General features: G+C 34.3%; 3 protein-coding genes and 1 pseudogene across 13 annotated transcripts; 1 reads left to right on the top strand and 3 right to left on the bottom strand.

Moving 5' to 3' along the window:
• The first annotated feature begins 30129 nt into the window (after nt 1–30129).
• On the top strand, nt 30130–34058 carry EDA3 (DnaJ/Hsp40 cysteine-rich domain superfamily protein). Of its 2 annotated transcripts, none has more exons than XM_039045813.2 (5): nt 30130–30342; nt 31191–31285; nt 31791–31950; nt 32480–32572; nt 33625–34058. In XM_039045813.2, exons 1-5 carry the CDS (start codon nt 30267–30269, stop codon nt 33753–33755), a joined length of 555 nt encoding a protein of 184 aa, XP_038901741.1. In that variant the 5' UTR covers nt 30130–30266; the 3' UTR covers nt 33756–34058. The 2 variants fall into 2 exon arrangements, with proteins under 2 accessions (XP_038901741.1, XP_090161875.1); XM_090305749.1 differs by lacking the exon at nt 33625–34058 and adding an exon at nt 32645–32993 and having other exon boundaries at nt 30182–30342.
• Nucleotides 34005–37242, bottom strand: LOC120088476 (P-loop containing nucleoside triphosphate hydrolases superfamily protein). Its single transcript, XM_039045812.2, has 3 exons — nt 35816–37242; nt 35039–35203; nt 34005–34951 (listed from the first exon to the last, which is right to left on the bottom strand). Exons 1-3 carry the CDS (start codon nt 37010–37012, stop codon nt 34565–34567), a joined length of 1749 nt encoding a protein of 582 aa, XP_038901740.1. The 5' UTR covers nt 37013–37242; the 3' UTR covers nt 34005–34564.
• A 4538-nt stretch (nt 37243–41780) lies between these two features.
• On the bottom strand, nt 41781–46502 carry LOC150033088 (uncharacterized; annotated as a pseudogene).
• Nucleotides 46503–63113: 16611 nt separating this feature from the next.
• Nucleotides 63114–67632, bottom strand: LOC120087623 (E3 ubiquitin-protein ligase SINAT2-like). 10 transcript variants are annotated; one of them, XR_016524157.1, is made up of 6 exons: nt 67105–67626; nt 65833–66112; nt 65096–65482; nt 64659–64975; nt 63599–63794; nt 63114–63498 (listed from the first exon to the last, which is right to left on the bottom strand). XR_016524157.1 is itself a non-coding variant. In XM_090306461.1 (4 exons), exons 2-4 carry the CDS (start codon nt 66100–66102, stop codon nt 64655–64657), a joined length of 978 nt encoding a protein of 325 aa, XP_090162587.1. In that variant the 5' UTR covers nt 66103–66112; nt 67105–67632; the 3' UTR covers nt 64504–64654. The 10 variants fall into 10 exon arrangements, 6 of the variants coding, with proteins under 6 accessions (XP_090162587.1, XP_038900385.2, XP_090162586.1 ...); XR_016524159.1 differs by lacking the exon at nt 67105–67626 and adding an exon at nt 67010–67033; XR_005484633.2 differs by lacking the exon at nt 67105–67626 and adding an exon at nt 66844–66989.
• Nucleotides 67633–72089: the final 4457 nt, after the last annotated feature.

Here is a 72089-nt window from a genome sequence, read left to right as displayed (position 1 = left end):
TGGGAGCTGAGAACTCAACTTCACGAGATGAAGTTCATTCCTTCCCCAAAGTAGGGGTAAGTAGATAGATTGCTCTCTTAAGGGCTGATCTCGGGGCTTGAACGATGTGGCGCCACACACCTTTTCATCGCCCGAGAAGTGTTCACACATAGTAGGACTATGTTATATTGTTCATTAGAGGGATCAGTGATACTTAAGGAGGAAGATGTAATTAAAGGGGCTAAACGGTAAATTGGCTTACTGTAATTACGAGCATCTGTGAAGGGTCATCATATTGATGATTGGTTATATCCAATGGACATAGAAATATATCTATAGCAAGAAGAGTTCAACTATCGGTCTTTAGTAAAATGCCTGGCAGTTAACGGATGGTGGGTGACTAAAGAGTTTAGTCAGATATTCACGTACTGTTGGAGCTTCGAGCCATGGGTCCATAAGGTCCCCTTGGTAGCTTGGATACAAGTTGAGAGTCAGTTTTGGGTCAGTTTGAAATGTTCAAATTGACAAGAGGGAGTTCGATTATATGTGATATAATTGAACGAGTTAATTAAATATGATATAATCAACTTTATGTATGAGATACATTAATTTGGAGGAAATTGGATATAAATATGATTTATATCTAGTAGAGAAAAATATTATAATTAATATATGATATTAATTTATATGTTATGAATATGATGAGATCACATTCATGGGATAGTTATAAAGGAAATTGGACAACATCTCTTCTGTTCTAAATAACAAATGAGTGTATTGAAAGATCACTTTGAGATGCATAAATAGCTGCCGGTGTGTTAAGCATGAGAGGCACGGACATTGTGTTAAAGAGAGTGTCATCGCTTAGAAAATCAGTACCTGCACGATCGCTTACATATACGATATTGCTAAGCGATCACTTACCAATTACACCTTCGTGCGCTATTAACTAAACAACCATTTACCTTTTCTTAAACGATTGTTTAGCTCCTGATATTTACTAAATATACGATCGCTTAGTTTTTCCTACACGATCGTTTAGACGATCACTCACCCTTTTCCTACACGATCGTTTAGATGATCGCTTACCCTTTCCTACACGATCGTCTAGACGATCACTTACTTTTCCCTACACGATTGTATACTTCACTTAAACGATCAAGCATCTTGTCTATGCGATAGATGACCTCATCTCCCACTTTCTTGATCGTTGTGTACAATCTCTCTTCCTTCTTCCCTCTACCAAATCCGAACAAAGCCTACACTTTGGATTCTCACTCCAAGAATACTGAGGGCTCTGAGTGGTGGTGTCATCTCTGTTTCCTTCTGTCTGAGTGATGATTATTCGAGGTAGACGGTTGGGTTTTAGACTTACTGTGAAGAAGAAATCTTCATCTGGTATGATCTCTTAATCTCTTTAGCATTGTGAATGCATATTAGTATGTTTTGAATGTATATGTGGTAATTCTGTCACAATGAATTGGAAAGATCCGCTTTCGCTCGTAGGTACTCTTGAATAAGAGTTCCTTCATTCACACGTCTTGCTCCCACTTACTATGAACATTCTCTCTGTTCACCTTGTTATTGACCTATTCAAATGCCACCTATAGGGGGACACTTCAGAGGTGCCTCGAGGCCGAGGATAGATCTCACAGTATGAACTTTTAGAGAGAAACGTGTAAAAGTAAAATGAATTATCATATACCTCATTTACCTCCCACTGAATGTTCTACATAGGATTCATTAACTTAGAAATTCGGCTACTGATTTTAACTAAATGGTTAGTTAATTTGCTAAAAAACAACACATGCTTTTGATGATTAAACAAGTTTGATTCAAGTCTTATTAAACACTTTTAACAGACTTTCATCAAATTTGCATGCATGTAACAAATCTATCTAATTCACCTTTCCAGGTAGGTTTCCAGGTAGGGGTACGACATTTCTATCGACTTAAGTACCCCAGCCTAGCCAAAACCAACCTTAGACAAAAGGTCCCTTATAGGTATATTTGTTACATATTTAATCTTTCATTAGTCAATTTAATCCTATTAAACCGAATTAAAAGATTAAACTTAGATTTCTAATCTCATTAGAAATGTGATCTTAGGTCTATCTCAATCAAATTTTAAAACACTTTTAAAAGATGATTAAAACCTAAGGTTTGCATGCAACTCTTTATTATTGATTTTAATTCTAATTTCATTAATTATAACTTTTATAAAAAATGAAACAATTAAAATCATTCCACATTGCTAGCTAGAGATACATAAGGCATTTATAACACTTATAAATAAACCTAAGGAGTCATGCTTCATACTGTTTATTCATTACTAGTATATAACTTTTATATAATAAAGTAATGAACTAAGCATACACTCTATACATACATTCAACCTTATATTATAATATTTATAATATAAATAACGCATGAATATGCTTTAATGCATGTATATATTATAACTCTTATATTATATGATGTATGAGCATGCTTAATGTAATTCAATCATGCATACTAATATATTATAACATTTATAATATAAAATGGTGCATGAAATAAATGCATAACCTATAGTGGGTTTTAAAACTATATGACATACATTATGACATATAATATAAACATACATCACATGCACATTTAATAAAAGTTGATGCACCGGGATAGTTTATCTCAAAACCGGAAAAGAAATGCTAATCTATTACAAAAGGTTTGAGTCAACCGGTTCGAACAAGTGAACCGGGTCTTGAACTGCCCGCCTTAAAGCCTCGCAGCTTAATCGTGTAGCAAATCGTCGATCAACGCGCGTCGAGTGTAAATGATCGTGTAGCAGCGATCGCATAGCTTTGGACTATGCGATGAGCATGAAAGTCCACGCGATCGTGCAACGCACTTCGAGTAACGCATGCCATGCGATCATGTAGCTAACGACTATGCGATGAGCATGATAGTCTACACGATTGAGTAGCAAGCACTGAGTATCATATACTATGCGATCGTTTAGCTACTGACTATGTGATGAGCATGATAGTCTACATGATCGCTTAGCATGCATGCCTTGCGTCGAGTATCAAATATCGCGCGATCGTTTACCTCTCGAGCGTCTATGCGATCATGCAACCAACGCAAGATGATCGAGTAAACACTTTACACGATTGCGTAGCATTAGCTATGTGATCGTTTAGCAAATGCTACACAATCGTGTAGAACAATTCTACACGAATGCATAGCCAAATCTAAACGATCGTCTAGTTTGAGCTACACGATGCGACCATCGTTTCGTCTTCTCCATCGAAGCGAACGACAACTCTTGCATCTGCTACTTCACGAATGACTCAAAACTCTAAACGAATACAAACTCTATTGCAAGAAATTATGCCCAAAAACGCAAGGGCCCTTACAAATTAACTTTTGTAAACTAACATGAAAGCCATAAAAGAGACAACTATCCCAAAACATCCATCAACAACATCCACATGCATTTAATAGCTAAATGCGATGTAGAAACTTAAAACCCACCAAACTGTAAACGAAATTCAATATAGAAATGGAATGTGGAAATCAGAACACAACCTGGCTCTGATACCAATTGATGGAACTCTTTTGATAAGATCCTATGAACGGAAGCAGATCGTCCAAATCCCATTTCGATTGAATGCATACATTTACAGTAAATAGAACAAATTATGCATAAAACTAAATTACAGTATGCTTTTGAATAAATAAACAAGAGTTTAGAGATTATACCTTTGAAGAACTGTTCTTCAAGTAAATCCCTCAAACTAACTCGTTCACAAACGCGTCGAACAAGTCACGAACACTCCTCGATCAGCAGCAACCAAACTCGAACCAAAAAGGAAACACTACCACTTAGTGACCTTGGTATTCTCGGTGTGAGAATCTAAGAGTGGTGGGCTTTAGCTTATTTTTATTAGAGGGGAGTTTGGAGTTGGCAGAGGAAGACGATCGAGGAAGCAACTTTCTATCACATAGAAAGACACTCAATCGTTCAGGCGATGAGGCTATCATATAGTCTCTCAAAATTCGTTTAGAAGACTTCACCAGTCGTGTAACTCAGATTAAATGAAATAAAAATCATATTTCATATATCCCATTTTGCCCCAAAAACTAATTAACTTCCCACTAAGGGTAATTAGAGAGAAAAAGGGAATTAATTATCAAATAATTAATAATTATAAATAAATATAATAACCAACTTATCATATTATATTTATAACCTATAGTTTTAATATAGCATCATATACAATATATAAACCATAGTTCTTTTTCTCTATTTTATGGTATTTAATATAAATCATATTTATATTAAATTTAATAACTATGAATCTTATTCATAGAAAATATATTTGAATCATATTCAAATATTTGTTCCTCCATTTAAACTATAATGTATCATATACATTATATCAATGATATCATATATAATTGAATTACTTTAATTATATCATATATAATTAAATTCTCTCTTATTAATTTGAATATTTCAAATTAACCCAAAAACCGATTCTCAACTAAATCCTTTGAGCTACCAATGGGACCTTATGAACCTGTAGCTTGAAGCTCCAACGGTACGTGAATAACTGATTAAACTCTTTAATGACATTGTCCACCATCCGTTAACTATCGAGCACTCCAATAAAGGCCGACAACTGCATTCTTCGCACTACAAATATATTTATGTGTCTATTGGATATAATTAATCAATAGTACGATGACCCTTCACAAATTGCTCGTAAGTACAGTTGGGCCAAATTACCGTTGTGCTCCTGTAGTTACATCTAACTCTTTAAGTACCACTGATCCCTCTAATGAACAATAGATCATAGTCCCATTATGACTAAAACACCTTTCTGGCCAAGAGAGGGTGTGGAGTCACATTGTTCAAGACCCGAAATCAGCCCTTAAGGGAGCAATTGATTTATTTTCCCCTACTTGGAGAAGAAGTGAATTCTATTTTGTGTGGCTGAATTCCCAGCTCCCTAATCAGACGAATCCCCAAAATGGTAGGCTTATTGAGTCGGCGATTTGGCCACTCTCACCCATACAAATCAAAGAACCACCCTCATAGACAAAAGTTCACAACTCATTCAGGATTAAGGTCATGTTAACTATGGTCATCCTAGTGAAATGAAAGTCTCAATTATGAATGGCGTTATATAACGAGACTAAACATTTCGTGGTCCGGTCTTATACAAACTCCTTTGTATAGAATAACCCCACTCGCATGTCTAATACATGAATGATCAGGATCAGATCATTTGTAACACTTTACAATATTTGTAACACCTACAAAACGGGCCATACTCATGTGTCGCTAGGATAAGGTACCCAGCCTTATCCATATACTATATACCATTTAGGTTATCACTTAAACATGATACACCTATATGTATCCACATATATGTTTAAGCTACAAAAATAACCTTGGATGTTAGTCTATTGGTTTGTGGTTAATGCAACTAAAATATCATATATTTCATAGACAGAAGTGAATAAAATATCAAATATTATTAATCACTGAAATATTTGTTGATACAAGGTTTACAAACTACAGAACCCCACGAGATTTAAGGCATTAACCCCAACATCCCGAAGGAAACACAACCCTTTGGGAAATCTCGAAGGAGATCACCACCTCTAGTGAATCCCGAAGGAAACACAAATCTCTGGTGAATCCCAATGGAAACACAAACCTCTAGTGAATCCCAAGGGAAACACAAACCTCTGGTGAAATCTCGAAGGAAATCCCGAAAGAGATCATCACCTCTTGTGGGTATCTAATTATGGATAGGGGTAACTATCACTGTCATAAACATAACGCTCATCATAAAACATAGTCCCATAAATATGCAAATACATATTATCATGCTCATGTTTCATCTAACACATCATATAAACAAAATAATTTAATTCATGCTTGCACTCATAATATGCTTCAAACATAATCAAGTTAAACTTACTTATCCTCATTCATCTAGATTCAAACAGTCTCAGAATCCTCAAAATTATTCTTAAATTTATCGCCTAACACAAGGGCGGTTCTAATAGTAAGATTATTTACCTCAAATTGAAATTTCAAAATTAATCCAAGAAACCAACCTCCAACAAAAACTTAATGTCTCAAACATTTTGTTACTCCAAATTTATTCCAAACTTCACTAAAATATTCAAATCTAAACATAAACCATATTTTAGGATTTAAAATCCAATTTCCAACATTTATAACTAATCCAGAAAGATTCATAGTCTCAGTACTCATCAGTTATGCGCTCCAAAGCTCTGGAACTCGTTGAATAATACATTAAAGATAGAGTAATCATGCAAAATGCGGAAGCAATCAGAATCAATAAGCACTCTAATTACACTTAATTTGAGTTTGCATGCATGAAGATAGAATTCAAAAGACGATTTCCATAATATATTACATTTGATGAAACTCTTCAAATTCTTGCTCCTCTTCACGAAGTTGGCCTTCAAATTCACAGTAGACCACTAAGATGATCTTCTTTACTATCCTCTAACTCAAATTGTATGGTGGAAATACTGAATTGAGGGCATTGAATAGGGAAGAATGAGGGTTTTGGAGAGAAATGCAGAAATCTAGAATTACAATTGCATGACCCTTTCTCATGGAAAATTATGATCAATTTATCCATAAAAATCATGCAAATGATTGAGCTTCAGCTCATTGACACCTCAAGGGGTTGAACCCAAGTGGCTAGGTGTTTGATTTGGAAGCCTCCACTCCAAACTTGGAAAAATTGAAAAATTCCACTAATGTGGAATTTCCAATTTTCAATTCAATTTCAACTTTCAAAATTTAAACTTAATTTTCATAAAATTAAATATAATTAAATTTCAAAATTGAAATTTGAAAAATATTTTATTTAAATAATAAATTAAACAAAATTAATTAATTAATTAATTACAATTTACTATCAAATATTAAATTAATTAAACACCTAATTTAAACATAAATCCTATTCATGTTAATTCAATATTTGAATATTCTAATCTCTCCTATTTCGTTCAATTTTAACAAAACTAATCATTTTAATTATATCAAATATAATTAATCAAACCCTAAATTGAATTTGAAATGACCCTAATTCCGAATTTGAACATTTACAATCCACTCAATGCACTAATCCAATATGTAATTTTACAAGTTAGTAAAGGGACCTTATGAACTAACAGATCATGAGCTCCAACGATTTGAGATTAATTAGCTAAACTTTTTAGACCGAATTAATCAATATTCGTTAACTACCGAGACATACCACTATAACTCGATAGTTGCATTCCCCTCACTGTAGATATATTTATGTTCACTTTAACCATAATTAGTAAGTCAATCATTCACAGGTTGTTTGTATTTACAGCTTGTTCAAAATCACCGTTTTACCCTTGTAAATACATCTTGTTCCAGCTCCAACTGAACATCTATTGAACAATTGGTTTATAGTCCAACTAATAAACCATGTCCCTTTCAATCATGAGAGGGCGAGGCCCCATTGTTCAAGTCTAGGAATCAGTACTTAAGAGAACAACCTATCTGCTAACCCTAAATTGGGTATGAGCGAATTTCATCTTGCAGGCTATGTCTCCAGATATCTATTCGGTCTTATCCCTAAATTGGGAGGCTTATTGAGCAGTGTTGTTGAGCTACTCTCACCCAAGCAGATCAAAGGATAATCCAGAATAAACAGGAGTTCACAGTTAGCTCAGGATTAAGATTGAGTTACCCTAGGTCATTGAATTTGAAATAGTCAGTTTTAACAGTAAACGGTCGTTATAAAGAAAAGTGATTGTTTCGAGGTCCAGTCTTATGCAAACATCCTTTGCATAAGATGCCTCCACTCGCATGTCTCTAATGAATGATTTTGGGATCACATCATTTGTATCAGTATACAAAGTGGGCCACATCCAATAGTGTTACCAAGATGAGGTACCCAATCTCATCCATAGACCATTTTGGCTATATACTAAAAATTGATCAACTTTTATGTCTCCACATAAAGTTAAAGTATTCATATATAGCCATAGATTTGTTTATTGGATTTTTATAACAGAATGTGATATAAAAAAACAATTCATTCAATGAAATACTCAATAATACTTTTATTGATAAATAGAATTTGTTTCTAACATTTACGAATTACCAGTTTTAGGACATTCCCAGCAATCTCCTACTTGGACTAATACTCCAGTGAGTTACAAATGTATACAATTATATAATGTTTATAATGTTGAGAAAATAGAGAGAAAATGCAATAAATTAGAGCATCTATATACCCTTGACATTCTCCCACTTGCCTTAGATTATGAAGCTTGAAGTCCTAGCCCAACTAAGTGGCCTTCAAACACTTTAGCCGAGAGGGCCTTCATAAATGGATCAGCAAGATTATCTTCTGAGGCTATCTTCATGACTATCACGTCTCCTCAATATACTATCTCTCTAATGAGATGGTACTTTCTTTATAATGTATTTTTTGTATTGGGATTGGTGTCCTAATTCTCCTGGTAGTCTCGCAGTTTGCAAACACTCTGTGAACATATTATTATTAATAAAATAAATGTTATTTTATGATTATTTACTCAAATCCAATAAACTAAGATCAGTGGTTATTTTATGTAACTTAAGCATGTATGTGAGACATACAAGTGGATCATGCCTTAAGTAATAACCTAAATGGTCTATAGTAGATGGATAAAGGAGGGATATCTTATCCTGATGATACTACGGATACGACCCACTTTATAGATGTTACAAGTCTTGTAAAGTGCTACAAATGGTCTGATCTTGACCATTCATGTGGAGACATGCGAGCAGGAGTATCCTATACAAAGAGTTTGTATAAGACCGAACCACGAGATGACTAGTCTCTTTATATAACGCTGTTGATAATTGAGACTTGCATTTCAATAAAATGACCATAGATGACATGACCTTAATCCTGAGTGAGTTGGGAACTCTTGCCTATGAGGGCGGTCCTTTGATTTGTATGGGTGAGAGTGGCTAGATTGCCAACTCAACAAGCCGACCATTTTGGGGATTCATCTGATTAGGGAGCTGGGAACTTAGCTACATAAGACGGAATTCACTCCTTCCTCGAAGCAGGAGTAAGTAGATAAATTGCTTTCTTAAGGGATGATTCCAGGTCTTAAACATAGTGGCCACACCCTTTCCTGGCCCGAGAGGACTTAGTCATAGTAGGACTATGACTTATTGTTCATTAGAGGAATTAGTGATACCTAAGGAGTTAGATGTAACTACACGGGGAAAAACGGTGAATTGGCCTAGTTGTACTTATGAGCGATTTGTGAAGGGTCAGCGCATTGTTGATTGGTCATATGGACACAAAAATATATATGTAGCGCGAAGAGTGCAGTTTTCGGTCTTTAGTGGAGTGACCAACAGTTAACGGATGGTGGATCTTATGATTAAAAAGTTTAATCAGTTATTCACATATTGTTGGAGCTTCAAGCTACAAGTCCATGAGGTCCCCTTGGTAGCTCAATTGGTTCAAGTTGAGAATCATATTTGGGTTAATTTGAAGTGTTCAAATTAACAAGAGGAAATTCAATTATTTGTGATATAATTGATATGATGTAGTAGATGCATTAATCGTTGGAATTAATATAAATATGATTTATATTAAATACCATAACATAGAAAAAGAACTATGGTTTATATGTTTCATATGATAAAATATTAAAACTATAGGTTACAAATATAATATGATAAGTTGGTTATTATATTTATTCATAACATATTAATCATATGATAATTAATTATTCTTTTTCTCTAATAATCAAATTGAGTAGGAGGCTATTGGAAGTTTTATGGTAACTGTGAGATAAAAAGGAAAATGGTTTTCCAAAGTTAGAGTTGATTCTTCTCGAAATAATCTCACAAAAAGGCTATCAAGTAAAAAGGTTTTACTAAGCGATAACATAGAGAGCATACACGATCGAGCTATAGGTTTACTATAAGATAGTTACTCGCTTAATCATTGCTACACGATCGAGTAGCAAAGTCTATACGTAGACTTCATCTTCTAAACAATTGAGTACATCGTCTATACGATAGACAATATTCATCTTCCACTTACTCGATCGTCTACCTCCTGCTTTCCTCAATCCAAAATCATACACAGCCCACAACTCTTAGATTCTCACTCCGAGAATACCAAGGTAACCATTATGGTGGTGTTCTAATTTCGTTCGAGGATCAAGTTGAACTCGATTGGGATCGGGGTTCATTCAGACGTTCGTTGAGATTGAGTTCTGATCGTAGCATTCGAGTTCGTGCTGATTGAATGATTTGCTAAACGATCGAGGGATACGTGAAGAAAGGTTCTTCAAAGGTTCGCATATTCTATCCCTTGTATCTTCATATTATGTAGCATGCTGTAATTTTCTAATTATGCATAATCTGTTCGTTTCCATTTAGACTGTAATTGTTGTGTTCTTTCTCAATGGGATTTGGAACGATCCACTTCTGTTCACAGGGTGTCTTGTTTAAATTTCCTTCATTATGCACTTGTGACTTCTCGGTTTCTTTGAATTGGCAACTGCTCCACTGTTATCACAATACAGGGTGATATGCAGATGCATATTTGGAACTACTTCCAAATTCGTCAGGAACTTGCGTAGCCACACTTCTTCTTTAGCTGTTTCACATGCAGTTACATATTCAACTTCCATTGTGGGGTCAGCAATACAACTCTGTTTGGTGCTTCTCCACATTATAGCTCCTTCGTTAAGAGTAAAAACTGATCCTGAAGTAGATTTTCTAGAATCTACATCAGTCTGGAAATCAGAATCAGTGTATCCTGTAAAGATTAAATCCTTAGGCCCATACACAAGCATATAGTTCCTCGTTCTCTGGAGATACTTGAGGATGTTCTCAACAATAGTCCAATGATTGTGTCTAGGGTTAGATTGGAACCTGTTGACAATTCTAACTGCAAAGCATATGTCAAGACGTGTATACAACATAGCGTACATCAGACTCCCAACTGCGGATGCATATGGAATTCTTTTCATTTCCTCAACTTCTTGAGGCGTATTAGGACATTGTGCTTTTGACAAATGAATTCCATATCTAAAAGGTAACATACCATTTTTTAATGGAATTTTGCATATTATACCTAGACAATATCTTGTCAATATAAGATGCTTGAGATACCGCTGACGTTCTGTTCTTGCGATTCCGAACAATTTGGATCTCAAGAACGTACTAAGCATCTCCCAAAAATTTCATTTAGAATTATGATGCAAGCCATCGCTTCATGTCAGCAAGGAAACTTATCTCATTCCCAATGAGCAAGATATCATCAACATAAAAAACCAAGAAAACTATAGTTTTGTTGACTATTTTCTTGTAAACACAATGGTCGTCAACATTTTGTTCAAAGCCATAAGATTTTATCGCAATATCAAACCTTATAATCCAGGATCTAGATGCCTGTTTTAATCCATAAATGAACCTTTTAAGCTTACAAACTTTTTGCTCTTGACCCTGTTCAATGAACCCTACTGGTTGAGACATGAAAATACTTTCATCAAGATGGTCATTCAAAAAGGCTGTCTTGACATCTATTTTCCATATTTCATAGTCATAATATGCGAAAATGGATAAAAGTATTCTTATATATTTTATCATGGCAATAGGAGAGAAGATTTCTTCATAGTCTACCCCCTCTATTTGGTAAACTATTTTGCCACGAGTTTGGCTTTATAGGTTTGCACTTTGCCAGTTTGATCTCATTTTCTCTTGTAGATCCATTTTCAATCAATAGGTTTAACCTCATCTGGTTGATCTACAAGTTCCCAAACAAAATTGAAGTACATTGACTCTATTTCTAGGTCCATAGTTTTTATTCATTGTTTCCTATCAACATCTTCCATTGCCTGTTTAAAGGTCAATAGATCCTCTAGGCCATCATCAAGTATGATGACCCGAGTTTCTATTAAATCCATGTAGCAGCCAGGCTGATAAACAATCCTCCTACTACATCGAGGCATTCTCAACTCTTGAGAAGGACGTGATGGGGTAACAACTGTTGTTAATGGACCAGCTTGATCAACAACTTTTGTTGATCTATCTATAGTTTCTCTAGTCATTTCACTCAATACTAATTTATTGCGAGGTTGATGATTCCTAGTATGATCTTTTTCTAAGAATGTAGTATTTTTCGATACAAATACTTTATCTTCTTGAGAATCATAAAATAGTCCACCTTTTGTTTCTTTAGAGTACCTAAAAATAGGCATAATTTTGAACTGTTAAAACTAGAGAATGCGCAGCGGAAGTACAACGGATCAATAAGCATTCTAATTCATTAATTTTGGCTTTAAATTAAGCATGCTCATAAACTAATAAGAGGGTTTCATGACATACCTTTGTAGAACCACTTGAATCTCGATTTCAGCTATAAATCTTCTCCAAATCAACTTGTGAACTATCTCAAGGCCTTCCTTACTATTCTTTTAGTGCCTTAGATTGAGTTGTGGGACTCAAAATAAGCTTGAATAAAGGGAATTTGGAGAAGAAGATCACTGCTGCACCATGGAAGAAGACGTTCTTCAACCTCAAGTTTTTCAGCAAAAACTCACCAAATGCATCAGTTGCATGCTCGATTCTCAGCCTAATCTTCTCCATTTATTGTAAGACCATCATGCAAAGAGATTTGTTGCACAAGATTGACTCAAGAAAAGAGTGGAGAATGTGTGAGCAACTTAGTTCTGAAAGTGGAGATATCCCACTTTTGAGATTTTTCATTTTCAATCTTTTTCAATTTTGTTTATTAAATTGATTTCCAAAATCAATTTTATTTTCAAAATTGAAATATTTATTAATTTTAAAAAATTAATTCACTAATTAATTTTCTAATGAAATCAATAATAAATAAATAACTAAAATTTTTAATTAATTATAATTAATTCAATATCAAATATTAAATTAATTTAATACTAATTTCACCATCATGAATCCCTATTCATGATTTAAAATTTAAATCATATTTAAATATTAATTGATTCTCCAATTTCGTTTAATTTCAAAATTAAACGCGTAATTATATCACATATAATTACTAATTCCCTTAATTCTAATTTGAACGTTTCAAATTAACTTATCACGCTACTCTAAGGCTAATCCATTTATGAGCTAGTAGGGGGACTCGTAGACCTATAGATCATGGGCTCCAACAATTCGAGATTAATTGGCTAAACTCTTTACACCAAATTAACCCTCACATTAACTTCTGGGTCACTCCATTAAAGCCTAGAATTGCACTCCTCTCGCTGTAGATATATCATGTCCACTCAATATAACCATGATTAGTAAGTTAACCCTTCACAGGTTGTTCGTAATAACGGCTGGGTCAAATAGCTATTTTACCCCCGAGATTACCTCTTGTTCCTTAAGTCCCACTGGTCCTCTAATGAACAATTGGTTTGTGATTCGATCAACAAACCAAGTCCCTCTCGAGCCAATAAGAGGGTGAAGCCCCTTGTTCAAGACCCGGAGTTAGCACTTAAGGGAAAAACCTCTCTACTATCTTTAAAAGCGGGTAGGAGTGAATTTCATCTTGCTTCTTATGTTCCCAGCTATCTACCTAGTCTTACCCTTGAAATGGAGGTTTATTGAACCTGTGCTGTTAAGCCACCCCTCACTTATGAAAATCTAAGGATAATCCCGAATAAATAAGAGTTCATAGTTAGCTCAGGATTAAGGTCAAGTTACCTAGGTCATCGCTTTGAAATAGTCAGTCTTAAACAGTAAATAACGTTATAAAGTAAGAGTGGCTTATCATGGTCCGATCTTGTACAAACCCATTGCACAGAACGCCCCCACTCCTCATGTCATAATATGTACAAATTAGGATCACATCGTTTGTAGCACTCTACAACTCCTTGTAACAACTATAGAGTGGGTCGCATCTAATAGTGTTACCGGAATAAGACACCAAACCTTATTCATATACTATAGATCATTTTGACTATTTACTCGAACCTGATCCACTTTTATGTCTCCATATAAAGTTCAAGTACTAATGTAATAGTCATGGATCTTTTTAGTTTATTGGATTTATTTTTAAAATGAAATAAGAAATTCATATATTCAATAACAACTCATTTAAAGTTTTATTGTTAACAAACCACGAGTTTTAGGACATAAAACCCAACATGAACGCGTTCCAACTTCTTAGAGTTTTGCACCAACACGTGTGTTGGGCATCCTCAGATTCTGAAGTGACGTAAACTACCTTTATATCCTCTCCATAACTCATACGGTGTTTCAGAAATACTTTTTAAGGAAAACATGTTCAAAATATATATATCAGTCTATACTGCATACCCCCAAAAGGATTGAGGTAACTAAGCATAATACATCATCGAGCGAACCATGTCCAACAAGGTTCAATTTCTCCTTTCTACAACACCATTCTGTTATGATGTTCTAGGTGTTGCGAGATGGGATTGAATTCCATGGTCTAATAGATAGTTCTAGAATTGTATATCCATATACTCACCACCTCGATCTGATCGAAGTGTTTTTGTTCTTTTACCTAATAAGTTTTGAACTTCTGTCTTAAATTTTTTGAACTTTTCAAGAGTTTCAGACTTGTGACTCATTAAGTAAATATAGACGTATCTCGAATAATCATCAACAAAATTGACGAAATATTCATATCCTCCTCAAGCTTTCACATTCATCAGACCACAAAAGTTTGAATGGATGAGTTCTGAGGTTCTTTGGCTCTAAGACCTTTTCCTGTGAAAGATTTTTCGGTCATTTTACCCTTAAGACATGATTCACACGAAGGTAATGAGTTGTCTTCTAACTGATTTAGATGACCATTTTTTCTCTCAATCCTGTTGAGATTTATGTGACCAAGTCTTAGGTGCCAAAGATAGGCATTGGAAGAAATCTTTCGCTTTTTATTTTGAGTTTCTGCCGTTTTAAACATCTCTATATTTAAAATGGTTTATTCTTCAGTCGATTTTAACACATACAAGTTATTTTTGAGTCTAGCATAACAAATATGAACACCTCTTGAACTAATGAACACTCCATTGATATCTACAGTTACTTTGTACATATTTTCTAGTAAAAGAAAAAGATTTAAGTTCTTTTTCATTTGGGTACTTAATATACATTTTCAACAAAATGTAAGAATCTCTGAAATATAACTTGATGTCTCCCACTATTTCTGCTGAAATGACTTCACCCGTTTTCACCTTGAAAGTTATTTCATTTTCTGAAAGTTGAGTCCAAGAACTAGCTTCCTGTAGAAAAGTGCAAATATGGTTAGCGGCGCCTGAATCTAATATTCAGGTTAAGTGAGAACTTTCCACTAAACATGTTTCAATTATAAGTATATCCGATTTACCTTGATTTGCCTTTTTAGCTCTCTTTTCAACAAGATACTGCGGGCAATTTCGTTTCCAATGCCCATCTTCATTGTTGTGGAAATATTTTCTTTTTGGTGCTTTATTCTTGTTGTTCTTAGTAGGGGTTTTCTTCTTCCCTTTTCCTTTCTTCTTCATCCGGATACTCTTATCCTTTGAAGGAAAAACAAACTTCTTTTTTTTCTAAAGGATTCATTTCAAAAGAAGATCCCTTCAGAGATTTCTTCTGTGAAACAACATTTGCTTTACTTTCCTTTTTTTTCATCAAGGATTGATAAGTCTGTTGTTCATTTAGAAGAGTAGTCAAAGTGTAATCAATCTTATTCATTACAACATTAGTACGAAATGTTAGAAAGCTCTTCGAAAAATATTCCATTATCATACTAACTTGACTCCTTTCATTTATAACAACGCCAAAAGCATTCATAGTGTTGAAATGGACCATCATGTCCAGGACATGTTCTCTAATAGAGGTCCCCTCTTTCATGTGAGAGTTATAGACGTATTTAATAGCATCATGTTGTATTAAAGAAGACAGTTTCCCAAACATCTCTTGCAACGACGCCATGATCTCACTTGTAGTGACCATGACTTCATGCTTCTTAGTAAGCACATTAGATATGCTTGCTAAGATATAGGCTCTGGCTTTATCATTAGCCTGAATCCATCTGTCATAGACTTCTCGTACATTTTGGTTAGCGTTTGAACTGAGAAGAGAACATTCCTCCATTAAAACGAACCTCAAATCGTCGACCACTAGTATTGTATTTATATTTGATTTTCAGTTTGAAAACCCTTCACCATTGAATTTTAGGAAGCTAATAATTGTATAATCGAGTTCAACATTGCTGAAAAAAAAACAATATTCTATTAGACTTATGCATCTAAATCCAATTTTAGAAAAAAGTAATAAAGTACCCATATTTCTTTATTTATTTGCAACGATACATTAGTGAGTCAGAATAGATGTTACTGAGGGACAGTCAAATATTCCTTCACAGAAGCAAGACAACCTTGGCCAAATACTATATCCAGAATAACTCTTATTCTTATAGTTGTTTGGTTACCGTTTTCGGTCAAGAACTTAATAACACTTAGTAACTCTTGTAAGTGTGACCCTCCATTTTCAGATTTCATAGAACGGTATGAATATGCCTCTAAATTGGAAGACAATGTTCAAACTAATGGAGGAGATCGTAGCATATGTTGACACATCTCCTTCCCCCACTTACTATGAACTACTTCCCTCATTCACCTTGTTATTGACCCATGCAAACACTTTCTGAATGGAGTACTCGTGGTAAAAGCGACACGAAGCCGAGCATGGATCTCATGGTGTGAATTCTTGGGGACGTGAGAGCTAAAAACGATATGTCGTATGTATTGCTAATCTCCCACTAAGTGTTATAAATGTTTGGGTATTCTTTTACCTAGGTATATTACGACAAATAAACACCCTAAGTCTATGTGATTTTTCCAAACATAACTCTTATATTTGGATTTAACCAACGATGTCTAGGTGATAAAACCATTTTATTACCTCACACCACTCACGCAAGCTCATAAACTGGTTAACAACGCTCAACATTTCATCCATAATCTCCAGATAGCAGGTGTTACATGAATCGTTAACTTAAGTACTTCCAGTCTTAGACAGGATTATGGACCGATTGAGTTTGTAACCATATTTTATAAGATAACGACCTATTTTAACTATTAAAACAAGTTGTTAACCTAACTGAGCATGATGCTTATCTTTGTTATGAATTTTAAATGTCTAATCTAATTTTATAACAACTTATACAAAATAGACATGCTTTACATTCATAACAAACATTAGAGACATTCAAATTGTAATATAACATTTATATTAAACTTTAGAAACCCTAATCATGCATACTATATATTATAACTAACTTATAACATACGATTATACATGTAACATGCTTTCCTATGATGGGATTTTAAATTTATATTGCATACTATATGCACATACATGTTTAATTTAAATATAACATACATCACATGCATACATATTTAAACAATACTAATATGGTTCAACTTTGGCATCCTAAGCAAGCAAGTAATAACTAATTATTACATAAAAAGTTCAAAACTTCTTCAAATTGAGGTTGGACCACTTGACCCGAACCGACACGAACCCGAACCCGAACTGACCCTCTAATGCTCCAATTGAGGTTGTATCGATCTGATTTGAGCTGAACCAGACCAGAAGTCAACTAAATCGGTCAAATCAGATTGACCTCGTGCGAACTGGCTCACATGCGTCTTTCTGGGCTGAGATGAGCAGCGTTGCAACGATCCATCCTAGTGTTGCAATGCCACGGGCTTCATTAAGAGTAGCATTGCAACACTGCCTGAAAGTAGTTGCTCTTTCAGGTTTCTGCTACGGACCTTCCTTGCTTCAATCTTCAATTACAACTTAATTTCAACTCTATTGCTCTAATAAAATTACAGACTCTAGAGCACACATATAAGCTCATCAACCAAGAGCCAATTATAAATTAAACTTCATAATTAAAGAGAAATCAAATGCCAAAGTTGAATTTCAATCATTCCAGTCAACGAAAGTTGAAATTCAATCTTATCAGTCGACTCGATGGAAACCGAATTGAACCACCTAAACTGACCCTCTAACGCTCCAATTGAGGCTAAGCCGGTCCAATCGAGCTGAACAGGACTAGAAGTCAACTAAATCGGTCAAATCGGATTAACCCCGTGTGAACTAGCTCACGAGCGTACGTCTTTCTGGGCTAAGATGAGCAACGTTGCAACGATGCATCCTAGCATTGCAATGACACGAGCTTCATTAAGAGCAGGGTTGCAACATTGCTTGACAGTAGCTGCTCCTCTAGGTTTCTCCTATGGACCTTGCTTGCTTCAATCTTCAATTACAACCTAATTTCAACTCTATTGACTCTAATAAAATTACAGACTTTAGAGCACACAAATAAGTGAAGGAACTCTAAATCAAGAGAATTAGTGAGTGGAAGCAGATCGTTGCAAGCCCCATTATGAAAGAACATACACATTTACCATCAAACAGAACAATTATACATCAAGGATAAAATTATAGCATACTTCAAAGAATAAACACAAAGGGATCGAGTACAATACCTTTGAAGAACCTTTTTCTTCTAGTATTTCCCTTGATCGAACACCAATGCGTCCAACCGCATGAATGCAACGATCAAACCAGAAAACAATACGTATTGGCAAATCCTCGATCACAACCAAGTAAAACTCGATCCTTGACCCTCGAACAGAATTCGACACTACCACGAGGCTATCTTGGTATTCTCGGTATGAGAATCTAGAAGGTGTGAGCTCTGTATGGATTTGGGAAGAGGAAAGGAGGAACTAGACGATGGAGTAGATGGCAGAAGGAATAAGCCCATCGTATAGACTTGAGTACTTGATCGTTTAGTAACTAGTAACTATGTATAGTAAACTTGACACTCTTATCGTTTTTATCTCTCAACAAGTAATCTAATTACTTGATCCTTTTGCGCGTGGAATGAAAAATGAAAACAAATTTCATCTTTATCCAACAGCTTCCATAAAGTGATTAAAACCTCCCACTAATGTGGTTATTTGGAGAAAATCATAAATCAATTATCTCATAATTAATTTATTATAAATAAATATAATAACTAACTTATCATATTATATTTATAACCTATAGTTTTAATATTACATCATCTGCAACATAAAAACCATAATTCTTTTTCTCCTTTATGGCATTTAATATAAACCATATTTATATTAATTCCTCTAATCAAATAATAATGTATTAAATACATTAAATTAATTATATCATATATAATTGAATCAATTTAATTATATCATATATAATCAAATTCCCTCTTGTTAATTTGAATACTTCAAACGAACCCCAAAACTGATTCTCAATATGAATCCATTGAGCTACCAAGGGGACCTTATGGACCTGTAGTTTGAAACTCCAACGGTACGTGAATAACTAATAGAACTCTTTAATCATGATATCTACTATCCGTTAACTACTGGGCACTCCACTAAAGACCGTCAGCTACACTCTTCGCATTATAGATATATTTTTGTGTCCATCGGATATAACCAATCAACAGTACGATGACCCTTCACAAATCGCTCGTAAGTACAACTAGGCCAATTTACCATTTTGCCCCTGTAGTTACATCTTACTTCTTAAGTACCACTGATTTCTCTAATGAACAATATATCATAGTTCTACTATGACTAAACCCTTCTCGGGCCAATAGAAGGTGTGGCACCACATTGTTCAAACCCCGGAATCAGCCTTTAGGGGAGCAATTTATCTATTTACCCTTGCTTCGGGGAAGGAGTGAATTCCGTCTAGCTGAGTTCTCAGCTCCCCAAGCAGATGAATCCCTAAAGTGGTAGGTTTGAGTCGGCGATCTTGACACTCGCATCCATGCAAATCAAAGGACCGCCCCCATAGACAGGAGTTCCCAACTCACTTAGGATTAAGGTCATGTTACATATGGTCATCCCAGTGAAATGAAAATCTCTATCATGAATGGCGTTATATAACTAGACTAAACATTTTGTGGTTCGGTCTTATACAAACTCCTTTGTATAGAGCATCCCTGCTCGCATGTCTAATACACGAATGATCAGGATCAGACCATTTGTAGCACTTTACAACATTTGTAACATCTACAAAGTGGGCCACACTCTTAGTGTCACAAGGATAAAGTTTCTCTCCTTTATCCATATGCTACAGACCATTTAGGTTATCACTTAAAGCACGATCCACTTGTATGTCTCCACATACATGCTTAAGTTACAACGATAACCAGGGATCTTAGTTTATTGGTTTGTGGTTAATATAACTAAAATATCTCATATTTTATAGACTGGAGTAAATAAAATATCTCATATTATAAATCACCAAATGTTTGTTCATACATATGTTTACAAACTACATGACCCTACGAGATTTAGGGCAACAACCTCCCTCCCACTTGTCCTAAGCTAGTGGGGTGTACAAGATAATCTCATTACAAGTACACAAAACAATAAAATAGAGCACAAACGCCCAATACAACAATAAGCTCATCAATCAAGACCCAATTACAAATTAAACTTCATAATTAAAGAGATCTAATGCCAAAGTTGAATTTCAACCATATTAGTCAACCAAACATGCATTCTTAGAAATTCACCCACCAAACTCAAATTAACGTTAATTGAGTACTTAAATCATGCTCTGATACCAATTGATAGAGTAATCATGCAAAATGCAGAAGTAATAAGAATCAATAAGTACTTTAATTACACTTAATTTGAGTTTAAAAGCATGCATGAAGATAGAATTCAAAAGAGGGTTTCCATAAATTACCTTCGATGAAACTCTTCAAATTCTTGCTCCTCTTCATGAAATTGGCCTTCAACTTCACAGTAGACCTCAAGGGGATCTTCTCTACTATCCTCTAACTCAGATTGTGTGGTGGAAATACTGAATTGAGGGCAATTGAATAGGGAAGAAGGAGGGTTTTGGAGAGATGTAGAAATCTGGAATTATAGTTGCATGACCCCTTCTCATGGCAAATTTTGATCAATTTATCTATGAAAATCATGCCAATGATTGAGCTTCAGCTCATTGACACCTCAAGGAGCTGAAACCAAATGGGCTAGATGTTTGATTTGGAAGCCTCTATTCTAAACTTGGAAAAATTGGAAAATTCCACTAATGTGGAATTTCCAATATCCAATTTCCAATTCAATTTCATTTTCCAAAATTAAATATAATTAAATTCAAAACTGAAATTTGAAAAATGTTTTATTTAAATAATTAATTTTAAAAAAATTTGATTGATTAATTAAATAGAAATTTAATATCAAATATTAAATTTATTAAACACTTAATTTAAACATGAATCCTATTCATATTAATTCAATATTTAAATATCCTAATCTCTACTATTTTGTCCAATTTTAACAAAATTAAATATTTTAATTATATCAAATATAATTAATCAAACTCTAAATTGAATTTGAACATTTTAAATTCAAAACCCTAACTCCGAATTCGAACATTTAAAATTCGTCACTAATCCAAGATGTAATTTTACGAGCTAGTAAAGGGACCTTATGGACCTACAGATCATGAGCTCCAACGATTTGAGATTAATTAGCTAAATTCTTTAGACCAAATTAATCAGTATTCGTTAACTATCGAGACATACCACTATAGCTCGATAGTTGAACTCTCCTCATTGTAGATAAATTTCTATTCACTTTAACCATAATCAGTAAGTCAATCCTTCACAGGTTGTTTGTATTTACAGCTACGTCAAAATTATCGTTTTACTCCTGTAAATATATCTTGGTCCTTAAGCTCCCACTAAACCTCTATTGAATAATTGGTTTATAGTCCAACTAATAAACCATGTCCCTCTCAATCATGAGAGGGCGAAGCCCCATTATTCAAGACTAGGAATCAGTACTTAAGAGAACAACCTATTTGCTAACCCTAAATCGAATAAAAGTGAGTTCCATCTTGCAGAACTATGTCCTCAGCTATCTATCTGATCTTGTCCCCAAAATGGGAGGCTTATTGAGTAGTGCTGTTGGACTATTCTCACCCATGCAGATCAAAGGATAATCCCGAATAAGCAGGAGTTCATAGTTAGCTCAAGATTATGATCGAGTTACCCTAGATCATCGAATTTGAAATAGTCACTTTTAACAGTAAATGGTCGTTATAAAGAAAAGTGACTATTTCGAGGTCTGGTCTTATGCAAACATCCTTTGTACAGGATGCCTCCCCTCGCATGTCTCCACATGAATGATTTTGGGATCACATAATTTCTATCAATATACAAAGTGGGTCGCATCCAATAGTGTTACCAAGATGAGGTACTTAATCTCATCCATATACTTATAAATCATTTTGACTATATACTAAAACTTGATCCACTTTTATGTCTCTACATAAAGTTAAAGTATTCATATTATAGCCATGAATTTTGTTATTAGATTTTTATAACAGAATGCAATATCAATAACAATTCATTGAATGAAATACTCAATAATACTTTTATTCATAAACAGAATATGTTTCTAACATTTACGAACTGCGAGTTTTAGGACTTTCCCAACACTAATGACTTTAAAAAACTTGAATTGATGCTCCAAATCTTATAGGTAAATCAAATTTGCCCAAAATTCAGTGTATACTAAAGAATCAATAAGGAAATCCAAAGAAAAAAAATCATCAACAACTCACCAAATGAAAATTCGGCTAACGGCGATGACCGACAGATGCACAACGGCGAACGGTTAAAAAAAAATGAAAGCAACAAGGATTTTTCTCTTTAATTGACCTCCATTTTGAATGAAGTCAATGGTTTAGAATGAAGTGGATGATTGTATTTATTGAGGAAAAATACTCCTAATCCTAAATTATTTGGGATTATAACTTGAAGTAATATATAGATTAGATTTCTTTTTTGAATAAGACATTTTCTCTAATTAGAAAATCCATATTTTAATTAATTAGAAAATCCATCATCTAATTAATTTAAATTTAATCCAAATTTCTCTTATCAACTCAATCTAAATTAACTATCTTCACTAATTTGGATCCAAACTCCAAAATTAAAGAGAATAAAATTTAGAACCACAGTGTCTCATTTCCTTCTTAAATATCAAATTCCTTTTAAGTTCCAATTTTTTTTTTTCATTTTCTTTATTTTCAAATCTTTATCCAAAATAATCCAAAAATTTCAAAATGTCTTATCAAATTAATCTCAACCCGATCAACTTCTCCAATTAACTTAAATTTGGCTCCAAACTAAATTTAAAGGGAACATACAATCCAATAGTTGAAATAAATTACATCCTTCCAAATATTTAATCAATTTAAAAGCACACTTTCCCCAAAATATATTAATCCAAATTTCCCTTAAATTGAATTAAAATCCCTGTTCTTTACAAATATCTTTTAAATTAATTATCTTGCCTCGCAAATTAAATTTTTAGCCCCAATTTATTAAAATAACGCCAAAATATTTCAAGATAATTTAATGCAAATTACTTGAAAATTTTGGGATGTTACAACATTCATCCTGATTGTTTCAATTCATATAGTGATATATGTAACTTTAGTGAATACAATTCCTAGAAACTTGATTTATATATTTCGGGTATCTTAAATCCTTCTGGGATTCTCATATAAATATAATGTTCAAGAGACCCAGATAGATATGCTATAACTACATATGTACGTCCAGATTTTCTTACACAGTCAGACCAATTAAAAATCTTAGTATAATTACATCCACAACGAGAGAATATGTCTCATCATAATCAATATCAGGTTTTTGTGAAAAATCTTGTACAACTAATCTTGCTTTATATCTTACGACCCCATTATTTTTATTTATTTTTCTCACAAATATCCATTTATATCCCACAAGTTTAATACCTTCTGGTGTTTGAACTACTGGTCCAAAAACTTGACGTTTTGAAAGTGAGTTTAATTTTGCCTCGATTGTTTCTTTTCACTAAAGCCAATCTTTTCTATGTCGACATTTTTCAGCAGACTTTGGTTTAGGATCATCATTTTTAAATAAAATATCAAGAGCAACATTATACGCAAAAATGTTGTTTATTAACTATATTAGTTCGGTTTCATTTTTTTTTTGTCATGACATAGTTTATTGAAATCTCATTATTATCTTTAGGTATTTTATCTTCCTCATTAGTCACATCAAAGATTTCTTCATGGGTATTTACATCCCCAACCAAGTCTTTTTTACTATTGTTTATTTTTTATTTTTCGAGGATTTTTATCTTTGGAACTCATTGGTCTACCACGCTTCTGGCGTGCACCAAACTCGATAGCAACATCTTATTGTGTTAGGGATATTAATTTTCGATGGAACATTTGTAGCTGGTATATATGATTTAATTACTTTCTTAACATCTATAAATGCATATGGTAGTTGAGTTGCTATATTTTACAAATGAATTATTTTATGAACTTCAAGTTCATATTGATTTATCAAGGATCTAAATGAGACAATGACGATGCATTCTATGTAATTTCTTTTTCCAACTTATTAATTCCTCCACTTAATGGTGAAAATTTTGTCTTATTAAAATGACAATCAGCAAGTCGTGTAGAAAATACATCATTCATCAAGGTTTCAAGATAATTACTCATGGGGAATCATATCCAAATATATTCTTAACCTCCTTTGAAGGCCGATCTTAGTATATTGTGGTGGAGTAATTGGAACATATACTGCCCATCCAAATACAAAAAAAATCTCAGATGGAAAATATTTGACTTATGGTTATAAGCTTAATTGCATTGGTGAGATACTTATAGTAAGCTATTGGCTTAATACGTACAACTGACGTAGCATGCAAAATAGCATGACCCCATACAAATATAGGAAGCTAATTAGGTCTCATAACCAATGGTCTAGCAATTAATTACAAACGTTTTATAAATGATTCTTCTAAACCATTTTGTGTATGAACATGAGTTATAGGATGTTCAACACTTATATCAATTGACATACAATAATTATCAAAAGTTTGCGATGTAAATTCACCAGCATTATTAAGACGAATAATTTTAATTGTATAATCAGGAAATTGTGCTCTTAACTGAATTATTTAAGCAAATAATCTTACAAATGCAAGATTTCGACTTGATAATAAGCACACGTGTGACCATCTACTGGATGTGTTTATTAATACCATAAAATATTTAAATGGTCCACTTGGTGGGTTAATAGGTCCACATGTATCACCATGAATTCGTTTTCTAAAAATACAGGTGATTCAACCCTCACTTTAGCTGGTAATGGTTTAATTATTAATTTGCCTTTAGAGCAAATATCACATGATAATTCATTAGATTGAAGAATCTTCTGACTCTTCAATGGATGTCCATGTGAGTTTTCAATAATTCTTCATCATTATAGATCCTAGATGATCCAATCCGTCATGCCAAATTGTAAATATATTTAGATTCATGAACTTCAAGTTTATTGTTGCATATGTTTCAATTACTCGTATATGCATATAATATAATCCAGAAGATAAAGCAGACAACTTTTTCGTATACGTTTTTCATGTCAGACACTAGATATAGTATAAAGATATTCTATCTCATTCTTTCTATATTCTCAATATGATAACCATTAGGACGTATATCTTTAAAACTTAGTAGATTTTTCTTTGATTGACTAGATAACAATGCATTATTAATTGTAAATTTTTATTCCTCTAGGCACAATAGTATTTGCTTTTTCAAATCCATTAATTAGGTTTGCAAAACCTGATATTGTATTGACTTTTGCTTTCAGTATTATCAATTTGGAAAAATATTTTCTACTCGTAAGTATTATATGCATAGTTGTGCAGTCTGCCAAACATAGATCTTCATTCCTCATTTTTGAGTCATTCAACTTATGAAAATTGTCCATGCTACTTCATTAGAAAAAATAATTATAATAAGAGAAATGAAATTTGAAATATAAAAGTTTAACCTTAGAAATATTGGGTTTTATGTCCTAAAACTAGTGGTTTGTAAACAATAAAACTTATTATGAAAATTCAATAAGTTGTTATTGAATATATGAATTGCTTATTTATTTTTAGAAATAAATTCAATAAACTAAAAGATTCATGACTATTACATGAGTACTTGAACTTTATATGGAGACATAAAAGTGGATCAGGTTCGAGTAAATAGTTAAAATGATCTATAGTATATGAATGAGGTTGAGTGCCTTATTTTGGTAGCACTATTGGATGCGGCTCACTCTGTAGTTGTTACAAGAAGTTGTAAAGTGCTACAAACAATGTGATCCTAATTCATACATGATATGACATGACGAGTGGGGGCGTCCTGTGCAATGAGTTTGCACAAGATCGGACTACGGAATAAGTCACTCTTACTTTATAACGTGGTATATTGTTTAATACTGACTATTTCAAAACAATGACCTAGGTAACTTAATCTGAATCCTGAGCTAACTATAAATTCCTGTTTATTCAGGATTATCCTTAGATTTGTATAGGTGAGAGTTGGCTCAACAGCGCCGGCTCAATAAACCTCCCATTTCAGGGGTAAGACCGGATAGATAGCTGAGGACATATGGTGCAAGATGGAATTCACTTCTACTCGCTTTAAGAGATAATAGAGAGGTTGTTCCCTTAAGTGCTGTGCTGACTCCGGTCTTGAATAAGGGGCCCCACACTCTCATTGGCCCGAGAGGGACTCGGTTTGATGATCGGATTGCAAACTAATTGTTCATTAGAGGATCAATGGGACTTAAGGAACAAGAGGTAATCTCGGGGGTAAAACAATCATTTGACCCAGCCTTATTACAAATAACTTGTGAAAGGTTAACTTACTAATCATGGTTATATCGAGTGGACACAATATATCTACAGTGAGGGAGTGCAACTTTGGGCTTTAGTGGAGTGACCCAGTAGTTAACGAATAGGGGTTAATTCGGTTTAAAGAGTTTTTAGCCAATTAATCTTGGATCGTTGGAGCCCATGATATGTAGGTCCACGAGATCCCCTACTTGCTTACAAATGCCTTAGAGTAGTGTGATAAGTTATTTTGAAACGTTCAAATTAGAATTAAGGGAATTAGTAATTATATGTGATATAATAACGCATTTAATTTTTGAAATTAAACGAAATTGGAGAATTGATTAATATTTAAATATGATTTAAATATTAAATTCATGAATAGGGATTCATGATGGTAGAATTAGTGTTAAATTAATTTAATATTTGATATTAAATTAATTAAATTGTTTAATTAATTATTAATTACAAATTGTATTAGAAAAATTAATTTGAATTAAGTTTTGTAAAATTAAATATAATTTTAGTTTTAATTATTGAATTAAAAACTGAAATTAAGTTTTAATTTGAAAATTTTCAAATTAAAAGAAAAATAGAAGGAAATTGGAAATCGAAAAGTTGGAATTTTCCACTTCCATTTCCAACTAGCTCAATCACTCTTCCACTTCAAATTCTCAATCAAATTCATAGTAGAAGGTGTAATGCATGTATGGTTTCTCTTTGCATGAATGCTATGCAATATATACTTTATTTTTGAGTGGAATTAAGGCATGCAAAATCAAAATTTAAGTTGAGATTTGAAGTTGGAAGAAGGGTTCTTCCAAGTGAAAAACCAGAGACCTCCTTTCTATTGTTCTCTTAATTCTAGCTTATTTTGAGTCCTACAACTCAATCCAAGACACCAAGAGGATAGTAGAGAAGATCTTTTGGTGGTTCACAAGCTGAATTCAAGAAGATTGCAGTTGAGAATCGTGATTCAAGGTGTTCTTCAAAGGTATGTCATGAAACTCACTTTGTATTTTATGAGCATGCTTAGATTCAAAGCCAAAATTAATGAATTAACATGGTTAATAATCCGTTTTTCTTCCATTACGTGTTTCCTAACTCTAACAAGAAAAACATGAAAGATAGAAAAGAAAAAAAAAACATCAATCCTAGATATTCTCAAAATAAAAAAGAGTACTTGTTATTCCATCGATTTCACCAATTTTCTCTTCAAGGGACTCAAAGAAGTCTGACACATCCAAATTTGTCATATTGGATGAGTAAAATGTATGATTACCTGGCAGACAAAATTTGCTTCAACATTTTTCCCCTTTTTTTTAGGGAAACTTGATACATACCAACTAAATGTTTTGATGTACGACAGATACGTGACCAATCCCTAGTCATACCACATTTGAAGCATTTTTGTTCATTACCTTTTGAATTCCTATGGTGTGGACCTTTTCAATTATGATTATCATTTCACGTAGTTCTTTTGAAATTTAGATGATTAGAATGATCACCATGAAAATAATAATTCTTCCTCTGCCACGGTCATGACATCGACCACGACCACGACCACAACCACAACCAAGAGGAAGACCTTGACCATGATTATTGTAAATTTCACCATATCCACTTCAGGGAATGGTATTGCTCTAGTTGGTCGAGATTCATGGTTTTTCATTAATAACTCGTTATTTTGTTCAGCCACAAGCAAACATGAGATGAGAATAATATTTTTTAAAACCTTTCTCTCAATATTGTTGTTGCAGGAGCATATTTGAGATGTGAAAAGTAGAAAATGTCTTCTCTAACATATCAATATCAGTAATTTTCTCTCCGCATAACAATAATTTTGCACTGATTTTAAATAATGCAGAGTTGTAATCACTTACTGATTTGAAATCTTAGAGCCTCAAGTACATACATTCATAACAAGTTTTAAGAAGAATAATTGTTCTCCGATGATCATATCTTTATAGCATCTAGGTGTATTTCGACATCAAACACTCATGATAAATAATCATTATCATTAATATCAAATGCTACAAATTTTAATTTTGTAAGATTCGTCATGGTAACACTATCACAAAACATTGTATTAATATTAGAAATTTAATGTATACCAAACATGTAAAACAACATTTAATGTATTAATTATAACGAAGAAGGAAAAACCGACATACCTTTAGAGTCTACTTTAGCGAGAAAAATTATAGGAGCTCGTGTTGATAACGTATTGTGAAATTGAGGAGCAGAACGAGACACAACGAAAACATGAAACTGATAAACTATTAAATATATAAAATAAAAACTAAAATTTAGAAAAGAAATAAATAGGATAATATGAAAATTCAAAGTAAAATTATGAAATAGATTTTCTCACCAATGTGCATGCATTCATATCACATAATGTCACTATGTATAGGCAAAATGGCAAGTAGGTAATAGAATTACATGGGCACTAAGGATGTATAATTACAAAACACATGGACAACATGAAGAATGATACATGGGGAGATGGAAGAGTGACAAATTACAACAATAAGCATTGGACATCTCGTTTTGTAATATTTATAATAATTTTTTTCGTTTTTTAAGCAAATTCAAATATTTATTATTGATATTAGTGACATTTATTATTGGTTAAAAATCACTTTTAGTCTCTAAACTTTCATAAAAGTAACAAAGTAGTTCTTAAACTTTAGTTTGTAACGATTTAGTCCCTAAACTTTCAATTTTGCAACAATTTAGCCCTTAAATTTTTACTGTGCAACAATTTAGTCCTTATACTTTAAAATGTGTAACAATTTAGGTCTTATTGTAAAAATTAATCTTAAGATTTAATGAAATTCCTTATATAAATAAATCGATAAACTAAATAGAGACTCAATATTTTTATAAAATATAAAATCTACATCATAAAATAATAAAATTTTGATGTCAAATTTTGATAATTATTTTTACATTAGGGACTAAATTATTATAAATTTCAAAGGACAAATGACTAAGTTGTTGCATAATAAAGTTTTATGACTAAATTGTTACAAAATTTAAAGTTTAGGGATTAAGTTGTTACAAACTAACCTTCAGAACTAAATTGTTACTTTCATGAAAGTTTAGGGACAAAAAATAATTTTTAACCTTTTTTATGTTTTTATTTTTCATGAATTAAAATGAAATGTGAATTCATTCCATGGAAACATGTAACGGGGTATTTGGAGTAAAGAGTGAAATGGTGAAAAGAAAAGAATTACGAAGTCTAGAAATTGTGAATCTATATGGTAAGAAGTTGATAAAATATAAAAATTGATATTTCTTTAGTAGTGGGAGCCACCACCTTGTTGGATAAGTGGAGTTTACTACTCTTGCTTCACTTGAGCTTAACACGCCCTATTGAATCATGGCACTTCGCTAATTAAGAGTATAGAGTAGCAGATCGAGTGGCGCAGAGCAGAGAGAAGATGATGGCGTCTTCTTCTCATCTATCGGCCATTCCCCTGCGCCCGTCTTCCGCCTCTACACCTTCCTTATACCACCGTGAGCACTCTCTCTCCCTTTCTCGCTCTCTCTCTCTCTCCTCTATCCTCTGCAACTTGCTTGGTGTTATGCCCAATTGTCGACTATCCTGAAACGTGCATTGTTGCATACTTGTATTTCGTTGAGGGGTTTAATCTCCTCTGCTCAATGTTTTCCGCCGGAGTACATAATTTCCTCTGTATTTATTCATCTCTTTAAACTATATGGATATTCTTGTGTTTGTTTTCTGTTATGCCCATTCACGTATGTATACTGAATTTCTGAATTATCAGCAGATGCGCGTTTTCTTTTTGGTTGATTAGCTGATTTTCCTTCGTTTCTTTCACTTCGGTGGACTGTTTGTGTAATCTTATCCCTTTCTCATTGAGTTTTGTTGCGGCGTTTGTCATCCCCATCTCCAATTGTTATTTCGGACTATCTTAATCTTGAGTTGTGAAAAGTTTTGTGCCACCCGATTCGCTTTTAATCGTCTTCCTTTAATGCTCTGTGATAAAACTATCGTACTGAGCTGGTTAACCACGAGCGATAGTACTACAAGTTTACTACCAAGTTATCTTTTATCTCGTTTCCAAAGGGGTATATATTTTTCATGGTCTATTTTTAAGTTGTATCTTATTGGGTGGTTGATCAGATCTCCTTCGAAAGAATAGAAGGTTTACAGTAAATTAGAATTTAGAAGGTTAAGTTAAGATTGCATAACATGATGAAATGTTTTGGTAGTAGTGTTGGATTCATAACAGTATTTTCTGGTCCTTGTACTAATCTGACATTTCTTTGTATTGATCTGTGTTAAACATGCTGATCATTCTATAGAAAAGTTTTGATCCTCATTCTCCTGAACTCAACAGCTAACTCAAAGCCTGTTGTACTTCATGTGACATCAAAATCTGACGGTGAAAGCTGCAGTACTGGAGTTTCAAATCCACCGTCAAAACCGCTGAAGGTAAGGATCTTGGTTACTTATTTGTCTTTTTAGCTTTCTTTCTGTGTAACAACTTATTCATGTTAGTGATACGTGCTTCAGTTTCCTCCTTGTACCTATAATTTACAACCACAACGCTTCACTGGTTAAGCAACAAGTTTAGCTCATATACACTTGCGTAGTTCCTCACATGATATGCGTCTTTCGACATGGCTTGCGTCAGAGCCTTCCGAATTTTCAAATGTGGGTGGCCGATAAATGTATAATTCCATTGGAATATGACAAGGTTCAAAAGCCTTGTAGATTTTCTCATCAGTTTTTCAACCAGTTAACCATCCTTTAGAAAGTGACACCTTAAATGAATTTGCAAGTTTTTCTGTGATTAGACCTTTTAAGAATATAACCTGATCTCTTTGTGACAGCATTGGGAATGAAAACGTATAGCTTCATTAATGTGTAGTCTTAAGTAGGTTACTACGTTTTTATCTTCCAATTAGTAATATAGAACAACTTTTATTTACCACAGGGAACTCAAAACTTGATTTCTCGTCGATGGTGCCTCACATGTTTATGTTCCTCTGTGACATTGTTAAAGAATTATGGGGGCACAGGGACTGAAGCTATTGCAAATACCATGGATGGAAAACCTGTGTGCCGAAATTGTGGAGGAAGTGGTGCCGTACTTTGTAAGCAGGGCTTTTTGATTTATTAGACATAACACCTTTTGGTCGTTAGATATAATTTTTACTCTCCTTTCATGAAGGGCTTGTGATTTAAAAGTATTGAGCTTCTTCATGGCCTTATAACATCTAGAAGTCAACGAAATGAACCATACGAACTTGGGAATAAAATATTTTTGGTAAAGAAAAGTTATTTGTTTATTCTGGTAACCACTTATATCATTTTGGCATTCTTTTCATAACTCAAGTATTCTAATTCTTGCAAAAAATAATTCATCAAGTACTTCCATATATGAGCTTATCTTTGGAGTTAAAATACTCCTTTCCTTTTTCTCATTTCTTATCTTCCCCGTTGAAAAGTAATGCGTAATTTTTCCTTGCTAAAAGGTGTATAGGAGTTTGATGAGAACATACATTTATTATTTTTTCCATTTTACTTGCCGTAACTGTTTTTTTGTCTAATAATTTTTTAAAATTAGTTTCATATATCTGTGCTCCCTATTTCCCGTGGGATGCTTACTGTTCTTCGTTTTAGGTGACATGTGCGGTGGTACAGGGAAATGGAAAGCTCTTAACAGAAAACGGGCTAAAGATGTCTATGAGTTTACAGAATGTCCAAATTGTTATGGTAAGTACTCATCTCTGTGTATAAATTATGATGTTCTCATCAAGAATGCTTCATATATTTGCATGGTTTCAGTTTGATACTTCACGTCTGTTGGAAAGCAATGCCCTCTTGTAATGCTATAGCCGTGAGATGTCTCTCTCTCTCTCAGATTCATATCCAGAAATTTAGACCTTTGCAGATGGTGAACGTTTTGGTTCACCATGTTCTCGTATGATCAATCATGTCTAGTTAGATTTCAAGGTCAAACGCTCATATGACAAGTACAACTTGTGCAGATAGCAATTTTTTTTTGGAATAACCGTCACTTATTGGGGAAGTAATATTGGGGCTCGGGTTTAAGTTATCGTCCTTAAACTACTTGTATACACATCTTTTGGTGTTTGTTTTTAAGCTAAGATTATTTTTTCTTTCCTCCCTCCAATGTGAAACTAACAAGGGACACGGATATAAATATTAAAACTAAAACATTCCTTGGACGTCAATATGCTGTTGAGCCGGCTTTCAAATCCATATCCTGAATCTGAAGAAAGAATCTTGGTTGATCATTCACTTAGCTATTTCTAAAGCAGCGGAATACATGAGTTCAGCTAATGATGATCTTTAATATGCTAACAGTAGAAAGAAGAAATATGTTGTTTCATCTAGGCTTAACGATAATCTTGAAGTACCAATCTAAATTTGGTCATTGTGCTTCACCAAATTTATTATGTTGCCACTATAAATATTTGAGTCGATGATCGTTTGATCTTCTGTGAGATAGCAAGCTTGACCCTTTTACAATAACCAAAATTCTGTAATTTTCGATCCTAATTTACAGAAAATGCCGACAAGTAGGAAATGGTGGACTTCTGTTCCTTAGGCATTGTGTTTTTTTTGTTGCATTTATCATTCGTAATGTGTTATTGAACGTCAATATCAGGTGTTGACTGATTACAAAAGGCACGAGATTTAAAATTTTGATTCATATGGATTTGAATTGTATCAAATTTAAACTTCCAATATATGTGTTCATCTCTTACCCTTTGTACTAATTTCAAATTTCATTGTGGCAGGTAGAGGAAAACTTGTATGTCCTGTTTGTCTAGGAACTGGTTTACCAAACAACAAAGGTCTCCTAAGAAGGCCTGACGCACGAAAATTGCTTGATAAGATGTACAATGGTCGCTTATTACCAAATTCTTGAACACCTCTTTGCAAATTTGGGTCCATGTCCATAGATGGTAGTAGATTTATAACTTGTTTCTAGCTGGTATAAGTTACTAAATTGCGGCTTTTGTCATGGTTGCTTCATGACAGAGTTCAGTGAGTGGAAAAACATAGCTACAAAGTTAGATGGCGATCCTGTTTACAGTCTCTTCTAATCGCCAAATGCATATTGTTTATACCAAAAAAATACACGAAAATCACACTGTTCTGACCTCATCACAAAGCATGGTCAAACCAAGTTCAACTTTTATTATATATATGAAATCAGGGTTATTGCAAATGAAAGGGAACAAAGAATAGAAAATAAATTTGAAGAAAAACTAGGAATGAATCTTGATGGATTTTGAAAAGACATGTACGACCTGACTACAGAAGGTAAAACCGCGACTCTCAACTTTTGGGGCTGCAAAGTCGCAGAGGAAACCATCAATTCCTCAAGTTTATAATTACTATCCATTCTAGGTGTTGCAACTGCCTCCCGCAATGAATACAGAAGCTAAAGCCTTCCTTGAAAAGGAAGCTGTGGATTTAATATATCATTCTCTGATATGACGCAACTTACTTAGGGAGTGTGATGATCTTCACAGGCATTGTAGTTTTACACCACCTCATATACGTCATGAATATGAAGTAAATATACTGGAGGTGAAAGTCGCACGAATCCAAGAAACTTATCACCGCTTGAAAGGCTTGATGATGCTTGCATTGCCATTTCTCAGCATAAATTCCATCAAACACCATACTTGTACATTGATGTGGATCACTTTCTGTACAATGCTACAAAATTTAAGCAGAATCATAGTCTGAGCGAGCTTTCGAGACTGATGTTTCAGCCAGCACATGAACTTTAGGGTCACCCTTTTTCTTCTTTTCACGTTGATCAAGTGGTTTAGTTGCTACCTGATCAGCCTTGGAGACAATTTTGGAGATTGTAAATCCAGCATCTTCAAAGAAGTTTGATCTGTACGGAATGACAGAACTTCGTATAACAACCTCGACCCCCTCGTAAGTCCATATGCTTAAGACTGCCTCTCCTTTTAGTCCAATGGCGAACCAACCGAGGCCAGCTGCAGCAGCATCTACACAACTTGAATCCCAACTACTTCCACAAACACGAAATTCCCTTCTCACCCATTTTCCTAATTCTGCAACTCGATCTTTGCCTATAGGTGGCTGAAGAAAAGCAAGAAACAAATGAATATCCACAAAATGATCCTCCTATATGTTTATTATCAAACTAACTAGTGCAAATAGTAGTACCTGCAACTGATTCCCAAAATGGTCCTGTATTTTGCTTGCATTTTCTGTTTTCCCCATGTGTAATGGAAGATATGGAGATGCCCACACAGTAACATAAATCGTATCCACACTTGTTTCTTCCACATCTAGCCTCATGAGGCCGGCAACATGGATTGTATGACCAACCTATAAAAAGCAACACCAAAATTTTGAAATCTCTACCACATTTCTTGCTGAAAATGGTTTGTCTATAGAAGATCAAATTGAAAGTAGAAACTTTATACTCACAATTTCAGCATCATTATATAGTATTATACCATTTTGCCATCCAGTCACAATTTTAGTTCCAAGTAACCGAACTAAAAAATCATGTGATGTCATAGTTTTTCATGTTAGTTATATCATGTATCCTTTAATCAATAACATACCCTACTCCTCCCAAAACCGTATCTTCTCTGAAACTAAAACTCAAAAGAATGAATGACCAATTACGGAGTTTCACTGATCTATAATATGGTGGAATATGTAAGTTGTATTTGTATTTGTCATATTTATCTTATTTACGTTTTTTATCCTAAGGTTTAGAGAAGTGTGTTATATTAACTTTTTAATTCTAGAGACACTTCAAATCTATAATCTAAACTATTCTCTCTAATAATAAAATGTTCTCTCTTCCCAGATAGATGTAGCTTTTTTTTTTAATCTTTATTTGTCGATTTCATAACAGATTCAATGATAGTGGAGCAGCCATTAAGTTTCAAGCATGAGACAGGAATCATAAAAAATCAATTTCGTTACCTTAATCCTGTAAGTCCTCGGCTTCAATTCCTTGCTGATGTGAACAAGCTTCTGCTCTTCCCTTGTCAATCTCGTAGTAATCTGATGAGGATTGAGAAGCCCAGGAGTATCAAACAATCTTGCTTGACCTGGAAAAATTCCCTCCATTCTGATTATCCCCAACGTTGTTCCAGGAACTGGTGCTTCAGTCAACTGCGTGATCTTCCCACCGACATGCTTTCCTATTGAATTAATCAGCGTGCTTTTCCCAGCATTTTGTGCTCCAATCGCCCACACATTTCCTCTCGCCCCAACCAAATCAATTACATCCTCCACCAAATTTTTCAGCCCCCAATCTCTAACCGCACTCACCATATGCAAACTCGTTATCTTGTTGATTCCTCCCTCTCTCGCTCTCTGCCTCACCCAATGCTCAAATCTCGTTGGTGATATAGAGCTAGGTAGCAAATCTATTTTCGTCACTACAAGCACCACTCTAGGCACATTCCCTGATTTCCCCTGTTTCCAGGCAGCTGAATTGTCCTCAATAGTCGCCGAGACTAAGTTCGCGACCTTCTTTGGGAATGAGCCATCAAAATCTGTAGCATCAACGACGATCATAACAACAGATCGGGTTCCCGTAGTTGACACCAGTCTCCTACCGATGGTATGATCGAAATCAAAATCCGGCAGCAAATTCTCCACTGAAGGATCCTTTACCTTCCCATAATGCCTTAATGAGTGGCACCGCGAGCACACAGTTGGCTTCTGGGGCTGCTCGATCACATTCTCTTCAGTTTTCTGATTTTCAGGGTCGATTACGAGGCCTCTCTTGAGAAATTCGGAGCATTCAGATTCATCATCGACGGGCACGAGATGGGTAAGGAGGCGATAGTTGGGATCTTTTCTCGAGGGTTTGACGAAGAAGCCAGGATGCTTGGGATTGGTGTCTTGCATGTGAACTCCACAGCCAGGGCAGACGAGGGAGAATCGGGAAGTGGCTTCGTCGTAGTTGCCATCACGAGTGAGATTCGAAGCTTCTGGTGGTGTGGGTTTCGAAGAGAAAGAACGCGGAAGAGTTGAAGGATGTGGGAAAAGGATTGGTGGGTTTAAGCAGAGAGGTGAAGAAAACAACTGCGAACTCAGAGAAAGGGAAACGGAACGCAGAGAAAGAAAGGATTTGAGGTTCGAAGCAGAAAGCTTTCGAGTAATCAGCATTTGTTCGGCGGTTTTCTCCTTCCCTGTTCGCTTCACTTCACTTCACAGGGTTTAGGGTTTAAGCCGGTGAAGACACTGTTAGAACAACGAATGGTACGACGTCGTAACTTCTCTAAGTACCATTTTCCATCTTCTTTTTCCTTTAATTAGTGCTGACTTTGTCTTAAGCCAAGCTAAATTAGGTTAAATTATAGATCTAGTCCCTTTCATTTTTTAAAAAAATTAAAATTTAAATCTTTATAATTCTACTTGGAAACATAAATTATTGGGTCAAACTAATTGTAAATATAGCATTAACCAAAACAAATTATAAATATAGACAAATTTAAGTACAATCCATATAAAAAGACTAAAAAGCCCATGGAATATAATAGGCCCATAACCCCATATCCTTATCCTTCTAGCCCATGAATCCACGACCCGTGTTCTTTGTTTAGCGTAAAAGCAAGAAAATTTGTAGTAGCCCTAACCCAATCTTCAAATATCCCTAACCCGATCTTCAAATTCTCCAGATTTTCAATCGACGAATATTCATTAAAATTGACATTTCTACTATCTTCTTCAATCGACTCATTCTACTATTTTTGTTCGGTCTTCTTCAAAACCCTAACCCTATCTTTTAAAATCTCCAAATAAAAAAAGAATCCTACTGTCATCGACGATTATTCACTGAATACGACTGCAGAATCACATTCAAAGGTAACAAAAAGTATAGTTGCATAATTGTTGTTTTTTTTTCTCCTTTTTCGTTGTTTAGTTGTTTGATTATTGTTTATGTGCTTTAAACTTCAAATGTGTTTTTGTTTGAGGTCTATCAGTGATATATTTTTGTCACCAATAAACTTGAATCCTTACTGCTGCTATTTGTTATTATTGTTGTTATTTATTATCGGGGCTTTAAATTTTGTTATTGTTTGTCTTCAATATATATTCACTGTTGTTTGTTATTTTTTTTATTTTTTGTTGATTAATGTTTTCTATTGATATGTTGCTATCACTGATAAACAAATGTGTTTCTATTTGGGGTCTGTTGGTGATAGATTTCTGTCACCAATAAACTTGAAGAATGTTGAACTTATTTTTTGTTTTTCATGAGTAAGTAAATGCTTGGTTTATTTTTTTTATTTTTCATTGGTATTGTTGATTTGAGTTGATCAGTGATAAATCCTATCACTGATATACATAATGGACGTTAAATGTATATTCATGCAATGTAAGTAAATGTACAATTTCACTATTGTTTGTTATTATTATTATTATTATTATTATTTTGTTAATTAGTGTTTGCTATTGATACGTTGCTATCATTGATAGCTTGGAGCAAATTGGATTTATTTTCCATAAAAATGAAGAAAAATTATAGTTTCATTTATGTTTATTTGTTGTTTAATTGATAGACTATTGCTAGCCTGCTTTTAAACTTCGAATATGTTGTTGATTATAGTCTATCTGTGATAAGTTTCTATCATTGATACACTTAAAGTGGTGAAGTCTATCAATGATAAGATTATCACTGGTAGACTTCACCATTTCAAGTCTATCAATGGTAGAAACGTGTCAATGATAAGTTTAACATTGATAGATTTCACTACTTCAAGTCTATAAGTTATCAGCTCCATAAATGATAAACTTGAAGTATTTAGTTTGTTAACTGAAGTGGTTACTACTACTCTAACAGGACAATTATAGAAAGCAAACAACAACAAAAAAGGGGACAAAAAGAACCTTAGAAGTTGAAGAACCATAAAGCAAAAAAAAAAAAAAAAAAGATGAAAAAAGAAAGGGTATTAACTATATATTTACTATATATCTATTTCTAAGTTGTTTTTTAGAATATTTATCACTGGTAGACTTCACCACTTCAAGTCTATCAATGATAGAAACGTGTCAATGATAAGTTTAACATTGATAGATTTCACTACTTCAAGTCTATAAGTTATCAGCTCCATAAATGATAAACTTGAAGTGTTTAGTTTATTAACTGAAGTGGTTATTACTATTCTAACAGATTGACAATTATGAAAAGCAAACAACAAAACAAAAATGGGGCAAAAAGAACCTTAGAAGTTGAAAAAACATCAAGCAAAAAAAAAAATGAAAAAAAGAGAAGGTATTAACTATATATGTACTATATATCTATTTCTAAGTTTTTTTTTGTAATATTTATCACTAGTAGACTTCACCATTTCAAGTCTATCAATGATAAAAACGTGCCAGTGATAAGTTTAACATTGATAGATTTCACTACTTCAAGTCTATAAGTTATCAGCTCCATAAATGATAAACTTGAAGTGTTTAGGTTGTTAACTGAAGTGGTCATTACTATTATAATAGATTGACAATTATGGAAAGCAAAAAACGAAAAACAGGGGCAAAAAGAACCTTAATAGTTGAAGAACCATCGAGCAAAAAAAAAAAAAAAGATAAAAAAAGAGAAGGTATTAACTATACATTTACTATATATCTATTTCTAAATTGTTCTTTAGAATATTTATCACTGGTAGATTTCACCATTTCTAGTCTATCAATGATAGAAACGTGCTAGTGATAAGTTTAACATTGATAGATTTCACTACTTCAAGTCTATAAGTTATCAACTCCATAACGATAAACTTGAAGTGTTTAGTCTGTTGACTGAAGTGGTTATTACTATTCTAAGAGATTGACAATTATGGAAAGCAAACAACAAAAAAAGGAGCAAAAAGAACCTTAGAAGTTGAAGAACCATCAAGCAAAAAAAAAAAAAAAAAAAAAAAAAGATGAAAAAAGAGAAGGTATTAACTATATATTTACTATATATCTATTTCTAAGTTGTTCTTTAGAATATTTATAACATATATTTTCTTTTTTGTTTAAATAGGCAAAAAAAAAAGTCACTAAAGAAATTTGGAACTCCACTTTGAAAGTCACAGTTTATGTCAAGTTGGAAATGATAGACTATATTATGAGTTTATATTCTACGTGTCTATCTTAATTTAAGGAAGGACCATTTAGGCATTTGCTAGGTTTAAAAATGTCCAAAGTACTTTTACAACTTCTAGCACATTTGATTAGAAAACAATGTATCTTTACTGATAACATTGTTCTTCTTTTCAACATTGAAGGTAACATAGTAGAGTTTGGGTTGAGGAATTTTTGTTTAATTACTGGATTAAATTGTGATGAATACCCTGTTGAAGATATTTTACATGAAACTAAAGAAAAAGATTCATAAATTAGACAAGAATTTTTAGAAATTATACTAGCATCACTAGAGAAAATGTGAATAGTGCATTTGATTATTTTTCTAATCACTACAGTGATGAAAGAAAAATAGCAAAACTTGCCAATCTTTATTTGCTAGAAAACTTGTTGATTCCAAAACAACGTCATAATTGTGTGGATTGGAATCATGTCAAGATGTTAAATGATGAGGAGAAGTTTAGGAATTATCCATGGGGAAGTCTGTCTTATTGTCTTACCATCGAGTTTTTTAAGAGATCTATTAAGAGTAAAAACAAACCAGCTGCATATCTGCAAAGATTCCCCGTAGTTTTAGCTTATTGGGCATATGAAATACTTCCTAAACTTTCTGAGGGGTTCGCAAAAAGAATAGGAGATGGCTTTCCAAGAATCTTGAATTGGGAAAAAACAAAGCAACCAAATTGGCAAGATCTTAATGACAACATCTTCTCGGAACGAAATGTAAGTTTCTAATTTTTTTCATTATTTATTGTGATACAAGTCTATCAATTACATTGATCTATCGGTGATAGAAGTATTATATCTATTGAAACACACAAATAAACCTAGGGAAGGAGTCTATCAGCAACATAGTTTATCAATGATAGACCAATATCACAGATAGATAGACTATATCAGTGATATTGGTCTATTAGTAATAGGGTCTATCAGTGATAGGCCCACATCATTGATATGATCTCATTAAACTATGTCAATGATAACTCTTAACTATGATTATATGAGTATTTCAAATCTCATAAAAAGAAGGTATTATGTATACAGTAAGTACTAACTAAATATTATGTTTTCAGCTCCATTTAGTTCCTATTGTTGCATCAAAAGAAGAAATGACATTAGAATACTTCAAAAAATATATGAAAATGGAGGAAAAAAAGATTGGAGGAAGGAGAAACTGTTGTAGAAAAAGATAAAAAGATTCGAGAAAAAATATCTTCTTTATAAGAAAATATTGAAGGTCTTAAAAGGAAACACAAAAAAAAATGTTGAAGATCTTAAAAAAGGACAAATGGAGATTCTCACTTTATTACATTTTCTAATGGAAATTGTAAAGAAAAGTGAAAGACAAGCTCAAGAGTGCTTTGACAAGAATCATCCTCCATCTATGAGTTTAGAAATGATAGATGTCGATGTTGATGTTAATATTGACAAAGTAGTTGAATATGTAACTACTTATGCCAAGGAGAAAGAGGTAAAATTATTAAAGTCTTCTAGTTCTTTTATTTTTTTGTTTTTTTTTCTAATGATAGACTACTATATAAAGTAAATATAGTTTACTGACAACATACTATCTACAGATGCATGAACAAAATCGTGAGAAAGAGAAGGAAATAGAAGAAGCCCATATTGTTGAAGGAAAAAAGGTACCCATCTAGTTAAATAGTAGGTTATTGCTATTCTATTTTATCTTCAAGTGTGCTGCTCATTAAAGGCTATCAGTGATAGGTTTCTATCACTGATAGAATGTTGTAATCTTTTTATTGGAGTCCAACAGTAACATAAAAAAAGTATATTGACATCTACAGTTTTATGCATTGCTACACTTATATAATATATTACAGAAGATTGAAGACAAGGAGGAAGAAATGAATGTATATGAAAAAAGATAAAAAATGGTGCATGAAAAAGCAAAAAAAAGTGAAGGTATAAATGGGGTAAATTTACAGGTTTTACAATTATGATCAACAAGATGACAACGACTGCACTTTATCTGACTTTTTTGCTCGCTAATTGATAATATTCTTTGTTTTTGAGGTCGGTCTACTGAACGTTTAACAACTGGAGGTAATATACTCATGTCAATCCCTATAGGCTTCCAATTAGCATGGTTCCCAACTAGATGAACAGAACCAGCATAACATGAAATCAAAGTGCTTGTAAAAAAATACTTATGAACAAATGGGTAAGTATCCATGTTGCGTCCACGAATAACAGCAAGTGCATGGGCACATGGAATTTTATCAAGACCCTGAACATGACAAGTACATGGTTTGGAATCTATATGTACCATAAAATGATTGCATCCATCAATTACTTGAAATTCAACATCATTAATTGCATTAGCCTGAGAAAAATGACATATAGACAAGAAAATAATTAAGATCCAACTATCTAAGTCTATCAGTGATAGAAGTCTATCACTGATAGAACTCAATCACTGATAAATTGTGCTATATTACCCATGAAAACAAGTAACTCTTACCGTGAAGCTTCTTGATATATGATGTTGTGTTTGTAGTTTCCCCTCAGCCCAACTAGTCAAAACAGATTTCATACAATATGTAGCTTTACTTTTATAATAAAACCATTTTTGAAGTAATTGTCTGATTGAATCGAGTAGTGATGCCACAAGTAAATCTCAAAGCTCTTTTAGAACTGCATTTAAACATTTTGAAATGTTTGTAGTCATCATCTGATATCTTCTCCTTCTACAATATGCACGAGCCCACTTCTCGAAACCAACATTACTAAGACAGTCTCGTATGTGAGGATATATAGCCTCCATCCATCTCATATTCAACTTAAACTCAACAATAGTATATGTTTTTCTACATCTAAAAAACATATTATCGATATAAGAGTCCTTATATGTCAACTTCAAACTTCTCAAAAGGTGTTGCAAACAAATATTCAGCCGTTGGAAAAACATTTTGAACACCTTTTGGAATACTTAAATTTTGAATAGATATAATAACTAAACCTTCTAGATCCCTTAAACTTCTCTTTGTTTTATCAAAAAACCATCTCCATGATGCATCATTCTCGGTGTCTACAATATTAAAGGCAAGAGGAAAAATCTGACTATTACCATCAATTGTTGACGTCGTCAAAAGAGTTCCACCATATTTACATTTCAAAAAGGTGTCGTTAACTGATATGTTTGGCCTACAATATTTTCACCCCTCAATACACGATCTAATTGCCATGAAACAATACTTAAAATGTCCCTCAGAATCAATTTCATATGTAGTGAATGAACCTGCAGTAAGATGTTTTTTTAAAAAAAAAAAGATATATCAAAGAATGGTTACATTCTGTTTTACATTAGATCTATCACTTATAGACAAAATATCAGTGATACACCAATGATATACTCATTTACTATAAAATCTATCACTGCTAGACCAACATCATTGATAGATCATATAAGTTAAACAAATCTATAAAATATTGATTACATACTCATTGAAAACTTGATTGATGATATATAAAGGATAGCAGGAAAAAACAAACTTGGATTCATTTCTTTTAGCTTCATAAAAAAATTCTGGGGTCAAGACATAAGATTCCTTTGCATCACCATTCAATGACTTCATAATATATTTGTTGAGGATGATGCCCTAAACTCTCGTGTCCTATAATTTGTAAACACAGTTTTGAACAAACGCTTGTGATGTATAATATATGATATTTTCTTCACTTATTGTCTTTGACATTTGATGTTTTATTTGTTTTATCACAAACCAATAAATTAAAATCCCTGGTTGTCATTATGTAACTTAAGCATGTATGTGGAGACATACAAGTGGATCATGTCTTAAGTGATAACCAAAATGGTCTGTAGTATATGAATATATGAGGGAAACCTTATCCTGGTGACGCTATGGGTGTGGCCTGCTTTGTAAAATAGTTACAAGTGTTGCGACTTGCTACATATGGTCTGATCTTGATCATTCATGTGGGGACATGCGAGCGGAGGCGTCCTATACAAAGAGTTTGTATAAGACTTGACTACGATGTGTTAACGTCTTGTTATATAACGTCGTTCATGACAGAGACTTTATTTCACTAGAATGACCATAGGTAACATGACCTCAATCCTGAGTGAGTTGGGAGCTCCTGCCTTTGAGGGTGGTTCTTTGATTTACATGGGTGCGAGTGGTCAGGTCGCCAAATCAAACCTACCACTTTGGGGATTCATATAATTTGGGAACTGGGAACTCAACTACACAAGATGGAATTCACTCCTTCCCCGAAGTAGGGGTAAATAGATAGATTGCTCCCTTAAGGGGTGATCCTGGGCTTAAACGATGTGGCACCACACACCTTCTCATGGCCTGAGAGGTGTCCACACATAGTAGGACTATGTTATATTGTTCATTAGAGGGATCAGTGGTACTTAAGGAGTTAGATATAACTACAGGGGCAAAACGGTAAATTGGCCCAACTGTGCTTACGAGCATCTGTGAAGGGTTATCGTATTGTTGATTGGTTATATCTGATGGACACAGAAATATATCTATGGTAAGAAGAGTTCAGCCGTCGCTCTTTAGTGGAATTCCTGGCAGTTAACAGATGGTGGATCTCGTGGCTAAAGAGTTTAGTCAACTATTCACGTACCGTTGGAGCTTCGAGCCATAGGTCCATAATGTCCTCTTGATAGCTCAATGGATTCAAGTTGAGAATAAGCTTTTGGGTTAGTTTGAAATGTTCAAATTGACAAGAGGGAGTTCGATTATATATGATATGATTGATTTTATGTATGAGATACATTAATTAGAGAAAAATGGATATAAATATGATTTATATCTAGTGGAGGAGAAAACATTATGGTTTATATGTGATATTAAACTATATGTTAATGAATATAATATGATTATATGTATTGATTTTAATTGGACAATTATGGGATAATTGGATGCTGTTTTCTCCATAACCGTGTGTTAGTGGGAGGTTTGATTCAGTTTTCCTAATTGAAGAATAAAATGAAAATCGTTTTCATTTTTAAAAAAAATCATCGAATTTGCTCGAGAAAAGTGTATACTGCCTATCGCTTAGCTAACCAAGAGACTATATGATAGCTCGAAGTTACTACACAATCATATAGACGCGCACCTCTTCTAAATGACCGCCTACGTTTTACTAAACAATCGTCTAGCACCGAGCGATTACTAAATGATCGTCCATATGATCGCTACCTATTTACTACACGATCATATACCTTCTTCTAAACGATCAAGCATTGTCTATATGATAGACTCTACCCTTCTCTCACTTGTTTGGTCGTTGTATACGATCTTCATATCCTCCTCCCCTCTACCAAACTCCAACAGAGCCCATTCTTTAGATTCTCACATCGAGAATACCGAGGGTTCTAAGTGGTGGTGTCATCCCCATTGTTGCGGTGTTCGTGTGAAGGTCGTTCGTGAGTAGATTATCAGAGTTTTGGTGAATAATTGCTTGGAGCGAGAGCGAGAGTAGTAGTTCGTTTGGAGAGAGCGAGTCTCTGGTGAATAAGTGTTCTTCAACTGGTATGTTTTCTTGTTCTCTTGTCATTTATTGTTCAAAGTATGCCGGTAATTTGTAGTATAATGCATATTTGTTCTGTTGATTATAAATGTGGTAATCTGTCACAATGAGTTTGGAACGATCCGCTTCCACTCAGAGGCACTCTTGTATAAGAGTTCTTTCAATATTCTTTCGCCCTCCAAGCTTTATAGTAGCTAACATTTACCCCAAATTTAGTACGCATGTGAATCATAATATCATCTAGAGTCAAACGGTCATTACGACTAAAATCTTTTATCATACAGTCACCAATCAATGATGAAGATGCTTGTCTACGATAAGTTTGAATAGCATTTATAGAAAAACTATGATTAGAAATATACTTCCTAAGTTTCCATAGTTCCCCACCCTTATAACAAGATGCACGAACATACCATTTACAATCTTCTTGAGAGCACTTTAACACAATTACTTTAAAATTTGATCTCACAGTCTTAATCTCAAAGTTGTTCTTTATAGCTATGTAGTAAAAATACTTTGATACTATTTCCTTACTAGCAAACATATCCTTCTCTTTCAAATCAAATATAAAAGACAAGCTACTAATGTCAACATCTGTTAGGATGTTAAAATCATCACTAATGGGAGAAGAAGAAGACACGACACGTAAAAAATTATTAAATCCACTATTGGAAACTCCTTCTAAAAGAATATCATCAGCATGAACAACTAATGGATGTCTTGTACTTTGTTCTTTAACTAAATTCAAAAACCAAGCAACATCGTTATCTTCATGAATTTCAACCACAGTTTGAATGCTATCGATACCAAAATCCAATAAGATCGATAACTGTATTGAAGAAATAAATGCATCCAATTGAATTTCCTTTAATATCAAACTCACAAAACTCTCAAAACACATAATCTCATAAACCAATATGTCTTTAGTCTTGTAATTCAAGTAATTATGTTTATCATCCCACTGTCCACTATGAAACACCATTATTGCGAGCTTAATCATATTTTCAAATCACTACAAGAAACAACAATTAAACTCGTGACATTCTAGACTAGTAGAATAAATAGAAAACAATATCTATAAATGATAGACTAATATCATTGATACACTATGATATGTATCTTGTTGGGGTTGATGCCCTAAATCTTGTAGGGTCCTGTAGTTTACAAACACCTGTATGAACAAGCAGTATTAGGATATATAATATGAGATATTTTATTCACTTCAGTCTATATTACATGTGATATTTTAGTTGCACTAACCACAAACCAATAAACTAAGATCATTGGTTATCGTTGTAACTTAAGCATGTATGTGAAGACATATAAGTGGATCATGCTTTAAGTGATAACCTAAATGGTCTGTAGTATATGGATAAAGGAGGGAAACCTTATCCTGGTGACGTTACAAGTGTGACCCGCTTTGTAGGTGTTACAAGTGTTATAAGGTGCTACAAATGGTCTGATCCTGACCAATCATATATTAGACATGCGAGCGGGGATGCTCTATACAAATGAGTTTATATAAGACCGGACCACGAAATATTTAGTCTCGTTATATAACACCGTTCATGACAGAGACATTCATTTCACAAGGATGACCATAGGTAACATGACCTTAATCCTGAGTGAGTTAGGAACTCCTGCCTATAAGGGCGGTCCTTTGATTTGCATGGGTGTGAGTGGCCAGATCGCCGACTCAAACCTACCACTTTGGGGATTCGTCTGATTGGGGAGCTGGGAACTCAGCTACACAAGACGGAATTCACTCTTTCCCCGAAGCAGGGGTATGTAGATAAATTGCTCCCTTAAGGGCTGATTCTGGGGCTTGAACAATGTGGCGGCACACATTTTCTTGGCTCGAGAAGGGTTTACTCATAGTGGGACTATGACGTCTTGTTCATTAGAGGAATCAGTGGTACTTAAGGAGTTAGATGCAACTACAGGGGCAAAAATTGGCTCAACTGTACTTACGAGCGATTTGTGAAGGATCATCGTAATGTTTATTGGTTATATCCAATGGACAAAGAAATATATCTGTAGTGCGAAGAGTACAGCTGTCGATCTTTAGTGGAGTGCTCGACAGTTAATAGATAGTGGATATTATGATTAAAGAGTTTAATCAGTTATTCATATACCGTTGGAGCTTCAAGCTACAGGTCCATAAAGTTCCCTTGGTAGCTCAATGGATTCATGTTGAGAATCAGTTTTTAGGTTAGTTTGAAATGTTCAAATTAACAAGAGAGAATTTGATTATATATGATATAATTAAATTAATTCAATTATATATGATATAATTGATTGATGTATTTGATACATTATTTGAATGGAGGAATTAATATAAATATGATTTATATTAAGTGCCATAAAGGAGAAAAAGAACTATGGTTTATATGTTTCATATGATGTGATATTAAAACTATAGGTTATAAATATAATATGATAAATTAGTTATTATATTTATTTATAATAAATCAATTATTAGATAATTGATTTCAGTTTTCTTCAATAATCGACTTAGTGGTTTGTTATGGACAATTTATAGGAACCGGTGAGATAAAGTGAAAAATGGTTTTTCATTTTGATATTGGAACACACTACACGAATCGAGTGATCGTTTTCATATTCGAGAGAGTAAACGATAAGAGCATCTAGTTTTCCTATATGATAGCTACTCGTTGCTAAACGATCGATAACTACTCGCTGCTAAACAATCGAGTACCCAAGTCTAAACGACAGATTTCTGTCTTCTCCCACTTACTCGATCGTCCAATTCCTCCTTCCCTCTACCAAATCCATACAGAGTCCACACCTCATGGATTCTCACACCGAGAATACCAAGGTAGCCTTGTGGTAGTGTCGAGTTTTCGTTCGAGGTTCGAGGATGGAGTTTTACTCGTTGCTAATCGAGGATATTCCAAAGGCCTGTTGTGTTAGCGTTGTTGGGCGCCTTGTTGATTGATCGAAGGAATACTAGAAGAAAAGTTCTTCAAAGGTATGTTTACTCGATCCCTTTTGTGTTTATTCTTTTGAAGCATGCTGTAATTTAAAGCTAATGCATAACTGTTTTCATTGGATTGTAAATGTTCATGTTCTTTCACAATGGGGTTTGGAACGATCTGCTTCCGCTCATTGGTTCTCTATGTTTAGAGATCTTTCAATTGGTATCAGAGCCAGGTTGTTCTGATATTCCAAATTCCATTGATGTATTGAATTACTTTTGCAGTCTTAGTGGGTTTTATGTTTCTACAATGCGTTTAAGTGTTAAATGTAGTTGTGGAGGTGAATTGATGGATGTTACTGGATGATTGTCTCTATTTTTAAAGATTTCTTTACATTTCAAAGTTAATTTGTAAGGGCCCTTTCGTTTTTGGGCATAATTAATTTACTATCGAGTCTATATTTAAAGTGTTTTGGTCTGTAAGAGTCGTTCGTGATGAAGCTTCAACGCATGGAGATGTTGTTCACTTCGAGGAAGGAGACCAAGGGTTGGTCACATCATTTAGCCCAGGCTAATCGATCGTTTAGATTTGGCTACGCGATCGTGTAAAAAAGTTTTACTTGATCGTGTAGTATTTACTAAACGATCGCATGGCTGATGCAACGCAATTGAGTAAAGAGTTTACCCGATCGTGTTGCATTGGCTACTCGATCGTCTAGACGCTAAGGTAAACGATCGTTGAGTATATGATACTCGACGTATGATAGGCGTGCGCACTAAACGATCGAGTAGGCCAACATGTTTATCGCATAGTCACTGGCTACTCAATCACTTGGTATGAGATACTCGATGCTTGCTCCTCGATCGTTTAGACGATCATGCTTCCTCGTATAGTGGAGGCGAATTGATGGATGTTGCAGGATGCTAGCACTGTCTAAGGCATCATACATTGACAAGATGTTGATCAAGTACTCGATGCAGAACTCCAAAAGGGGCCTTTTGCCTTTTCGGTATGAAGTTACATTGTCTAAGGAACAGTGTCCTAAGACACCTCAAGAGGTTGAGAAAATGAGATGGGTTCCCTATGCATCTGTTGTTGGCAGTTTGATGTACGCGATGTTATGTACTAGACCTGACATTTGCTACGGTGTAGGGATAGTCAGTAGATATTAGTCTAATCCAGGACAGGGTCAATGGACAACTTATTGGGGTTTGTGCCCTAAAATCTCGTGTCCTGTAGTTTGTAAACAACTTTTTACGAACACTTGTGATGTATAATATCAATGATATTTATTTCACTACTTGACTTTGCACATTTAGATGTTTTTTATTTTACCACAAACCAAGAAACTTAATATCCCTGGTTGTCTTTATGTAATTTAAGCATGTATGTAGTGACATACAAGTGGATCATGTCTTAAGTGATAACAAAAATAGTCTGTAGTATATGAATATAGGAGGGAAAACTCATCTTGGTAACACTACGGACACGACCCGCTTTGTGGAATTATTACAAATATTGTGACTTGTCATAGATGGTCTGATCCTAATCATTCGTGTAGTAGACATGCGAGCAGGGGCGTCCTATACAAAGAGTTTGTATTAGACCTGACCTCAAAGTGTTAATGTCTTGTCATATAACTCCGTTCATGACTGAGACTTCACTTCACTAGGATGACCATAGGTAACATGACCTTAATCCTGAGTGAGTTAGGAACTCCTGCTTGAGGGCGGTCCTTTGATTTGCATGGGTGCAAGTGGCCAGAGCGCTGACTCAAACCTATCATTTTGGAGATTCGTCTGATTTGGGAGCTGGGAACTCAACTTCACAAGATGAAGTTCACTTCTTTCCCAAAGTAGAGGTAAGTAGATAGATTGCTCTCTTAAGGGCTAATCCTGGGGCTTGAACGATGTGGCGCCATGTACCTTCTCATGGCCCGAGAGGTGTTCACACATAGTAGGACTATGTTGTATTGTTCATTAGAGGGATCAGTGGTACTTAAGAAGGAAGATGTAATTATAGGGGCAAAATGGTAATTGGCATAGCATCTGTGAAGGGTCATCGTATTGATGATTGGTTATATCCAATGGACATAGAAATATATTTGTGGCAAGAAGAGTTCAACTGTTGGTTTTTAGTGGAATGCCTGGCAGTTAACGGATGGTGTATATCAAGTCTAAAGAGTTTAGTCAGCTATTCACGTATCGTTGGAGCTTTGAGCCATAGGTTCATAAGATCCTATTGGTAGCTTGGATACAAGTTGAGAGTCAGTTTTTGGGTCAGTTTGAAATGTTCAAATTGACAAGAAAGAGTTCGATTATATATGATATAATTGAACGAGTTAATTAAATATGATATAATTAACTTTATGTATGAGATACATTAATTTAGAGGAAATTAGATATAAATATGATTTATATCTAGTAGAGAAAAATATTATAATTAATATATGATATTAGTTTATATGTTATGTATATAATGAGATCACATTCATTGGACGGTTATAAAGAAAATGGGATGACATCTCTTCTGTTCTAAATAACGGATGAGTGTATTGAAAGATCACTTTGGGATGCATAAATAGTTGACGATGTGTTGAGCATGGAGGCGCAGACATTGTGTTAAAGATAGTGTCATCGTTTAGAAAATCAGTGCCTATACGATAATGACTGCACAATCGCTTACATATACGATATTACTAAGCGATCGTTTACCAATTACACCGTCACGCACTATTAACTAAACGATCGTTCACTTTTTCCTAAGCGATCATGTAGCTCCCGATATTTACTAAATGATTGTATAGAAAATCACTTAGTTTTTCCTACGCGATCGTTTGGACGATCGCTCACCCTTTTCCTACACGATCGTTTATTCAATCGTTTACCCTTTCCTACACGATCGTTTAGACGATTGCTTACTTTTTCCTACACAATCATATACTTCACCTAAATGATCAAGCATCTAGTCTATGCGATAGACGACCTCATCTCCCACTTGCTTGATCGTTGTGTATGGTCTTCCTCTTTCCTTCTACCAAATCCGAATAAAGCCCACACTTTGGATTCTCACTCCAAGAATACTGAGGGCTCTGAGTGGTGGTGTCATCTCCATTTCCTTCTATTCGAGTGGTGATTGTTTGAGGTAGATGGTTGGGTTTTAGACTTGCTGTTAAGAAGAAATCTTCATCTGGTATTATCTCTTGATCTCTTTAGCATTATGAATGCATATTAGTATAAAGTAGCAAGCATATAAAGCAGAAATACCATCTCATTAGAGAGATTGTGCAATGAGGGGACGTGATTGTCACGAAGATAGCTTCAGAGCACAACGTTACTGATCCGTTTATGAAGGCTCTCATGGCTACAGTGTTTGAGGGTCACCTACAAAGCATGGGTCTACGGGACTGACCGCGACTGGACTAGGGCAAGTGGGAGATGTTTTATTGGGCCTTAATGCCCTAGTTTATTGTTTTGTACTTGTAATATGATTACCTTGCACCCCACTAGCTTTAGGACAAGTGGGAGATTCTTGGGGTTGATGTCCTAAATCTCGTAGGGTTCTGTAGCTTGTAAACACCTGTATGAACAAACAATTTTGTGATATATAATATGAGATATTTTATTCACTTTAATCTATATTATATGTGATATTTTAGTTGTATTAACCATAAATCAATAGACTAAGATCCGTGGTTATTGTTGTAACTTAAGCATGTATGTGAAGACATACAAGTGGATCGTGCTTTAAGTGATAACCTAAATGGTCTATAGTATATGGATAAATGAGGGAAACCTTATCCTGGTGATGCTACGAGTGTGGCCTGCTTTGTAGGTATTACAAGTGTTGTAAAGAGCTACAAATGGTTTGATCCTGACCATTCATGTATTAGACATGCGAGCGAGGATGCTCTATACAAAGGAGTTTGTATAAGAATAGACCACAAAATGTTTAGTCACGTTATATAACACCATTAATGACAAAGACTTTCATTTCACTAGGAAGACCATAGGTAACATAACCTTTAATCTTGATTGAGTTAGTAACTCCTGCTTATGAGGGCGGTCCTTTGATTTGCATGGGTGTGAGTGGTCAGATCGCCGACTCAAACCTACCACTTTGGGGATTTGTCTGATTGGGGAGCTGGGAACTTAGCTATACAAGACGAAATTCACTATTTCTCCAAAGTAGGGGAAAGTAGATAAATTGCTCCCCTAAGGGCTGATTTTGGGGCTTGAACAATGTGGCACCACACCTTTTCTTGGCCCGATAAGGGTTTACTCATAGTGGGACTATGACGTATTGTTCATTAGAGGAATCAATGGTACTTAAGGAGTTAGATGCAACTATAGAGGCAAAACGGTAAACTGGCCTAACTGTACTTACGAGCGATTTGTGAAGGGTCATTGTACTATTGATTAGTTATATCCAATGGACACATAAATGTATCTGTACTGCGAAGAGTGCAGCTGTCGATCTTTAGTGGAATGTTCGACAGTTAACGGATGGTGGATATCATGATTAAAGAGTTTAATCAGTTATTCACGTACCGTTAGAGCTTCAAGCTATAGGTCCATAAGGTCCCTTTGGTAGTTCAATGGATTCATGTTGAGAATCAGTTTTTGGGTTAGTTTGAAGTATTCAAATTAATAAGAAGAAATTTGATTATATATGATATAATTAAATTAATTCAATTATATATGATATAATTGATTGATGTATTTAATACATTATTTGAATGGAGGAATTAATATAAATATAATTTATATTAAGTGCCATAAATGAGAAGAAGAACTATGGTTTATATGTTGCATATGACGTGATATTAATGATGGAACTGGAGACATACGCAGCGGAACAAGGACCTAATTACACTCTAATTGCTTTTAATTTAAAGGAAAAAGATGCATGCAATTGAAGGAAAAATAGTAATTAAAATTACCTTTGTAGCTCTCGAAAACCACTCTTCCTCGCTGAATCTCGACCCGAACACGAATGGACCACCACTAGAGTTGACCTAGTATCCTCTGGACTCAAAATCGTGTTGTGGGACCCGATAGATGAAGAAAACTGAAAGAGAGAAAGAGATGGGAAAAAGAAAATGGAATTTTGGTTTTGGGTTTTCCTTTTTTTAGCCCAATTTTGAAAAATTAAATTTGACAAAATTGACAAAAGTCTTTGAACCAAATTGAAAAGCCCATTTTATAGAAAAAAACCATGCAACATTTGGCTATATATTTGAACTATAGACCATTTTGGCTATATATTTGAACTTGATCCACATTTATATCATTACATAAAGTTCAAACTACATTGAATAGTCCTAGGACCTTAGTTTATTGGATTCAAGATTACGATTTCAATAACAACTTTATCGAAAAACAAAACAGAATATGTTTATTAATTTACAAACTACGAGTTTTAGGACATAAAATCCAACAAACTCCCACTTGGACTAAAATTCCTAGTGGAGTATCACAATGTTGAATTTAAGTGAGAAACATATAAGTACAATAAACATATGAATACAATAAACTAGGGCATATACCCAAAAGTTCTCCTACTTATCCTAGCTTACAAACTTCGTAGACCTAAACTCTGTAGGTGATCTTCAAGTACTTTAGCAGTGAGGGCCTTTGTAAAAGGATCAACAATGTTTTGCTCAGAAGATATATGAGTTACTACAACGTCTCCACAATGTACAATCTCCCAGATCAGATGGTATTTGCGCTCAATATGCTTGCCATGCTTGTGGCTTCTTGGTTCTCTTGAATTTGCAACTGCACCACTATTATCACAATATAGGGTGATAGGCAGATGTATATTTGGAACGACTTCCAAATCCGTCAAGAATTTCCTTAACCATACTGCTTCGCAAGCAGCTACGTATTCAGCTTCCATTGTGGAATCCGCAATATAGATTTGCTTTACACTTCTCCACATTACTGCTCCTCCATTCAGAATGAACACTGATCCCGATGTAGATTTTCTTGTATCTTTATCGGTTTGAAAATCAGAGGCAGTGTATCCAGTAAGGATCAAATCCTTAGTACCATACACGAGCATGTAGTTCCTCGTTCTCCTAAGATACTTGAGGATATTTTTAACGGCAGTCCAATGATCATATCCAAGATTGGACTGATATCTACTGACTATCCCTACTGCATAGCATATATTAGGTCAAGCTCCCTACTGCGGAAGCATAGGGAATGCGTCTCATATCCTCAACCTCTTGAGGTATCCTAGGACATTGATCCTTTCACAAATGAATTCCATATCTGTAAGGTAACAGACCTCTTTTAGAATTCTTCATCTTATACCTAGACAACATTTTATCTATATAAGTTGTCTGAGACATGGCTAGTGTTATGTTCTTTCCGAATAATCTGAATCCTGAGAACATACTGCGCATTTCCTAAATCTTTCATTTGAAGTTGCGTTGCTAGCCATTTTTTGATGTCAGTTAGGTAACCTACTTCATTCCCAATGAGTAGAATATCGTCAACATATAAAACTAAGAACGCTATAGTAGAATTGACGATCTTCTTGTAAACACAAGGCTCGTCAACATTATGTTCAAAGCCATAAGATTTTTTGCAGTATCAAATCTTATATTCCAAGATCTAGAAGCTTGTTTCAACCCATAAATGGATTTTTGAAGCTTACAAACCTTTTGTTCTTGACCCTATGCAATAAACCCCTTTGGTTGAGCCATATAGATACTCTCCTCGAGATCGCCATTTAGAAAGGTTGTCTTGACATCCATCTGCCAAATTTCATAGTCATAAAAGGTGGCAATGGATAAGAGTATTCTAATCGAATTAAGCATGGCAACGAGAGAGAAAGTTTCTTCATAGTCCACTCCATCTCTCTAGGTATAACCCTTTGCCACAAGCCGAGCCTTAAAAGTCTATACTTTACCAGCTTGGTCTCGTTTTCTCTTAGATCCACTTACAACCAATTGATTTTACATCATTTGGTTGATCTACAAGTTTCCAGACATAATTAAAGTACATAGACTCCATTTCGAGGTCCATGGATTTGACCCACTGATCACGGTCGACATCTTTTATCGCCTGTTTATAGGTCGATGGATCCTCTATACCGTCATCAAGTATGACGATTTGTGTTTCTGTTAAACCCAAGTAACGGTCAGGCTGATGAACAACCCTCCTACTACGTCGAAGCATTCTCAACTCTTGAGAAGGATGTGACTGACCAGACGTACTAGTTTTATCTACTATTTTAGTAGATGAACTAGTTCTATCTGTAGCGCCTTTGGAAATTTCATTCAATACTAGTCTACTGCGAGGTTGATGACTTTTTATGTGGTCTTCCTCTAAGAATGTGGCATTTATCGATACAAATACTTTATTCTCTTGAGGATCGTAAAATAGATCACATTTTGTTTCTTTTGGATAACCTACAAATAGGCATAGTTTTAAACGACGTTCCAATTTTTTAGGATTTTACACTAACACGTGTGCCGGACATCCCCAAATCCTAAAGTGACGTAAACTGCCTTTACACCCTTTCCATAGCTCATAAGGTGTTTCTGAAACACTTTTAAAGGGAACATTATTCAAAATATAGACATCAGTCTCTAATGCATGTCCCCAAAAGGAATCAGGTAACTCAGCAAAGCTCATCATTGAGCGAACCATGTCCGACAAGGTTCTGTTTCTTCTTTCAGATACACCGTTCTATTGAGGCATATTAGGTGTAGAGAGTTGTGACTTGATTCCGTGTTCTATCATATAGTCCTGGAATCTTAAGTCCATGTACTCCCCACCTCGATCTGATCATAGTGTCTTAATTGTTTTACCTAACTGGTTCTCAACCTCAGCCTTATATTCTTTGAACTTTTCAAAAGAATCAGACTTGTGATGCATTAGGTAAATATGACCATACCTTGAATAATCATTAATAAAACTGATGAAATATTCATACCCACCTCAAGCTTTGACATTCATCGGTCCATAGAGGTTCGAATGTACGAGCTCTAAGGGTATTGTGGTTCTGAGACCTTTTCTAGTAAAAGATCTCTTAGTCATTTTTCCCTAAAGACAAGACTCACATGGATGTAAAGAACTGTCTTTTAACTGATTTAGGAGTCCATTCTTAACCAATCTCCCAATCCTTTTGAGATTTATGTGGCCAAGTCTTAGGTGCCATAGATAGGCATTAGAAGAAACTTTTTGTCTTTTATTCTGAGTTTCGACTGTTCTAAACATTTCAGTATTTAAGACAAATTTTGCTTTAGTTGGTCTTAACTTATATAAGTTGTTTTCAAGTATAGCAAAACAAATTTGAATACCTTTTCTGAAAATGAACGCTTCATTGACTTCAAAAGATATTTTATACATTTGTTCCAATATACATGTGGTAGATATTAAATTCCGTCTCATTTTAGGAGCATACAAAACATCTTTAAGTATGATATATCTATCGTTGAAAAACAACTTCAAGTCTCCCACTGCTTCGGCCGAGACAACCTCTCCTATTCCAACCTTGAGGATGATCTCGCCTTCTTCAAGCTTTTTTCAGGAACTAGTTTCCTGAAAAGAGAAGCAAATATATTTAGTGGCTCCTGAATCCAATATCCAGGTTGAGGTATCATACTCCACTAAACATGTTTTAGCAACTAGTAAATCATATTTACCTTGTGCTTCTTTCGAGGCAGGGGCCTGAGGATATTCCTCAGTTAAGACAAATCTCAAGTCATCTATTACTAGTGTTGAATTCAGATTGTTTTTCCATGTTGAGTAATTATCGCCATTTAGTTACTCGGAAGCTAAGAGTTGATCTAGAGTCATGCTGAAAAGAAAAACATATCCTTTTTCGTAAAAACATTAATCTTTTAAATCCAATCAAGTTTAGCAAAAAAAACTAATAATGTACCCTTCATTATTATATTTTGCAACGATATTTCAACGGTTTAGAATAACCTTCACCGAGGGGTGATCGACTATTCCTCCGTTGAACCAAGACTATCTTGACTAGATACTATCACTAGAATAACTCTTATTCCTATAGTAACTTTGTTATCGCTATTTTGGTCAAAAATTTACTAACACTTAGTAATTCTCGTAAGTGTGACTCTCCATTTTCAGACCTCAAAGATCGGAATCATTATGCTCCCGAAGTTGGAAAGACAAAAATGAAAACGGACCTGAGAGAACCAATTAATTTCTAGAGTTCGTAGAGTTTCGAATCCTATAATACAACCCTCCGATTGGTAAGGTCGCTCCAGGGCAGACATGCAGGCATATTATAGGAATCTCATGGTACGACCTAAGGGAAAAGACCGTTGGATGTGTTGACACACTTCCTTCTCCCACTTATTATGAACAACTTTTCCTATTCACCTTGGTATTTACTCATGCAAACACTTTCGAATGGAGTCAGCTCCTAGGGCAGCCCAAAGCCAAGCATGAATCTCACGGTGTGAACTCTTAGGGACGCTAAAGCTAAAAGTACATTACTTCTCTCCAGCTGAAGTGTTTTAGACGGTTAGAGTATAAAATACTTAGCGATACATTTCGGCTAACTAAACATATCCTAAGTCTAGGTGATTCATCTGAGTATAACTTTTATACTGGATTTTTAACCTACGATGTCTAGGTGATAAACAAATTTTATTACCTCACACTGCTCACGCATGCTCATAAAACCGGTTTAACCTAACTCAAACGCCGGCTCGATCTCCAAGTAGTAGGTGTTCCGTGAACCGTCAACTTAAAAACCTTCAACCTTAATCATTTTATCCGACTTTTTGCCAAGATCTTGTCGGGTGAGTTTTCTTGTAACTTCAATTTTACAAGATATCGACCTATTTTCTATGAAAATTGGGATTGCTCGAAGGTTAACCCTAAATGAGCATGCATCTTATCTTTGTTATAGATTTAGAAGTCTAGGTATTTTATAACAATTATAAGATACATTATAACAATTATAACCCTAGAGCATTCATCTATAACATGCTTCCTTCAATCAAACATGCTTTAATATAACACTTATATTAAAACTAAGCATGCATAGTATATATTTTATAACACTTATAAGATATAACAAATGCATATCACATGCTTTTCCTATGGTGGGGTTTTAAAACTATATGGCATACTATATGCACACATAATCAAACAACATTATACATCACATGCATAATAGGTAAACAACACTAAAGTAGATCGATTTTGGCACTAAAAACAAACAAATAACTAATTTACTACACAAATCAGCAACCAGCTTCCCCAAACCGGTTTCAAACACTTTGAACCATCTGGAACCGCTCAGAAACCACTCGAACCGGCCCAAAAACACCAAAAACCAAGTTGAACCAGTCAAATCGGCTCAACCAGGTCAAATGGACCGGTCCAAACCGTCTGGACCGGTTGGTCAACGAACGCTGGCACAGTCAACGGAGGCGCGGGGCGGGTCAAGTGAACGGAAATCACGGGTCGCGAGCAGGCGGCGGGTCGGATCCACGGAACGCGCAAGTCGCGAGTAGCGAACAAACGCACGAGGCATCTACGAATCGGGTTGGACGGAACAGGCGGAGGAATCGAGTCGGGTCGAAGAACGGGCCGGACACTTCATCGACAGCTGACGCACGCGGGCTTCTCCGAACCGGGTCGGATCTCAGGCTGGGAGTTGGGTCTGGTGGCCAAATTCGGGTCTTTGAGCCAAAATTCTCCAATTTTGCTGTTGTCCTCTCTCCCGGAATCAAGAAATTATAGCCTAATTTCAACTCTAATAACTCCAACAAATTTACAGACCCTTTTTCACACATTAATGCTCATAAACATGTGAGAAATTACAAATTTCTACAAGAAATTTAAAGAAAAAAAATATCAAAATCATAATAAATCCATTTTAGTCCATATTTCATTCAACACTTGAATAGAAAGGAAAAAAACACCCACCAAAAGCAATTGAGCGTAATTAAAGCATGCTCTGATACCACATTATGGAACTGGATACATACGCAACGGAACAAGGACCTAATTACACTCTAATTATTTTTAATTTAAAGGAAAAAGATGCATGCAATTGAAGGAAAAACAGTAATTAAAATTACCTTTGTAGCTCCCGAAAACTGCACTTCCTCGCTGAATCTCAACCTGAACACGAACGGACCACCACTAGAGTTGACCTACTATCCTCTGGACTCAAAACCGGGTTGTGGGACCCGGTGGATGAAGAAAACCGAGAGAGAGAAAGAGATGGGAAAAAGAAGATGGAATTTTTGTTTTTGGTTTTTCTTTTTTTTCAGCCCAATTTTGAAAAACTAAATTTGACAAAATTGACAAAAGTCTTTAAACCAAATTGAAAAGCCCATTTTATAGAAAAAAAACCATGCAACATTTGCATGAAACAAATTCATAAAAACCCAATACCTATAATTCATTATCTTAGTGGGCTTAATGTCTGCACTATAAGCCAACACCTAGCCCGCTATTTTGTTAATAGAATTATCCAACCAAATTTTGGATTTTCCCATTAACTTTAGTCAAAGGGAAAAATAATCATTTGGTCAAAGTCAAACTTTGACCAAAAAGTCAACATTTTGACTTTTTATGATTTTTTCCGTGTTGACTAATTTTGACCTCCCGAGCATGAATCCGCATTCATTTTCTCGAAATTCAAATCACATTTGAATATAAGCTCGGTCAAAGTTTCACTTTTTAAAGTCAAAAGCCAACTCTTTGACTTCTTTGACTTTTTACATCTTTGACCATTTACATTATTTTCGAGCTTCCGAATATGAACGTATTCATATTCTTGATATTTAAATCACATTTAAATATTAAAGCTGTATCTCTAAACTGAAAAATTCGACTACTATATCACATATACTTGTCGGTTTCTCTCTCTTCACCTAATTCGAATTATTCTATCATACTGTTTTAAGTTTATTCCATATGGTAGGGGAACCTAATGGACCTATAGATCATGGCTCCAACGATATAAGATTAGCTAGCTAAACTCTTTAGACGAAGCTAATCAATATTTGTTAACTAACGGGTCATTCCACTATAGTCCCGTAGTTGCAATCCCCTCACTATAGATATATTTGTATCCATTTGATATAACCATGATTAGTAAGCTAATCCTTCACAGGTTGTTTGTAATCTCGGCTGGGTCATAAAAACTGTTTTACCCCCAAGACTACATCTTGTTCCTTAAGTTCCACTGATCCTCTAATGAACAATTGGTTTAAGGTCTAACCTATAAACCGAACTCCTCTCAGGCCAAGGAGAGGGCGAGGCCCCTTGTTTAAGACCTGGATTCAGTACTAAAGGGAACAACCTATCTACTATCCCTATAACGGGTAGGTGTGAATTCCATCTTGCACCCTATGTTCCCAACTATCCACCCGATCTTACCCCTGAAATGGGAGGCTTATTGGGCCAGCGATGATGAGATGCCCTCACCTATGCAGATCTAAGGATAATTCCGAGTGAACAGGAGTTCATAGATAGCTCAGAATTAAGATTAAGTTACCTAGGTCATCAATTAACGAAATAGTCAGTTTTATACATAAAACGACATTTAAAACGTAAAAAGTGACTATTTCATGCTTCAGTCTTATGCAAACTCATTGCATAGGATGTCCCCACTCACATATCTCTATATGAATGATTCAGGATCACATCGTTTGTACTAACTACAAAGTGGGTCGCATCCATAGTGTCCCCAGAATAAGGCAACCTTATTCATATACTATAGACCATTTTGGCTATATATTTGAACTTGATCCACATTTATATCACTACATAAAGTTCAAACTATATTAAATAGCGCCAAGACCTTAGTTTATTGGATTCAAGATTACGATTTCAATAACAACTTTATCGAAAAACAAAACAAAATATGTTTATTAATTTACAAACTACGCGTTTTAGGACATAAAATCCAACAATTAAAACTATAGGTTATAAATATAATATGATAAATTAGTTATTATTTTTATTTATAATAAATCAATTATAAGATAATTGATTTCGATTTTCTCTAATAACCGACTTAGTGTTTGTTATGGACAGTTTATGGTAACTGGTGGGATAAAGTGAAAAATGGTTTTTCATTTTGATATTGGAACACACTACACAAATAGAGTGATCGTTTTCATATTTGAGAGAGTAAACAATAAGAGCATTGAGTTTTCCTATACAATAGCTACTCACTGCTAAACGATCAAGTACCCAAGTCTAAACTATAGACTTCTATCTTCTCCTACTTACTCGATTGTCTACTCGATTGTCCAATTCCTCTACCAAATCCATACAGAGCCCACGCCTCCTGGATTCTCACACCGAGAATACCAAGGTAGCCTTGTGGTAGTGTTGAGTTTCCGTTTGAGGGTCGAGGATCGAGTTTTACTCGTTGCTGATCGAGGATATCCCAGAGGCGTGTTGCATCGTGCTGTTGGGCGCCTTGTTGATTGATCGAGGGAATACTAGAAGAAAAGTACTTCAAAGGTATGTTTACTCGATCCCTTTTATATTTATTCTTTTGAAGCATGTTGTAATTTAGGGTTGATGCATAACTGTTCTGTTGGATTGTAAATGTTCATGTTCTTTCACAATGGGGTTTGGAATGATCTACTTCCACTCATTAGTTCTCTATGTTTAGAGTTCCTTCATATCTATCATCAGTAAACTAATATCAATGATAGGTTCATGACTACTAATATTAGTGATAGGAAATTTATGAATACTAATAACAGTGATAGGAAGTTCATGACTGATTGAAAAAAAAAACTAAATATAAACTAAACAGAAATTAAGTTATGAACACTAAAAAAAAAAAATTAAAGCAGATCAAACTAGAAAGCTGAGGAAATCGAATAAAAAACATAACATACTTCAAGTAAAATCAATGAAACCTAAAAAAGAAGAAATCGAATACCTAGACATCCAATAAAAAGCAGAGTAAGAAATCGAATACCTAGACATGAGAGAAAGAATCACAAAAGAAAAGGATGAAACCATACAAAATTGCGAGTCAGAAATACAAAATCAAATGTAGAAAGAAGAAATCGCGAGTAGAAAACCTTATAATTGAGCGACGAAGAATGGAGAAGACGTACCTGGAAAACACATATTAGCTCGACCAAAAAGAAGATGAAACCTCAGAAGGAGAAGCGACATTGTGGAAAAACACAAAAAGAAAACGTAAACGATGAAGAAGAAGGGGGAAGATGAAGCCCCACTGTGGAAACAGACAGAAAGAAAGAAAACAGATAAGCTGGACGATAAGGAAGAAGGGACAGAATAGGGTTATTCGTTCTAAATTTTTTTTATATCTTGTAAATATTTTCAACCGTTTTACTATTTAAAATAATTTTCCAAAAAAAATACACCTGCTATAAATTTTCTTTATAATTAAATTTATTTCTTATATTCTACTACTAAATTCTAATTATAAATTATAAGATTATTAAGAATCAAATTTATAACTTAATTTATATCACAGTTAAGGACAGTTTACCACAAATTATTTTAAAGATTCATTAATCAACTTTTAAATCTATATTCAATAGGTGAACTTTAAAAAATATATAATAAATGTTTTTAAATCAAAATCTTTACTTCCAATTTTGTACCAGCGCGAATACCTTTATTCTTCCATTTCCATAGGTTATTGTCAAAGGGGAAAAAGAATTTCTAAGAAAGGCCAATAAAGGGAACTTTTGTATTAGAATATTAACTCAATTGTATTACATGTAATATATCAGGGGATTTGTATAGGGGCCACTCCAAATTTGACCTCATTTTAAAAAAACATTTGAAATTTGGCCTTCTACTGAAGTCATTCACATGTGAAAGTACCCATTTGACCTCAAAACGCGTGTGAGGACCTATTTTTAACTCCCCATTTATGCTTTGCTTCCACTCCCCCCTCCTTTGTCTTCATCCTCATAAGACAACAATTTCTTTTCATTTATTTATATTCTTCTTATCATTTTCTCGCTCCCTGCTCTTGCTCTTCTTTCTTTTGTCTTGTTATTCATCAGACACACTTGTAACTTTTTTCTTCAGAAAAAAACTGCAGAACAAAGAATAAAGGGAGAAAAATGAAAAAAAGAGCGATATAAATAGAAATTGTTGGAGAAGGAAAAAGGAAAATAGTCTTTCTAGCTGCTCACTCCCGCTCACGCTCCTCAATCCCTCTCCCCGCTCCTTTATCTTATCCTGATAAGACACAACAACAATCTTTTGTTCCATTTTTCATTTCATTTGTTCAGATTCTTCCTCTCATTTTCTCGCTCCCCGCTCCCGCTCCTTTCTCCTTTGTCTTATTCTTCATCTGACACACCTGCAACTTTTTGCTTCTGAAAAAAACTGCAGAACAAAGAATAAAGAGAGAAATACGAAAAAAGAGGTTGACATCAATAGAAATCGCCAGAGAAGAAAAAAGGGAAATCGCCCAGAGGGCAGCATAAACGAAAGAAATCTCCGGAATGAAAAAGAGAAAATAAAAGGAGAAAAGCAGAAAAAATGAAAAAAGAAAAAGAAAAAGTGCTGCAAAAGAGAGGAGGGAGGAGGAAGAAGAAAGAAGGAAGAGGAGGGAGGAAGAAGAAAGAAGAAAAAGTGGTAAATTTACAGTGGATGACATCAGCAAAGGACCAAATTTCATTTATTTGTAAAAGTGGGGTCAAATTTCAAGAAGACTCCTAAATAAGGGCCGTCATACAAATTTTCCAATACATTGTTGGATTTTTTTTTATATATGTTTATAAATTTTTAAAATTGTGCAATTATTTAAACATGATAGGAAAATGAATTGGTATTCTTTTAGTCAAATGTAATTATAACTTTGTTGCTCATAATTTATCTTATCATACTCGAAGATTTTATTTTTCAACAATCTGATTCAAAGACCACCTTTATAGGTGAATTCTTCTTTGCTTAATAATTTGACGGGTTCTTAAGTTCTTTTGTTGTTTGTCTGTTAGTAAAAAAAAAAAAAAAATGTTGGCACTATTGTGAGTTTTTTTTTGTATCATGCTATTTTTATAATTCCCTCGTGTGTATATTTGAAGAAAATAAATTATAGGGAAAACAAAAACGAAGCATAAAATGTAGGTGATGAAGAAATATGAGATTCTAACAAGGCTGAATTGTAGGAGGCAGAGGCATATACAGAGATCACAATGTCACATATTGTACAAGTTTAGAGTTTGATAAATGTATATTTGTTGTCACCTCACTCTCCATATTCGGCCTGTAACCTTTAGCTTCAGTTCCATTCCCTCATTTCCAGAGCAGAATAGTGCCAATTTCCTCTGAATGATTAGTCCATCGTGACTGTCTCGAACCTTCCGATGGCTATCGCGGATACTTCTCGGAATACCTTGCCAAATGAGTTTTCTTCCATTTCCACCAACTTCCAGACTGTAAGAAAATTGTTTTGCATCGTCATCATCACCCATGAACCGGAGGAATGCCATGTAAACAGGTGCTGTTCCTAATCGAAACGCTTCAAAGTGCAAACAGAATTGTCGTCCAAAGCAGTTAAAAACCTGAATTGGATCAAATGAGAAATCAGGAGGATGTTCATTACACGACATGCTTCTCTTCTTTGCTATCATTATTCCTAGGAATCCAAAATAAAGACAGAGAGAGATAGAGAGACATCTTACAGTAAGCATCCATGTAGCATTTTCAACTTCTTGTGGATTGGATTTGACGTATCTATGGCTGAAGGAACATCCATCATGCATATCGACCTCGTGATCGTCCTTGAGATGCATGACAAGGTATGGAATATCACCAGTTACACGACATTCACCTCCGGCGTAAGGGCAGTTGTATGGCCGGTATTTACAGTTCTTCTCATGTTTAAGCTTGCTGTAGTATGGGAACATGTCAATGCAACCTAGGTTTTGGTACACACAAGGGAGCTCGAGTGACTCGGCCACCTTTTCCAGTGCTAGGCACCTTATGTTTCCAAGCTCATGCCGGCAGGTAGGGCAACAGTTCTGAATCCTTGCCTTGCAGCTTGAACAAAGAGTGTGCCCATTTGCACACTAAACCAGAAAAACTATTTTAGCTGGTGTGCATTAGAGTTAACTCAAATGTAATAACTCAGTCATAATGCAAGCCAATGCTTAAACAAAATTGCTAGCCTCCCATTTGAACAGAAAGTGAAGTTAGATTAGAATGTTTTCAATTCACCATCAGACGCTATTTCCGCAGACAAAAGGATTGCTCAATGATGCATGAGGGTTCAAAGCCTTCCAACTTTGATTCAGGGTCTCAAATTAAATGTTTTGGTTTGTGTTCTGCTTTCCTTATTGGATGGATTTATCTATGGCAATGTTTTTTCAGAATAATTTATGAGCAAGGCTTGCAAGAAGTCATCAATAGAATATGATACCTGGTAAATTGGAGGATGCATTAAATTCATGCAAACAGTACAATCGAGTAACTCGTGTACATCATTACGACTCCTGGCAAAACCACCAGTTGAAGCTTTCCTGAAAGTGATACCTTTGAACTCTGGACGAGAAGTTGCTGCTTGAGAATCTATCGATGTAAGGCGCAACTCAGTCACTTCTTTGCAGAAGCTGGCTGCAGAAAAAGCATGTTCTTCCCTTGACTTCTGCTGCTGATACATCCCCTTCTCTCTGAATTCTACGGTAGTCATACAATCATCTCTGAGATTTAATTAAAAAAAAAAAAAAAAAAAAAGAAGTGTGATTGCTAGAGGGACTTGTTTGAAGAACTCATAACTTGTTCATCAACATGGAGTCCATTCAAACTTCACTTTCAGTTTCAATGATATTTATTTTCAAAGGTGCAATGCAAGTTGCATAATAATGGAAAAAAGATTCAAAACACGAATCTCTTGAATTACAAATCAAGAACAATCAATCAGTAAAGCCGTATTTAATACATACCTAAATCAAATTCATATCCATAAATCAAACAAGATAAAATTTGAAAACACTGCATGTGCAAGAAGTAAAATCAATTAAAGTTTCAGATCATTGAATGCTTCTCTTATAACAACATAGCATAGGAAGGACAGAACCTGTTGGAAATGGAAACTATGATGAAGAATCTTCAAGGTTCTTTAAATTGAAAACTCATGTTTACATTAAAATTTACAACAACATGACAGTCATAATTGGATGGAATCATTGTTCGCTTGTACAACAGAAAAAGTGGGTTTAAGAGTGAGAAAAATAAAAATATCATTTATCGGCACAAGTACAAGCAGCAAGAAAACAAAACCCAACAGAAGCACCAAAATTTTTTTCCTCTTTTCCTCTTTATTGAGTTTGGCATCTGTCCTGTAATAAGAATCTATAAACAGAAAAGTCGAATATAAGGAAACCAAAAGAAAACAACAATTTATCTATTAATAGAACAAGTCTTAAATCACCTCTGTTTAAAACTAGAAGCCAGCATTTACCCATCTAAACCACTTCAGTTAAGAATCAAGAAGGAAAAGCAACAGACAAATTCACCATGGTTTCAAAATCGTTCAACAGGCATGAACATAACCAAAATGCAGCACACTGATAACACAATGCTGAAAGAAAACATACAACAACTACGAAATCGAACAAAACCCAAGAGAAATTTCGAACTCGCAAAATGAAGAATCAACAGCAGAGCAACATAAACATCAAAATCAACATACCCAGATGGAAAAATTGAAGGGTGTGAGAGTGATCGACCAGAAAACAGCAGGAAATGAGGTTTGCGCCGTTGAACAACCCAATAATTGCAAAATTGTTTGGCCCCAAAAGGAAAAGAAGAAGGCAGAGGGTGGGTGATGAGGTGGAGGAAGGAATGGCCCGTGTGTCGGGCTTAGATTGGAACAACGAAAGGCTCAAGAGTCAAAGAAAATGGTAGCTGGGCAGCCCATTCAAAATGGATCGCTCGCCTAGTGAATGTGATGGATTGTTGGTTCAATTGAAAGAGGGGAATTACGACGAATAAAGAAATGGTGGAACTGAAAGAAAGAAAGGAAGAAAGAAAGAAAGAAAGAAAGATAGAAAGGAGATGGTTTTATTGGAATGGGAATGAATATATTTTAGAGAGCTTTTTGAAATGGAAAATGGGGGCAGAGCCTCGTCGTTATTAGGGAAGGGAACACAGTATTGGCTTTTTGCGAAGGCCGAGGCCGAGAAGCTGACATTGCCCCCACGCAACGTCTCCAAAATTTCATTGCATTAATTCTACTTTATCTCTCTTTTTTAATTTTTTTTTATTTAATGAACTTTCAGAATTCAAAAACTTATATTTATTTATTTTTTCAAAAAAGCTTGTCTTTTTACACTTGCACCATTGTTAATAGATGTGCATGTTTTCAAAGTTATGCAGAGTGTTTGTGTTAGTTGAGGTAAGTGGTTAAGGTTAGAAAGTTTGTGTTTAAGATGTAGAGTTGTAAGAAGTTCATCGATAAAAACATAAATTTCAATAGTGTTTATTGTTATGAGAAATTTTAGTCCAATAAAAGATGAAATAAAGTAAAACAGTAAGTTACCAACCCAAAAAATAGATCCAAAATTAGTCAAAAATGGATCCGAGAGAGTTCCTAACAAATATGGAGAAAAGACAATTGGGTCAACACCCAATTGGACCACCTTAGCCTCGAGGACCAAAGCCGAGGCCAATTGGGCCTTTGTGGTTAGCTGCCCGCCTTGACTTTAGAGGCCGAGACCGAGACCAATAGTTTCTTGCTAGCGGCCGATTCAAATCAATCTTCTAATCTGGAACATTCCTAATGACCCAAATCCATCCTGAGTGTTTGGTTTCTAAATAGGTAAAGGAAGTAGATTCCGGGGATAAAAAAGACTCAAAACTTCATTATAAATAGAGCATGATAGCCTTGTAAAATGTAAGTTCATCTTCTCCCTAAAATTGCTTGTTCTTGAACCTTTGTGCTGAGATTTTACTTAAGAGCATTAGAGTGTTGACGGCGAACACCACATCGGTGTGTTTTTTTGGGTTGTTTTGCAGGTAATTTTTCCTTAAATTATAGATTTATTATTAGTGACATATGAAGGTGTTCGTTTGGCTGGATTTTGCCATCAACATTTACTATTAAAGTTGAGTAGTTTAACATCAATATATGAAATCGATGGGTAAACACCCCGTAATGTATGTTATAAATTCTAGGTTGTATATTATAATATTTTGACAATCATTGAATTTTTGAAAATTTATCTGTTTTCTCACAAGTTTTTACAATATTTTTTTAAGTGAACATTTGAATTTATTTGCAGAATTCTCAAATAAACCCACATTTTTTTGTTTCAAACTACTCATTTTAATTTTAAAAATATGATTTGGATTGGATTTGAAAACATTCCTAATAAATAAATAACAAAACAAGATAATGTATAAGTAGAAGATGTAAGCCCAACTTTCAAAAATAAAAAATCATAAATCAAGTTATGATTAACTAAGATTATTAAGTTTCAATTACTAATGCTTTGAAATTGAGTAAATTTGAATCACCTTTATTTCTATTAGATTCTTCATATGAAAGAAGGGATATTAATTCTGTCTATTATTACTACTCTCACTAAAAAAAAAAAAAAAAAAAGAGTAAGAGTGACATAATCTAGAAAATTTTTTAGATATCTATTTTATCTCTAAAATTTTAGTAAAAATCTATTGTGCCCATTTGTTGAATGAAACAGGACTGTTTAAGTGTATATTTTTTTAACACTTTGTTCTTACTATACTTGATATTTGGATGTAAATGTCTTACTTATAACAATATCAATTTAGGCATTGATCCAGGGCATTATATTCTATAGGCTAAGAGCAGATTCAATTGATTATCTACAAAAATGAAAATGTTGTTGAGACGTTTGGAGTAAGAACTATCTAATACTATAATAATCACATTTTGTTAGAGGAAGTACTATTTTATAGTCCCAATTAGCTACAATCAACATTATTTTAAAATCTTTATTTGTGACCATATTTATTATTTTACACTTACCATTTTTTGTTTTTATTTGCTATAGTATTTACTATTTTCTTCTTAAACTAAAATAGTTTACACCTAAAATACATATTATTTTAACTAAAACTAAAATAATCTATACCATAAATATAAACTATTATAACTCAACTATAATAATCTACGATTATAATAATAATTTTTTTGTCCGAAATGTTCCCTTAATTGCTACTTTGAACTAAAAAACAGTACAGGGATACAAGTTATATTCATATATTAAAAAAAATTACGGGTATGAAAAGAACCAACTAGTAAAAATGCATTATATATCATAGGGGATATTTATTTATTTATTTATTTATTTCTTTAGGGGATAATTTTAGATTTTAGTGCAAATAACACTATCTAGACTTCTACTATTGATACTTATTTACCTTCTACTACATGATGACTTTTTTTTAATAGTTTACACTTAAAAAATATAATATCCTCTTTGGATTGATTTGAGAAAAAAATGTTTTTCAAAAAATTTATTTTATTTAAATATTTTTTTATAAAAGTTGATTAAAATATATTTAAAAAGCTATTTTAAGTGATTGTCAAATACTTCAATTTCTTCTAAAATAACTTTTTTTTCAAAAAAAATTAAATACTTGAAAATGTATTCTAAACACATTAAATATATATTGATCAAAATTTTGTTAATTAATCATACCATGTCTTTTTAGACTTCAATGAGTACTGTTTACCAAAAGATAGGAACACACCACTTAAACTCTTAAAAAATTAGAATTACATGAATTACATTCAAATTGAAAACTACTTAAAACACCGAACCAACATTGTAATCTTACCAAAATGGAATATAAATCCTTTCTTATAAAAAAAATGGAAAAAAGGAAAAGAGGGGAAAAGAAAGAAAGAAAGGACTTTAATTTTGATGCGAAAAAAGTCTTTTATTCTTTATGAAATGAAAAAGAAAGTAATTTTTCTTGGCATTTAAAAGAGGAAATAAAAGAAGTTAAGAATCTCATGCTGTGAACTGTGAAAATGATGTATAGTTTTTTTTTCCCCTTTATTAGTAACACAAATAGAGATAGGAGAATTTAAACATCTAATCTAAAATAGTACATATTAATTTTATTGTTGAATTATATTCACTTCACACAAAATAATTCTAACTCAGAGTTTAAGGTGACGATAGTATGGGAAATTGCTCAATTTGTATTTTAAATTTTAACTTGCAAAAAATTTGGAATTAAGATAAAGAGGAATCTTTAGGCAATATATAGGAAAATAGGCTCAAATAAATTGCAGATAGATTGATAACACTGCATTTGTAAATAAGGTGGAGTCACATAGGGGTGAGAGGAGGGGGGCACGTGACAACCAACATAAGTTGAATTGAGTTGGTATAATATACCAAGTCATTCTTTGGTCTACCAACTTTAAAAATGTTGGTGAAGTTGAGTTGGCATATTTTACCAACTCACCTTTCTTCCCATGTCTTCAATAACTTCATTCATTTGCCATTGTCATATTCCGAGAGCTAACTTCGGGCTCCGATAACCATCTCCGATGACAAGTCTGGCGACCAATTCTGGGCTCCGACAACCACCTCCAATGAAAACTTCGACGACTAACTCCAAGCTCTGACAACCACCTTTGATGACAATTTTGACAATAAAAATCTGGACTCTGACAATTACCTCCGATGATCAACTCCGAGCTCCAACAACCTTTGTGTGACCAACTCTGACAACCATATTCGTGCTACCAACCCCGACGACCAATTGGGTCCAACAACAAACTCCGATGACCAACTCCGAAAACCATATTTATAGGCTCCGACAACCACCTCTGACTACAAACTCCGATGAAAATCACTTTCGATTATCACCTTTGAGCGAGCAACTCTGACGACTAACTCGAGGCTTCGACAACCACCTTCGATGACAAACTCCGACAACAAACTCTACTACCACCTTCATGCGGCTAACTTCGGATTCCAAAAGTCACCTCCGACTACAATTTCCAGCGAAAATCATATTCGATGATCAACTTCGACGGCCACTTTTGTCCAACAAACTCCGAGATTCAAAAACTACCTCTGATGATAAACTTCAACAACCAACTCCCAAATACACCTTCATGTGACTAACTTCAGGCTCCAACAACCACCTCTGACTATAAACTCTAGCAAAAATTAACTTCGACAACCACTTCCGACTACTATAAGACTCATGACTATTAAAGTATGTTGTAGAGTTGTTAATTATAGAAAAAATATTATTTTATCTACATTAAGTGCAATATTTATACGTAATGAATTCACATATCAAACAGGTGTTAAGAATATTTAGATGAAAAGTATGTAACATATAACAAAAAAAAAAAAAATTGTTCTCTGATGATCCTCCAAATTTAGAGGAAATGAGAGTGAAACTGTTGAAAAAATGTGGTGACATTCCATTGATTATTATGATGATGTAGGAGATTTAATTAAAAAATTTTAAGACATAGTAAAAATATAAAGTAACAATAGGAAGAAGAAGAAAAAGAAGAAGATGATAGTGAAATTCATGGAGAAAAATTAGCTAGAATCAAAGTTTTGATTTCGCTTTAGTTTCTCATTTTATTTAACCACATTTCTACCAGAAATGTAATTGGTTAATTATTGTTCATAGCCCCCCCAAAAAAAGAAA

The sequence above is a fragment of the Benincasa hispida genome, chromosome 10, assembly GCF_027475165.1.
Source record: "Benincasa hispida cultivar pf3 chromosome 10, pf3_genome.v1.1, whole genome shotgun sequence".
Lineage (NCBI taxonomy): Eukaryota > Viridiplantae > Streptophyta > Magnoliopsida > Cucurbitales > Cucurbitaceae > Benincasa > Benincasa hispida.
This window is presented reverse-complemented; position numbering and strand designations above follow the sequence as displayed.

Coding starts and splice junctions, on each gene's coding strand:
- EDA3 (XM_039045813.2), top strand. CDS start 30,267: ATGATGGCGTCTTCTTCTCATCTATCGGCCATTCCCCTGCGCCCGTCT. Junction 31,286..31,790: donor CACCGTCAAAACCGCTGAAG/GTAAGGATCTTG, acceptor TATTTACCACAG/GGAACTCAAAACTTGATTTC. Junction 31,951..32,479: donor AGGAAGTGGTGCCGTACTTT/GTAAGCAGGGCT, acceptor TCTTCGTTTTAG/GTGACATGTGCGGTGGTACA.
- LOC120088476 (XM_039045812.2), bottom strand. CDS start 37,012: ATGCTGATTACTCGAAAGCTTTCTGCTTCGAACCTCAAATCCTTTCTT. Junction 35,204..35,815: donor CGAGGACTTACAGGATTAAG/GTAACGAAATTG, acceptor TGCTTTTTATAG/GTTGGTCATACAATCCATGT. Junction 34,952..35,038: donor ATTTTGGGAATCAGTTGCAG/GTACTACTATTT, acceptor GCTTTTCTTCAG/CCACCTATAGGCAAAGATCG.
- LOC120087623 (XM_090306460.1), bottom strand. CDS start 66,869: ATGCTGGCTTCTAGTTTTAAACAGAG. Junction 66,113..66,843: donor GCTTCTAGTTTTAAACAGAG/GTGATTTAAGAC, acceptor ATTAAATCTCAG/AGATGATTGTATGACTACCG. Junction 65,483..65,832: donor TGCATCCTCCAATTTACCAG/GTATCATATTCT, acceptor TTTCTGGTTTAG/TGTGCAAATGGGCACACTCT.